Raw genomic sequence first — 64,833 nt, 5'->3', positions numbered from 1 at the left:
CCAAAACTTGAAGGGCATAAAGTTTTGAGTAAAGGGGAGGTTCTAAAGACTCACCATGACAATGTAGGGAAGGTAATGGATCTTGAATTTGGTTGTTTAATAGTGTGTTATTTGGTATTTGGATTTTGTGAATAGAAAGTGTCGACCCTTTATTTTTCTTGTTTGGATGTTCCTTTTTTAAGTATTATTTGTTACATGTGAACAGTATCCGAACATTGTCTGCCGTGTTGAATCATTTTGTGATTCTGTGAAGTTGTTTGATTCGAGGAGGAAACAATTAGTAGAGCAAATGGGGTTTGGTGGATTTCTTGAGTTGGATATGGATAATATCCCTCGGCAGTTCTGCTACTGGCTTATGGCTAGAATACTTGAAGATGGGACAATGGTGTTTGGTGAAGGGGAAGTGTTGCCGTTATGTGCGAGTCAAGTTAGAGCGGTGTTAGGCATTCCGATGGGTTCGAAACCTGTGCCAATGGACATAGGTGAGGATGAAGACAAGATAATGTTGGTTAAATCCTTGTATGATGTGTATGGTGTGGGGCCGAAGCAAGAAACCATATCTTTGAAAAGGGTGTCTGAGGTTTTGTGCCCTGTTGATAGTGAGAACAATCCTGTTCCTCTGGTGACAGAAAGTGATGAGGAGGAGTTTATGGTAGCTTTCTTGATTGTTGTCCTAGGAAAAATTCTATGCACAACGACGAACTCGTCAAATTTGGCTGCCTCTCTTATTCCGTCGTTGACAGTGGCAACACAAGCTAGTGAATATGATTGGTGCACATTCACTATGGACTGGCTTTGTGACTCTGCGCACCGTTTTCAAGCAAAGTTTCTGCGTGATGGGTTTAGGTCTGGATCAGGAGGTAGCTTTCTTTTTGTGATGGTGAGTTTGTAGGTTTTGTTTATCTATTATAATTATGTGTTTATGATTATGATTATAGTTGATGTTGAGTATGAACACAACTGTCTCTGTTTTTGTAGATATTCTATCTAGATCATTTGCATAGGAGACCCTTGCAATGGGGGGTGTTCCCTAAGGTGAAGGTGTGGAATTCTTCTCAGATAAAGGCTGCCTTGATGGAAGACAAGATTAGCCGCGATGAATATGGAAAGTTGCTGGTATAATGTCCCATTTATTAATAGTTTAATGAATATCTTTATTATTTTTAATTATGAGGTCATTATGTCATGAACTTGTGTTTTGCGTAGGCCTTGGACATAGCTTATGGAGAGGAGCATCCTCTTGATCCAAGGGATAAAGAGTGTATGAGAAGACCTGTGACTGCCGGAACTGCAACACTGGCAAGTCATAATCAGGAAAAGGAAAGGGAAAAGGTGGATGATGTTGTGGCAGTAGTGTTGGATAAGGTATAAATTTGTTTAACAATCAGCAAACATGCTTTAGCGACGTGTTTTTGAATTATATTAGCTTTTATTGGTTGTAATGTTGGTTGTAATGTTGTAGGTGATGGAGAAGTTGACCCCAAGGTTGGAGACCTTTGTAGAGGGTGTAGTAGGAAGAGCTTTCAGTTCCTTTGTCACGAAAATGACTACACAGCACAATGTCGGAAATGGTACTGTTGATTTTTGTTCAACTGATAGCCACTTAGCTACGGGGAGTACAGGTGGTGTGATTCCTCCAAATCGGAAACATGCTGAGAAAATAGTACCGGCTGCTTGCACGGGTGACAATATGGAGGTGGAGGATGAACAAAGGACATGCAAGCTAACTGTGCAGGACAAGAGGGTGCTGAACTTTGTTCGCGGGTGGAAGGAGTTGAAGAATGAAAATGCGTGAGTGTTACAATGTAATGGAATTAATTTATTGAATGCATGTTATTTATAGTATTTAGTTATTTGTGGTTAATTTTGCAGGGTCGGTCCTTCGATAATTGAGTGTGATGGCATGGATGCATCACAAAGGGATTGTTACCGTGTTCTATCCCCGAGGAGCCGGGTTGGAAACCAGTATGTGAGGATGGCATCTGTGTTGTATACCAAAACCTGGTCAGAACAACACACTATGAAGAGGGTTCTCCTTGATCCATCGTACTCGGTGAGGAAAGGTGACAGTGTATGTGTGTCATTGTTGATGGAGTGTCTATTTCTCATTCTTTCGTAACATTTGTGTTTCGCAGCATTTTGTGTGCCTTGGACAAGGTGATTTCAAGGAGTTGGGGCAGAAGTACGCAAAGTTCCTTCTAAGCTTTGAACTAAGCCAAATTCAAAGTGTTAATTGCTTTTTGCCTCTGTTTGTAGTGTAGTTTTAGTGTATTAGTGTAGTTTTAGTGTCTTATGGTTGTTTGTATTATGGGGAAATGTATTATGGTTGTTTGTCCCTGTTCTTGTAGGTTGTTAATTAGGTTTATTTGGCAACAGGTGTTTGTCCCTGTCCTAGATACAAAGGAGAAAGATGCGGAACACTGGTTTTGTCTTGCTTTGGATATGAAAGGTCAGCGTATTTGGATGATTGATTCAATGCACGATGATGCGTACGAAAGACATGAAAAGAATGTGAATAAGCTGGTAATTGTTGTGTTTGTTGTTTTCATATATTGTTGTCTTAGTTTATGTTGGTTAAACTACTAGTTTTTAATACTTCTGTTTTCCTTCTCTGCATATTGAGGCTTTAGGGGAACTGTTCCAACTTAGTGGTCTCACCTGGGAGGAGGGGACAATTTCTACTTGGGGCCGGGATTCTTTCCCCGTAACACAACCTGACACGTATGTAATCTTAGAAGTTGTGGTATGATTTGGTAACTTTAACTAGTGTTAGCCTTATTGATGTTGGCATTTCATTAGGTGCTCGTGTGGTGCAATTATGCTAGTTGCTATCAAACACTGTGTAAGAAGCTTTGATGTTGCCTTTCACATGGTGAGTGTTGTGGGTTATGATTTCAGGAGTATGTAACCCGTCTGTTTTCCTAATCAAATAATATGTGCTATTATTTCAGGACAAGATTCACACCTTGAGGAAGAACTTGTTTCTGTCTGATGTGAACAATGATCTGAACCAGATGAAGCCAAAGTTGGAGGATGTTCTGCCTAAAGAACGTCGAGGGAGTCGTAGGGGCGGTTCGCACATGACCAACTAGTGTTTTTAGGCGTTTGATTTCAAATTTTCTGAAAAATATTGGTTAACCTGAATTGTGTTTTGGTTACTCAGAATTTGGTACTGAAAATACTGTGCTAGGCAGTAGCAGTGTTTTGCTTAATTAACTATGCAAACGAGAACATCATGTATTATTCTTAATTTTGAACATACTAGCATTCCTACCACTTTTCTACTACTGAATTCAAAAGAAATTAGAACACAACATAGTTATATGCTATATTAGATAATACCCCTAAAGTTTATTCAACAGAACTCGAAACTTGATTCCGAGGTCCATCCAAACCCTTCTTCTGAGGTATCAGTGTTTGAGTTGGTTTCGAACAGGTATTGGGCATGCTGAATGCGGTTCACATAGGCACTGGGGTAGTCGGTGTATTGAAATGGTCGAGCTATATTAATAGACATGTTTTCATCTTCTTGTAATCCATTTTCAGCTAGCATTGTCCTTCTGAACCAAACCAATTGCTCGGTATCATTCGCCATTTTCTTAAGGGGGTCTTCTTTTGAGTATTGCAGCCACTTCCAAGTAACTTTGATGTCACCCCCCTTTGGTGTTGTAAATTTTTTCCCAAGTAGAACAATTCCCCATTCCTCTTCCTTTCCCACAGCTTCATCAACCTCCAGCCACCAATCTTCTAGGTAAGCAAAAAACTCGAAAAACTTTTTAAGGTAGATGTGGTAATTAGGGAATGCATATGACTCTGCTAATGATCTTCTTAAAGTGCGCAAGTTGAAACAGACGGCTATCTTTGCCACATCTACCAAATAATACATGAAACAATACGCTTCTTTTCGAAAGTACCTAGCCCGCCCTACTCTAAACAATGTTAGGAAAGGGTATTCGGGGTGGAAATCTATTCCCTTAACAGGGTCGTGTAAACCCCCTCTAGCAATGGTTGCCAACCGATGACTGAACATCAATTCCTTGCTACGCCTAGGCATATACATATCCCGAATGATACCATTGGGATCTTGATGTCCAGCGTTTTTCAACTTGCGTACTTTCCTTAGCACTCTCTTACGTCGTCTTTCAGATTCTCTATTACCTGCATGACCAACAGACACTTCAATCAATTATTGTAGTAGGACTACACTCTTCTAATAGTACTTTATATTCATGCAAATTTTCATGTCATTGAGAGGACAATAACTCTTGCTCACACATAAATATATCACGCATGGTGACATTAGAATTGGTGACAATACAAACAGAATAGTAGTTGAAGCATTAGAATCGCTAATAGAATTCACTTACAATGATTTTAGTTTCGCTGGGAATTGTGTGTTGTACTAAGATTACTACTCATTAGTTTAGAACAAATAATTTCATCAGTTTTGAACAAATAAAGCGTTAGCAATAACAAATAGAAAGTAAACAGTCAAAAGGAATACACACAAAAACTTAATTTCATGAGTTAACTATGATACCTCTATTCGCCATTACCAATGGTGCTGGGTGGAGACCTTTTAGTTTAGTTTATGGGGGAATTGGTGATTTAATTTCAGTGTGTCGTTGACTATTATATAACAACCCAACACCAATGGTTGCATTTACTTTGATAGTGCAATTCAACTGTAACATAAATGAGTCTTACCTTCCTAAATGTGTTCAACTAATGTGAGAAATGCATTGAGCCCAACACCAAATTTGTACTGTCATTGCAGGTGTATTGTCTTGTCAATAAGAAACTTTGCTTCTGAAGTTGAACAAAACTAGCTTCGTAGATGTACTTCCTTTCTTTATTTTATATTTAAAATTAGAAGTCCTCTGTGATTGAAGATCTCATGGGATTTTTTTCCCCTTTTTTCCCAGTATTAATTATGTTATTGTGGATTGAATTTTAAACTACTCCTTCCTCTCATTTGTTCCTAAGTCCTTCCTTTACAGTCCTTCCTTTACAGTCACCATGTCAAGCTCGCAAAACTTATCAAGAAGGGCTTGGGGAAGGCCGGTATTACCACACCCCACCACACCTGTCATGTACTTCCGGCCATTCGCCACCACTACCACCCCTGAACTTGATTTCAACTCCACTCCATACTTTGCTACCCATGAGTACTACACAGACGGAATATGTATGCCTTCTGCCTTTCTTCGTGATCAACTATCCACCTCTCTTGACTTAATGACAACCACTTACATTCCAAAAAGTTTTATGCAACTTTCTTTGAAATCCCTCTCCCCTATATTTGAAGAGAGCACAAAAATCTGTGGGCGGGAAAGTATTACCAAAACTCCCGCCTTTATAAATCAAAATTAATTGCAGTTGTATACCTCCAGTAGTACTTTAACTACAACCAATGGTACTATAATTACTCTGAATAAGTAACATTGGTACAACCCCTAACTGTACATAAACAGATTACAACAGTTTATATTTACTAGCAGTGGTACTAATATTGTGACAACTGTAGTTAATAAGTAAGACAAATGATCTTAGGACAATGGACAAAGTATGCTCTACAACGGTTTATATTTACTTTCAGTGGTACTAATATCTAATATTGTGACAACTGCAGTTAATAAGTAAGACAAATGATCTTAGGACAATGGACAAAGTATGCTCTACAACGGTTTATATTTACTTGCAGTGGTACTAATATTGTGACAACTGTAGTTAATAAGTACGACAAATGATCTTAGGACAATGGACAAAGTATGCTCTACAACGGTTTATATTTACTTGCAGTGGTACTAATATTGTGACAACTGTAGTTAATAAGTACGACAAATGATCTTACGACAATGGACAATGTATGCACTATAAGAAATTGGGTGTAACACCAACCTTCATGCATGGGAAGATGTATTGATATGGTGTTAAGGCATTTAGAAATGGTATATCTTATTAAGAAATGCGGTTAATAGAAAATGGATCTCCGATAAAGACGGTTAATAGAAAATCAAGCTACAATTGGAGTTCTCTGCTAATGATGGTATTACGATTAACAAAAAATGACAAACTATTTTCGGTATATGTGCATCACAAAATCACTACCTAACAAAGATAAACCTAACTACACAACTACTATGTAGACGGACAAGCAAGGGTCGGATCCCAAGAACATATGGTTCAACCAATTAAATAGTCCCAAGAACATATGGTTCAACCAAGTAACAAAATAAAATGAATGAGAATCAATAACTAAAGAACTAATTAAAACGATTAAATGAAAACAATATGACAAATCAATGCTAAAAACATCCAAGATCAAGCTTCACCACGAATACAATTAATGCAATAGTCATTCAGGCGCAATGTAAGACTTATCATTTCACAACAAAATTAGAAGTCAGTTCTCCAATAAACATGATAGTTTTCATCATCAAATGGAACGCGAACATAATTTGGTATCTGGATATTTTGTATTTTTAGGGACTTTCAAATTGGGGTAAAATCATCTCAAGTAATGCCAATAATTTACTACAACACAGCAACACAACACAGCTAGAGATGGAGAAGCATGAATATAGTTCTAGTAGTACCCTACAAAGTTTTAATGGACTACATGACTATTCCAGTTCATAGTTAAAATCAATACAAGTTGGATTTTTTGGTATTCCAGTGGTTCTTTTCCTCTCCCCAGCGTACTTGTGTAACTTATGAAAATAAAACCCTAAACCCTAACCAACCCTAAACCCTAAACCCTAGACCCTAACCCATAACCCTAAACAGAGTAATAGTACCCTACATGCAGTTAACGATACTTTTGTTATATACAGATAAACATTTACCTAGTGAAAGCTTTGTAACTGTAGTGGTATAACTGTAAATTATAGTAATGTTAAAATAAGCCCAGTAACATATGGATGAATTGCTCATATAAGTATATAACAAGACAAAAAAACGCGAAATAGGTTTGAATGGGTACAATACCTTCACAATAACTACATAATATGTCCTAAATGTTAGATTTAAATTAGTTTGTAAATCAGTTAGGTTGTAACGGAAATACAATTATGTAATAATGAACAAATACAATATATGTTAGTATAAACAACAAGTGCAAATACAAACAACAAGTGCAAATACAAACAAACACTATATTTGAGTATCAATTTCTCAGGTGTAAAATTGTTAAAATCATTTCTTTGGTACTAATCAGTTAGTCCCCATAACTAAGTGTACAAGTACTAATCCAAAGGAAGCCAAAAGGTTATTTATTAACATCCACTATATAAGGTGAGTATAATTAGTAACACAATCAAATGGTACCCTTCTCAATCTCAGTTGAACCCTTCGTCATGGTAGTATAACTTACAAAGGTTATTTACATTAATAGTAAACTTAATTAAATAATACCCTTCTCAATATCAGTTGAACCTTTTACCGTCTGTATATTCAGGTGGTACCAATTTCCTTTTCAGTTGTACCCTCTGCATGTAAAGCAGGACAGGTATATGACAAATATTTTTCCATGATAGTTTACTATAACAATAGTTTATTCCGTTTCCATGCTAGTGGTACCCTTCTCCTTTTCAGTTGTACTCTTTGGTGGTTTAGTATAACAAAAGTTTATTCCATGCTAAGTGGTACCCTTTTCTGTTCCGGTTGAACCCTTTGCATTTTCAGTACAACCGATTTTATTCATTGCAACTGTAATCTTTTTCTCGAATGTAAATATACACGATCAACATAATGTGCACACACACACCCTCGCAAAAAAAAAAGGCTTTGATCTTTTAGATAAAAAAAGAAATAAATGTTAGACAATTCTTACACCCAATTTTATCCATTTCGAGGCACCGATTTTATTCATATAGTTAGAGGGTTTGATCTTTTACATCAAAAAACAACTAAATGTGCACACACACACCCTCGCAAAAAAGGGGATCAATGTACTACAGATCACAAATACATAATGTCATCCTCCAAAAAAATACCCCAGGTGCTAACATAAAAGTTCTATTACACATGAGCAAAATAATTACACCATTTTCTTCATGTATTGCATTTCATCATTACGATTTCACTACTTTGCAGACATCGTCACTTGGGTATTGGCTGTACCATTAGCGTGTTGGTTAGTGCCGTTAGGACGAATACGGAGTTCATGAGGATGCTGGTTTGGATGTAGATATTGATGGTGGTAAGCCTGAACATACTGCTGATGGTGGTAAGGACCAAAGGGTAGGAACACAGGCTTAGGAGCAATGGGTCTGTAATTTCCGGAAGCAGGTGGTGTTGCAGAATTAGGGGTACTAGGGGTCGCCACCGCCTCTGTACATGGAATGACTGGTCTGTAGTGATGATGGTAAACAGATTGTCCATCAGTCCCCGACATGTTGGCTGATGGAGTATGGGGGGTATTCGCACCTGACACACCAGAGAAATACCCTATTGATCCATCAGCATCCACCATCTGGATGCCTCCTATAGAGTGGGGGCTGTAAGGAAACACAAAACCGTGTGGTGGACCCATCTACAATAGACAAAACAAGACACACCAACAAAACACACCATAAAACACAAACCCATTGCAAACTATCAAACAACCATAAAAAAAAACTTAAAATACTAAACGAAAGATAACCTGAGAATATGAAGGTGTAGCATATGAAGGTGTACACTGTGAATCATTTTCAACCTGTGAGGATTTTTTTGTATTTCTCTTGTTGTTTGTCTTACCCCCTTTTGTAGACTTCTCAACACAAGAAGGGAATCTCACAGCAGTTGTTCTGTGAGCAGGCCTCTTCGGCATTGGGGGATCCTTTGGTACCTCAGAGCAGCTACCTTGTCTCTGTGTGGAAGGGGTAACAGGAGTTCCCTTCTCCCCTCGTCCTTCTCCTTGTGCATTACTACCATTGATCATCGATAGCTTTTCATCCACTTGAATTTCTAATAATTGCAGGCTTTGGATCACTAGATCAGTTGTGGTTTTATAAACACAGGCCTTCGTGCTAAGTGAACCAAACTTGACCATCATTTTATCATACCTACAAACCTCGTCAGTCTTGTTTGGGTCATGGTAAGCAACCTTAACCCTTGTGTGCTTCCTAATCACATCTTTCCTCCAACGCCTAAGAATGAATTTGTCAGGTATCTCATAGTGATCATTCAGCTTGTAAACCTTGATGATGTGACGACAAATAATATCGTGGCATTCAAAGTGCTTGCAGTTGCAACTAGCTTCTTTAGAAACACAATCGAAGGTTATTTTGTATCTCCGCTTCCGCTTTGAAGGTTTCTCCTTCGTACAGTTTTTCGGCTTGTACCAAACTCTATCCTCAACAACATGCTCAATGATACTCTCAGAAACAAGTCCTTTTTCAATTGGACTAACATAAAGGGACCGGCTACATTCACGCTGGACTTCTTTAAATTTTGCATCGGTATAGATCTTCTGGAATATAAGCTCAGCTGGGAAGTCACTGTAAGCCTTCCTCACATATCTCGCATTGTTATCATCAACTTTCTTTTCAGCTGTAGCTCTAACCTCAAGAGCCTCAACGTAACGCTCAACAAATTCATGCAGCAGGGTGTGTCTACTTAGATATCCATCAAAGAAGCTGTGAATGCTTTCCACTCTCTGCGTGGTCCTCATCCCAGCCCAAAACAAATGCTTGACAAACGCTGGAACCCACATTGCTCGTTCTTCATACAAGCCTGACAAACAGCAATTATAATTACTAAAATTACATTAAAACCAGACATACTTGCTGCAAAATTGATGACTCCAAAAATTAAAAATATAAAAACGACAAAATCAGCATTTCATATTACAAAACACCAACACAAACATTTTGCTCGAAGACAGCATTTCAAAATACAAAACACCAACACAAAACTAAACTAGAATCAAAATATGTCTCCAATTCAACTAAATTTTAACAGATGAACTAAGCTTAGTTTGCAAATACATTCACATTTACTTACATGCCAACCATTCATCATCTTCAACTTCGAATTTCTTGATAACGTCACGCCAACGTTCTTCATATTCCTCACAATCAAGACTATCATAAATAGCATGCTTCAGCGCCTCCTTCAGCTCCTGGTACTTCACATGCTTGCCTAACTTCTTTCCAAACTTGTTAATGATGTGCCAAATGCACCATCTATGGGTTGTTCCTTTCATAACAACCTTCAGAGCTTTCCTCATTGCCGGATCCTGGTCAGTAAGGATCCCAATAGGTTCTTTGTCGCCCATGCATCGAAGCCAATTTGAGAACACCCATTCAAAAGTCTCAGCATTCTCACGGGTGACAAGCGCACATCCAAAAAGAATGGTTTGCCCATGATGGTTCACTCCTACAAAGTTGCAAAAAGGAAGTTTGTATTCATTAGTCAAATAAGTGGAATCAAATACAACTACATCCCCAAACTCTTCGTAAGCCACCCTACTCCTTGCGTCTACCCACAACACATCCTTAAGCCTTCCTTCTTCATCAACTCGATATGTGTGAAAGAAATTTGAATTGTCATCTACCATTCTCTTAAAGTAAGAAAACATGGCTTTTGCATCACCTTCTTCAAATACCCTTTTCCTTTCCTTAGACACTTCATCATGTAAGTCTTTTTGCTCAAACTGCATCCCCTCCAACCCATTCCTGTGCCGAGCCATACTTTTGTAAATAGTAGAAACTGGCACCCCTGCCCTTCTTTCTTGAAATAGCTGCTTCACAATATGGGGATTTTCCACCAAAAACTTCTTCCGAAATTTACTTATACTCTTCGCTTTACTAGGGGTTGGACTATGCCCATCATGTTCCATTTTTGCCTTTGTTATCTCCCACTGACCTACACCATTCACATGTGCATATACAAACACAGGGCATTCACATTTTTTTGACTTTCGCTTAGGACACAACTCTTCATCCTCACTGATTTGAGCATCTGTGACTAAACCCACTTCACTCTTTTTCCTCTTTCGACCAGGCCTTCCATAACTTTCACATGTCCACCTACAATTCCTCTTTGCCCCTTTTCCATTATTTGCACCGCTTGCACGCACAACACCAAACCCATTCTGCTGCCCATATTCCCTGAAATACTTATCCACTTCTATCATGGACTCAAAAACCATTCCAATGGATGGAGGTGGCAAAGCAACATCCATCTCCACTTCACCAGCCTCCTCAATCTGAATACTGATGGAGACATTGCCCTTCCCTTTCGTTGGAGTCTTAAAGGACTCCTCCCCTACAATTACCTAGTACACCATAACATAATACATTCACCTCACAAAGGTCAGCATTAAACATTAGGTCTAAAAATTTTGAGCACTTAACAATAACATATACTCACACAACTAGTCGGAATAAGTAAAACGAAAAGTACATGATCATCTAACAGAGAGCACTGACTACAGGGAGGACGATGCAATTCTGAGCAATTACATGACATACCAATACAACCAATCAAGTTACATGTATATATTGCAAATTTCTCATACAATTGCGCAGCACAACGAAGTCAATTATGCAACTTTTCATACGATTGTAAATTTACAAACCCTAATTTCCCCTTCCCCCCAATTTTCAGACAAACCCAGAATTACATATCCAAATTTAAGCAATTAAACAGTCACCTGATTTAAAAGCAACTCCAATGCCGCTGCGCAGTCCACTTCTCCACAGTCGTCATCTACGGCCTCTGGGATGCTCGGACCTAACTCACCACCGCTGTTGTACCGCTCGATATCCTCAGTTGTTTCCAACAAATACTCCATTACACTCCAACTGAGAATACTGTAACTTTTTCTTTATTTTTTAAACTCCATTTTTAAGGTTTTTTGGAGCTCAACAATGGAAGAAAAGTTGGTCAGCTTTTCGACATTAACTTTTGGAGGAAGAAGCTTCTTTTTTTCAAAATTACAGTGGGTCTCTCTCTCAGGAAGTACAACTGGTGGGGAAGGGTGAATTGTTTTTTTTTTAATCAGCTATGGGTCCCACACCGTTACAAGTTTTTTACTATTCCGTTCACCTTTTCCCTCCATTTCCACAAACCGTTACAATAAAGTGGCTCTTTATTTACAATTTTGCCATGTTATGCACTTGCATATACATATCAAACCTCATTTAGTACTTCCTCCAAATAAATAGGATGAACCAATACATGATGTACTTCGTTCTCCCATGATAATATTGTTTTATTTGAAAAAAAAAACTCTTTGTATAATCTCCGTAATTAAATGAAGCAATTTCAATGGGACGGAGGAAGCATGCATAAGACATGGACTGTGGAGTTACTAGTGAGTAATGAATATGGACTACGTTGTATGAAAAAGACCTCTCCATTTATTAGAACAAATGGTATCTGGATGGGATCAGTGCAGAGCACTTGTTATAGTCGGTGCTCCCAATCTCCCACTGTACCAAATGCATCGCAATTACCAATAATTTATCTAAACCACCATTGTTTATTAATATTATATTTGAAATACTTTGAGATGAACATGTACCTAAAGAATTATACAGAAAATAAAGCTAGATGTATATATACTTCGTTTTTATTTTTTAATCAGATATATAGCACTACAAATACAACTCTTTAATAAGGAGTACTTACATTTTGTTCATCTTTATTTGTCTTGAATAAGATCATTTTACACTAATTTATTATGTGAAATTAGGCAATTTTCTCTTAAGAAATGAAAAGTATTCATCAAGGAAAAAAAAAGTCTCCTTGTTTTTCGTATTATATATGCTACTTCATATCACTATTACAAAATTATAGGAGTGTTGTACACATATTAATTGAATCAAATAAAAATATTTTTCTACGAAAATTCAATTGTTGTATACGGAGCACTCTTCAATTGCTGATTTATCAATAAGTTGAAGCTGTAAAGTTGTTTTACATGTACTTAATTTGCTTTTAATCTATAATATATACTACCTCTGTTAAATGTTATGTGCAAATTTGAAATAATAGTACCCAAATTGATTCTATAACGTATGGTTGTATACATATGTTTTTTTTAAACCAAGATATACGTATGTTTGTAACTCTGGCTTTCTTGTATACAAAAAAAAGTAATTTGTAACTCTGGTAAGATACAATCCTTTATAATTGGACATACATTACAAAAGCAAAATGATCACTAAAGAGCAAAATTAGTTATCTATTACTCCTTCCGTCCCTAAATTACATTCATGTTTGGAAATTTACACGGGAATTAAGGAGGAAAGAATAAGACAAATAACAATAATTAGATAATGCAATTGGAAGTACAAAACATTAGATAATATTTTTGAGTAAAACAAAGATAGATTAGTGATTACTATGACATGTCATCAATCCTTTGCAAAAAAAAAGGACCAATCACATGCTCCTAATTGAAATTTTTTAACCAATCATATTCATTGTAATTTGGTACAAGGATTATAAAAATTAAAGGCTGAAAAATTACATTAGTCAACCAAACATTAAAAGTGGAATGTAAATACATTAATTTTACATTAAAAGTACAACCGAAAAAGAGAGCGTATTTGGAATATTTAGAATAAAAAACTTACTAAAAATAAAAAGGTGAAATGTAATTTTAGAATACCCAAAATAGAAAGGAGGAATGTAATTTAGGGACGGAGAGAGTATCATATTATTCATATACAATTTAGGTGGCAATTTTAATGGGACAAAGGATAATAGTTCCTACGTTCTGTTAATATTGCAACAAGGAGGAAATTACGCATCCCAAAACACACTTTATATGCTAAATATCTATAATTGTGTAAGAGTTAAAATTATAAAAAATTAATATTGTGAAAGTATTTTATGAGACGAATCCAACAAGATCCCGCTTGACTATATTTTGCTTAACGTATAACTCATATTATATGGTCAAACAAGAGTGATAAATAGTGCTAAAAATCCATTATTGCAATATTAATAAAATGAAGGAAGTATTGTAAGTGAGTGACAATCCTCCCATTCTCACTCCACTCCTGAATCCCTCACATGACATGGCGTAAGATATGGTTTTAAGTCTTTTAACATTACATGACTCGCACACGTATTAATTGTCTTAATTCCACCACTTTTTGCCATATACTTCTACTTGCAAATTCCAATTCGAATTCTACGAATTCTAAAATACTTGTACAGTTGTACCAGTAAACATCCCGTTTTTTCTCAGCTTTATAACCCTCTCTTTCTCTCCCCTTAAACTCATCATCTACTCGGCAAACATGGCAGATTAGAAGTAATTCACCCAAATTACTCAGGTACTTTCTTATAACTGTGTTTTAATCTTTGTTTTGGTTGTCTAACATTATACATTCTCATTTTGATTTTATAATTGTATGTTTTTTTGAGAAAACTTCTTCCTATTTGTTTGTAGTATTTTGTTTATGATTTGTACAAATCACTGTGATTTGATAAGGAATTTTCAATGTTACTGGGGTTGAATTGATGGGAAAATTCAAATATTACTGGGGTTTTAAGATTAAACATCAAAGTTTAGAATTATTGGGATTTGAAGAGAAAATTAGAAGTTGTTTACATTTTTTATTATTTAATTTGGATTTTCTGGTACCTTTTTTATCAGGAAAAAAGGTAAAAGGATTTGATTGAGATACTAAAATGGATCCCAAATTATTGTTGGAATATGCAATATACATAAGTAGTTTTGGATAATGACTTTTCTACCCTTTTCGCAAATGTGTGGTTTTTGAGATTCCATAGAAAGTAGTCAATGTATTTATTTAATTTTGTTGAATTTGCTAAACAGATCATGTGTAATTAGCGTGCTTTTAGGACACTTAATTAAACCTTTATTTATTTGAATATTAGAACACTTAACCCCTTTTTAAAATGAAGATTAGGAACCTTAAACCTTTTTTTTATATGAAGATTAAGACACTAAAACACTACGAGTATTTTTTTTAAAAAAAAATGAAGGTTAGGATCCTTAAACCTTTATTTATATGAAGATTAAGACACTTAAACACTACAGAGTATTTTTTTTTAAATGAAAATTAGGATCCTTAAACCTTTATTTATATGAAGATTAAGACACTTAAACACCCTTCTTTTTTTAAATGAAGATTAGGATCCTTAAACCTTTATTTATATGAAGAATAAGACACTTAAACACCCACTTTTTATTTTTTTTTTAAATTTTTTTAAATGAAGATTAGGATCCTTAATTTTTTTTATTTATACTAATATTGAAGATTAGGACCCTTAAACTTTGTATTCATTTGTTTTTATTAGTGAAGATTAGGACCCTTAAACCCCCCCCCCCCCCCCCCCTCCCTCTTTTTTTTTTTTTTAGTGAAAATTAGGATCCCTAAACCTTTTTTTTCAAAATTTGGACCACCCTTTTTTATGTTAGTTTTTTTTTATTAATGAAGATTAGGACCCTTGAACTTATTATTCATTTATTTCTATTAATTAAGATTTGGAGTGTAGGACTCTTTTTACGTAATCAAGTGTATTTTTTTTATTAATTTATCATTTTAAATGAAGATTAAGACCCTTAGACCTTAAATTATTAAATTTATAAGAGTACCTTCTACATGTATGTGTATAATCTATAATATATTAAAGTTACTAGTACTTTGAGATCTCCTAGAATTTAGACCATGCACATGCTTGAGAAAGTGTTGACTTGTTGCCTACTTCCTAAATCTCACTTTTGTAAGTTCCCATCATTCCAAAAATGTTAACTTTCATTTTCAATCTGTCCAAAAAAAGAAATACAATAATCTTAGATTGTATACTTTAGAGCTAATACTATTGGCATTATGAGCTTTTGTTACAAGAAAGGATTCAATATCAACTTTTGGCTTACCTAAACAGTTTCTTAGAATCTGAAGTGAAAAAAACAAGCTGAAAGGAATAAACAAAGTCTTGAATCTTGATCAATTTACTTACCATCAGGTTACTTCTAACTTTTTTTGAAGTTCAGCAACTCTTATTTCATCTACTGCTTTCTGAATCCGCTTTACGTGGATGAAATTTTGGATTTAGTTGTTAGTTCGTTAGGATAGTGTGACAACGACCATACCACATGATTTAATTTGTTTTTATGCATGTAATATTTGCAATGAACCTTCTTTTATTGTGCTGAATTTTTCTTTTTCTGATCCATGGCATTTTGTAAAACTGTGTTAATGTTCAGTAAAACTTTTTTCCAGCTTGACTAGAAAGTATGAACACTCTATCAAGGGATCCTGTTTACACTGGCTCAAGAACATTTATTTCTTGCAAGTTTGCTAGTCCCCCCCACCCAAGATCTGCTGGAGAAAAGTCTCCACTCTTCTCTATTAGACCTGCAGGACTATCTGCATCCAGCTCTTGAACTCTTGGATTTGACTTAATTTTTAAAAACTTCAAATAAGACAAAACAACCAAGCTCTTCAAAGTAACTCGGTCCAACCCTTAGATGCACAGGCCACAACTCCAAGTAACATGAGCCCTGTTGTTCATGTGGTTCATTTTGCTTGCTGTTATGACCTGAGTTTCTGAAATGGTTTTACAAGATCTGGAATTTTTTATCTTGATTTTTGTTAAACTGTGACACCACTATCATAGTGTTAGCGGACAGTGTCCTCCCTGTATTATGCTGACCATCAATACATTAGACTATGACTACGTATTTGCTTTTAATTAGACCGCACAAGATAATTTTTGGGGAGTACATAGGAACATAACATCTCTATATCACTTGAAGAAGAAAGCTTATATTTTCTTTTAATCATTGGCTTGATGTGTTATTTCCCCTTACTGATATTATTTTCTAATTTATTTGTATAACTACCCTACCATACCGTTTCTCCAACGCTTCTAACCAAGCTCCTGCCCATGGTGGGATGAATGGATTAGACTGCCTGTTTCAATGCCTGTGGCCTCAAGTCCTTAACCCTAGAATTGCAAAGAGGTTATTTCTTATTATTTCTCAATCTAAATGGCAATTGACCAGACCACAAAACAGTAATATAAAGTTGAATATTCCATTTATTATTATGTCATCCATTTATATTGCAATATCTCCAAATATTAATTGTTATCTTCTTAATTTTAGGTATTGCAAACTTGCAAGCCAATTTGTCATCCGCACCCAGCTAGCAGCATTGCCCATCGGCCAACCTAACCATGAACAATTTGAAACTGGGAGTACATGTGGTTAGTGCACATGATCTTATGCCAAAAGATGGCCAAGGATCATCAAGTGCATTTGCTGAGCTTCATTTTGATGGACAGAAATTCCGAACCACTGTCAAGGAAAAGGATCTCAGCCCAGTTTGGGACGAGACCTTCTATTTCAATATATCTGATCCATCTGTCCTACCTCATCTAGCTCTTGATGTTTATGTATACAATCATAACAGAGCCACAAACTCAAGGTCATTTCTTGGTAAGGTCTCTCTTAGTGGGACTTCATTTGTTCCCCACTCTGATGCAGTTGTCTTGCATTACCCTCTGGAAAAGCGTGGCATCTTCTCTCGCATCAAAGGAGAGCTTGGTCTCAAAGTTTTTATCACAAATGATCCAACCATTAAGTCGTCCACTCCTGCTGCTGAAACTAATGTAATACACAACCATGCTCAGGCTCCAAAATCTGAAGTCAGACACACTTTCCGTCATTTACCTAACACCAGCCATTCTCATTCTCATGATCATTCCCATTCCCATTCTCATTCTCATCCGCAGCCTCATCCTCATCAAGACCATCAACATAATCATGGTGGTCCTGTGAACACTTCTCGTGAGGCAACTTATCAAGAAGTTGAAGAAATGAAAATGAAAGCTCAAGCACCACCGCCCAAGATTGTCAGGATGCACTCTGCTTCTGCCGCACAACCAGTTGACTTTGCTCTCAAAGAGACCAGCCCATACCTTGGAGGGGGACGAGTAATTGGGGGACGTATTGTTCATGCTGATAAAACTTCAAGCACATATGATCTTGTGGAACGGATGCAGTTCCTTTATGTCAGAGTTGTTAAAGCCCATGATCTTCCTAATATGGATCTTACTGGTAGTATTGACCCTTTTGTGGAGGTGAGAATAGGAAACTATAAAGGTGTGACCAAGCACCTAGATAAGAATGATCATCCGGAATGGAATGTGGTGTTTGCCTTTTCAAAGGATCGTTTGCAGGCCTCAGTTCTTGAAGTAAAGGTCAAGGACAAGGATTTAATTAAAGATGATTTCGTTGGCATTGTAAGATTTGATTTGCATGAGGTGCCAAGCAGGGTTCCCCCAGATAGTCCATTAGCTCCTCAATGGTACCGTCTTGAGGATAAGAAGGGTGAAAAGGTAAAAGGTGAATTAATGCTTGCTGTCTGGCTTGGTACTCAAGCTGATGAAGCATATTCAGAAGCATGGCATTCAGATACAGCTGGTATTGATATTCAGTCTTCTGCTGCTTCAGCACTTCTGCGCTCAAAGGTTTATCATGCCCCAAGGCTGTGGTATGTACGTGTTAATGTTATTGAAGCACAGGATTTGATACCTAATGAAAAAAACCGATTTCCTGAAGTTTTCTGCAAGGCACAGATTGGTCACCAAATTATGAAGACTAAACCTGTTCAGGCTCGTACACTGAACTCCCTTTGGAATGAGGATCTACTGTTTGTTGCAGCAGAGCCCTTTGATGACCATCTGGTTCTCACTGTTGAGGATCGTGTGGCTCCTGGTAAAGATGAGATCATTGGAAGAGTTATCATCCCCTTGACTCAAGTCGATAGGCGTGCAGATGACCGGCTCATTCCTTCTCGGTGGTTTCATCTTGAGAAGCCGGTTGCTGTGGATATTGACCAACTGAAGAAAGAGAAGTTTGCGAGCCGGCTTCATATTCGTGTGTGTTTAGATGGAGGTTACCATGTTCTTGATGAGTCCACTCATTACAGCAGTGATCTTCGCCCCACAGCAAAACAGCTCTGGAAGCCTACTATAGGTGTCTTAGAATTGGGCATATTAAGTGCTGAAGGACTCCACCCGATGAAAACAAGGGATGGGAGAGGTACATCAGATACGTATTGTGTTGCGAAGTATGGTCATAAGTGGGTCAGAACAAGAACACTGGTTGACAGCCTCTCTCCAAAATACAATGAGCAGTATACTTGGGAAGTTTTTGACCCTGCAACCGTTATAACAGTGGGTGTGTTTGACAACTGTCAAATTGGAGGGAAGGAATCAAGTGGAGTGCACAAGGACGTCAAGATAGGGAAGGTACGGATACGTATCTCTACCCTTGAAACTGGCCGTATCTATACACATTCATATCCCTTGCTTGTTCTTCAACCAAACGGAGTTAAAAAGATGGGGGAGCTGCATTTGGCTCTTAGGTATTCCTGCACTTCATTTGCGAACATGATGTATCAGTATTCACGTCCCCTCTTACCAAAAATGCACTATGTTAGACCCTTCACAGTAATGCAGCAGGACATGCTACGTTTTCAAGCCATGAATATAGTTGCTATGAGGCTTGGCCGAGCAGAACCTCCACTCCGAAAGGAGGTGGTGGAGTACATGTCTGATGTGGATGCCCATCTCTGGAGCATGCGGAGAAGCAAGGCAAATTTCTTCCGCCTCATGTCAGTCTTCTCAGGATTATTTGCTGTTGGTAAATGGTTTGGTGATGTATGCATGTGGAGAAATCCTATAACCACAGTCCTCGTGCACATTCTCTTTCTTATGCTCGTTTGCTTTCCCGAGCTGATCTTGCCTACAGTCTTCCTCTACATGTTTTTGATCGGGATTTGGAACTATAGGTACCGCCCTAGGTACCCTCCACATATGAATATTAAGATCTCACAGGCTGATACTTCCCTTCCTGATGAACTTGATGAGGAGTTTGACACTTTCCCAACTAGCAAGAGTCCGGAGCTTGTGAGAATGAGGTATGATCGGCTGAGGAGTGTGGCTGGAAGGATTCAAACCGTGGTTGGTGATGTTGCAACTCAAGGTGAGCGGTTCCAGGCTCTCTTAAGCTGGCGGGATCCACGTGCTACAGCCATCTTTGTGACGTTCTGTCTTGTTGCTGCTATTGTGCTGTATGTTACTCCATTTCAAGTGATTGCTGCTTTAGCTGGGTTCTACGCCCTGAGACATCCTAGGTTTCGTTATCGCTTGCCTTCAGTGCCCATCAACTTCTTCCGTCGTCTGCCTGCTAGGACTGACAGTATGCTGTAGATTTGAGGTCAGATTATTTAAGGCATGTCCTAGATCTTGCTTTAACTTTTGATTTTTAAGTTTTTGTGTAGTTTTTTTTAGTGGTTTGCCTTTACAGCAAGCATTTTGTACAATAATAAACCGTACAACCATATGAGTAAATTAACTATGAAGTGCTTGTGGGTTTCCTTTCTGAAGTGTTGTCTACCCTAACAGAATAGATTGGAAATTTGTGCTAGTTTTCTTTTCTTTTGTTTTGTTCTGTTTTTCTAGTCCCTGCCCATACGGTGTAAATTGGAATACGGACATAACTAAGTACGCGTTGTGCTTTAAGACTGCGTACGCGTACATAGATGACCAGATGAGAGGCCTTTAATCAAGGGTTACAGAGTACCCAAAAAAAAATATACTCTGTAACAATTTTGACAACTACCAAACCAGATGGTATACCGTAGCTAATCTTGATTATTAGGAAACAATCCTAACTTACGTACTGAATACTGATTACTGAATCTTTAGATGTTCTGGGGTATTCTCTAAATCAAAACCTAATTTATGTAAAATACTTCGTAATATTTATACTCCGTAATTTAATTTTCAAATATATCAAAATCTTACTTGATCAAAACTAGACAGTATGTAAAATATACCACAATATTTATAATTTCCCAAATTTCAAAATCTCACTTAATCAGAACCTTATAAGTTATAACAGTATTAAAAATATACCACAATATTTATAATTTCCCAAATCTCAAATAATTTCAAAATCTCAATAAATCAAAACCTTATAAAAACGATATGTAAAAGATACCACAATATTTATAATTTCCCAAATCTCAAATATTTCAAAACTTACTTAATCAAAACCTTATAACAGTATGTAAAATATACCACAGTATTTATTATCTCCCTAATCTCAAATATTTCAAATCTCCTAACAGTAATGAATATTATTTTATTTTATTTTTTAAATAACATAACAGTAATGAATATTATAATTGTAATCAATATATAATTTGACTAATTAAAGGTCATAATTTAAATTTGAAAAGCAAAAGGGATTAAAGTGAACAATCAACACCTCACCAGGCCACCACCTCATAAAGAATATTCTTACTTGAACACCTAAAACTAGTCAAATTAAACGCGTTTAAAATACTTAACAACCAATAATAAAACGAAAGCAAAGAGTATCAAACTTGTATTCATACAAATTAATGACCCACTTTACATTAATCCAGTAACAATGAAAAAGAAATGAGATATTAAAATAAGGCAAGTGTAATTAGCAAGGAAAGTTAAAAAGCCTTAAACTAATGATATTAGGGGAGAAATCATATCAAAGTATAATCATCATTCTTCTACTATTTTAACAGCCACCATCAAATAAACAAATACAACCAGCAGAGATTATTAATCCAACCACCGGAGTCGGCGTCGAACGCGGTAACCTTAGAGGTAAGCATGTCATTTTAAGGAGGAGTTAAATACAAGTATGACAAAGGTTTAAATCAATAGATGGTCCAATATTATTCCTTGATAATTTTTGTTTTATAACAACAGACTATGCACGTGTATAAGCTGTTTCCGACCCTTTTGCCTATTAGAGGGGTTGTAACAGATTGGAGGGACCAGATCCTGTGTTCTCTGATCTTATATTATACGATGTAATGTTATACTTTGAAATATAAACATGGGAATTTCAAGTTAATGATTACTTAATCGTTAATATATTATGATATAATGGTTGTTACCAACAACTTGTCATGATGGTCGTGACTGCGACGTCTAGCCGGCTGTTGTTTTACTCCAATTAAAATGGAAATATTTATCTGATCGCGTAGTTTTTTATGTGTTTAAGTCTCTCTATAAGTAATGTTTTTATACGATTTGGGCAGTGCTCATGTACAGGCTTGCAAGTTATAAACGTGCCTGCCAACTTTTCGAGGATTACCGTTGAAGTTATAAAGGCAGGAGATTAGCCGAGAGGTTTAGCTTTGTATAGAGAGCTCACAAAAAAATGGAGAGGAAAAAATCAGAGGAGCAGTGCTTCTTTGATCCGTGTCTGTTCAGAAATCTCAAGAGAATTTCCACGGTTGTTTGTCTTCTTTTGATACTTTTTATCTGGTGTTCGTCTACCATACTTATATCAGGTTCGATTTTTCATGTTTGTGTAAGGTCTAGGAAGCTTAACGACCCCAACTGTATTTCTTTTGGTGGTCCTGGTATATCCACAAATTCCGGTTTTACTCTTTCTTTGATTAATGAAAGTTCTGAAAGTCCTGTTTACCAAAGTAACACCCAGATAAACCCTGTTTTTTCATCTGTTAGTCCTTCAACTGCAGCTGAAAACAACACAAGTTTTGCTGCAGAAGATGAGATTAAGGAGGATGTAAATATAACCCAAAATTCTGTAGTTTCTTCTTCTGTCAGCCCTGTAACCACCCCGGTTTCAGATATTGGGGATAGCCCTGATATCCGACTTTCTGTAAGTAGCAAGAGCCAAACTAGTGATGAAAGTGCGGAAGATGAGCTGATGATACCATCACCAGCGTTGGGAGATTCTGTGTTTACAAAGCCAGTTATCCGGAAGGGCATAGACAAGGCTAAGGCAGAGGAGACAGCGAACTCTAGGTTGGCTGTGGAGGGGCAATTAGCGATCTTGCGATCCTACACTGCAAAGTCAAAGCCCTCCAGCTGTGAGGGACGAGGGATATATGTGTATGACTTGCCTCCTAAGTTCAACACGGATTTGCTAGCTAAGTGCAATGAGATGATGGCGTGGATTGACTTCTGTAAATACTTCACAAATGAAGCAATGGGTGAGCCTATACCAGCATTGGGGAAAGGATGGTATAACAGCCATCAGTTTTCGCTAGAGCCAATATTCCACAATCGTATCCTGAAGCATCCTTGCAGAGTTCAGGAGGCAGAGAAGGCCAAGGTTTTCTATGTTCCTTTCTATGGTGCAATAGATATGATAAGATGTCATTTTAGTAAGGATGGCAGCGGCATGAATGATTCAGATGTTCTCTCTAAGGAAATCGTTGAGTGGCTCAAGCAGCAGATGATGTGGAAGAGAAACTCTGGGTTAGATCATGTGTTTGTTCTAGGGAAAATCTCTTGGGATTTCAGGAGGACGGAGAATGTGTCATGGGGGAGCCCCCTATTAGAGCTCGAGGAGCTCCAAAACCCAATGAAGCTTTTAATTGAACGACAACCTTGGAATATCAACGAGGTTGGTGTCCCATACCCAACATACTTCCATCCTAGATCAGATGAAGAGATCATTGCATGGCAGGAGAAAACCAGGAAGCTGAAAAGAAAGTACTTAATCAGCTTTGCCGGGACTCCACACAAGCGCTGGGAGAGCATAAGATCGATTCTCATTGAGCAGTGCACTGCTGCCCCCAAGGCGTGCAACTTCTTGAATTGTATAGGAGAATCATGTGTTGAATCAGCACCTGTTGAGAAACTTTTCATGGCAACAGAGTTTTGCCTGCAGCCTCCCGGGGATAGTCCTACAAGAAAGTCGATGTTTGATTCTCTCATTGCTGGCTGCATCCCTGTGGTCTTTGATCCTTTCACGGCACACTACCAATATCCGTGGCATTTTCCTGAGGATCACAGGAAGTATTCGGTGTATATAGACCAAGATGAGGTAAAGTTGTCAGGAGTAAATGTAATAGAGAAGCTTGTGAAGATCCCTCTGAAAGAGAGGCAACAGATGAGGAAGTATATCATTGATGAGTTGATGCCTAGGTTGGTTTATGCACAAGCTGACGCCAAGTTAGAAAAATTCGAAGATGCATTCACTCTAGCTGTGAATAATCTGCTTGAAAGGGCGATTATCAAATTCCCTTGAGTAGGAAATTAAAGGTTGTTTTATTCTTTTTAGAAACTAAGCTAGATTTTTTTTCTTTTTTCATTGGTTAGAAAAAATTGTCGTTAATAGAAAGTCATACAGTATTTACAAATTACAACAACAATTGCAAATTTGCTAAGCATTGAAGCAAAATTGAAGACAATTTTTGCAATCCATTTTTTTTTTTTATTATTAAGATTTTTGTTTTTGTAAAGATTTTTTATAAAGATGATTCTTTGGCACATGTACAACTCCAAGTCTTTAGCTGCAGATCTGTATATGAGGCATCTTAGGTTTCGTCATAGGTTTGCCTTTAATGCCCCCTCAACTTATGCTGTCTTCTGCTTTGCTAACACATATAGTATTCTGAAATTTTAAGGTTAAATTATTCCTGTTATATTAGAGATCTCATTTTCAACCTTTGACTGAAATTATTGTGTAGTTTTCCACTTGTTCTGCTGAGCACTTTGTTAATAATGCTGTGTGCAGATAACAATATATAGCTGAGCCATATCAGAAGTTAATACGACGTAGTTGCAATTATTATTGTTGTACAGAGGAGTTGTTACGTGTTAAAAATTGTAAGTATTACCTAGACGACTCATTCAGTACTGGAACATATATGTCGTAGGAGTCTTAGTTGGAAATCGTTCCTACATCTTAACAAGGTTTTTGCATATGCAGGGTAAGGGCAGGCGCAGGGGCGTACATGCATTGTCTTAATCCTATGGTAAGTAGCAAATTCTAGCCAATGTTTAAAATAATGAGTTTAAACAATTAACATCTGCTACTTTACTGTATATACAAGTATTTTAAGTGTTGACCATTGGTGCAATTAAGATCATTAGATTCTTCAAGGTAAAGAATATTAGAATAATGAATATAAGAGTTAATTGTAATTTAGCTCCCTTGGAAAAGGACAGCTTAACTATCACATGATACAGGATGATAGTTAAAATATCAAAGGTCAGAAGAATACAAATTTTATTTGGAGTATTGAAGTATGAAAGAACATGACATTATGGTAGCCTAGCTGGGCTTCATCAAGTTTAAGTGGAGCTCGCTCGTTTCGTGACCTTGTTCCGGTAACCAACAGCTGATTCCGAAAAACTAGCTGTCAAATATTTTGATTACGTGAAGCCGAATAAAAGGTTCGTGCCAAAGATGAAGGAAATCAGTTGAGTAGAATCACAAGCAATGACCAGATCCTGAAAATTGTCATCATTGACTTATAATATAATCATACATTAGCTTTTGATTTATTGTTGAATGCCAACGACTAACATATCATATGGTCATGAAATTTGGTAATTTAGTGTCAATTATTTGTTGTTAGATCATTATGATGAAATCATATAGCACGTCGATCAGTGAGGAGCTTATGACAGGTTTCTGCTTCAATATGCTGACCAATTTATAATAAATTAAGACCAATAATACTATTGTATTCTAACATGTTTATGCTTCTATGATATGTCACCTTGGATTGCACATTATATTGTTAGCTGAAGGACGTGCAGGTCTGTAAGTTTTCGACGTGCCATCAGTTACTGCAGACTACTCTTAGAACTTTTTCGTCGTACAAAACTAGGAGCTAACATGGCTAAGAGTAATAACATCAGATATCTTCCAAATGGCAGTCTCATTGTCTAAGAAGAAATCAAAGAAATCATACAAGAAAGAGGAAGAGCGCGGCTTAATTAAGTCATGTCTGTTTAATTTTCTGAGCAGAATTCCTGTGACTTTACTTTTTATTATTATCATCTTCATATGGTCTTCTTCCACCACTATAATTTCCGGTTCTATTTTCCATGTTTGTGTAACGTCTAGGAAACTTAACAACCTCTACTGTCTTTCTGCTGGTGCTCAACCTTCCGGCTTTGATATTCCTTTGATTAGCAATAGCTCTGAATTTTCAGCTGTTCAAAGAAGCACAAATTTAGTCCTGAATAACAGCCAGAAAGCGCCTGTGTTTTCGCCTGTTAGCCTTTTAACTGCAGCTGAAAACACCAAAAACTCTGCTTCTGAAGAAAAGACTGAAGGGGCTGTACAATTAACCCGAAACACAGCAGTTATTAATCCAATCAGGGACAGCATTGATATTCAACTGCCTGTAGTAAATGATGGAAGTACAAAAGAGTTAATGATATCATCCCAATCGTCGAGCTTGTATCAGTTTTCAAAGCCAGTCCTCCGGAAGGGCATAGGTAAGGAAAAGGCAGAGGAGATAGCAAATGCTAGGAAGAACGTCGAAGAACAACTAGCAACCTTGCGAACCTACATTGCAAAGGAAAAGCCCTTAAATTGTGAGGGAAGAGGTATATATGTGTATGACCTGCCTTCCAAGTTCAACAAGGATTTGTTAGCCAAGTGCAATGAGATGATGTCGTGGCTCGACTTTTGTAAGTACTTCACCAACGGTGCAATGGGTGAGCCTATGCCAGAGCTAGGGGAAGGGTGGTATAACACCTACCAGTATTCCCTGGAGCCAATATTCCACAATCGCGTACTCAAACACCCTTGTAGAGTCCACAATGCAGAGGAGGCCAAGCTTTTTTTTGTGCCCTTCTACGGTGGGATGGATATATTAAGGTGGCACTTTAATAAGGCCCCTATTAACGTGAAGGATTCACTCTCTGAGGAGCTTGTAGAGTGGCTTGAACCGTATGAGACGTGGAGGAGAAACTTTGGGTTGGATCATGTGTTTGTCCTAGGAAAAATCTCTTGGGATTTCAGGAGGTGGGAGAATGTCTCCTGGGGGAGCCGCCTCTTAGAGCTAGATGAGCTCCAAAACCCGATGAAGCTCTTGATAGAACGACAACCTTGGCATCCCAACGACGTGGGAATCCCACACCCAACCAACTTCCACCCAAAGTCAGATGAAGAGATCATAGCATGGCAGGAGAAAATCAAGCAGATGAATCGGATGAACTTGATCAGCTTTGCAGGTGCACCGCGCAGGGCCTTGGGGAGCATAAGATCAGTCCTAATCGAGCAATGCGCTTCTGCCCCTAGAGTGTGCAACTTCTTAGACTGTGGAGAACAGAAATGTGCTGATTCTGCAGCTGTAATGAAACTTTTCATGGAATCAGAATTCTGCCTGCAGCCTGCAGGGGATAGTCCAACAAGAAAATCAGTGTTTGATGCCCTCATTGCTGGCTGTATTCCGGTTGTCTTTGATCCTTTCACAGCACACTACCAATATCCCTGGCATTTGCCCGAGGATCACAGGAAGTATTCAGTGTATTTAGACCAAGAGGAGGTAAAGATGTCCGAGATGAACGTGGTAAACGAGCTTCTGAAAATCCCTCTAGTGGAAAGGCAACAGATGAGGAACTATATAATCGAGGAACTGATGCCTCGGTTGGTTTATGCACATGAAGACGCTAAGCTAACACGATTTGATGATGCATTTACATTATCTGTAAATAATCTGCTTGAAAGGGCTGTTAGCAGATTATCTTAATAGGAATTAAAAGGCTTAATTTTATTTTTATTACTATAGTTATTCAAAGATGAGAGAATTGTTTCATCTTGCATTGTCAAAGATGCTGCTATTTCTGATTCTTTTGTTAAAGATGAGGAGTTGTATATATAAATATACAATGCTCAATTCTGAGGGACAAATGATGAAGTACAACATTACAGTTTTGGAATTTTGGCTTGTTACATTGAACTATAAGGTGGTGCAAGCCAGCAATTGTATAACTGTATGTTTACTTACAGTTACATGCACTTTCAGGCTCTATTTTTTTTTTTTTTTTTAAAAAAAAAGAACTTTTAGGGTCTAATAATAAAAAAAGGAACTTTTAGGCTCTAATAATAATAATAAAAAAAAAAGGAACCTTTAGGCTCTAATAATATTTGGGAAGCTCTGTTTTTTTATTTTGATTTTTTTTTATTATTTTATTAAACATGTTTTTGATGCTTATGAAAGTTGGAGTAGGAAATTGGGAATGGTCACTTGAATTAGTTGCAAAATCCATATGACTAAGGGCCTGTTCTAATTGACTGAATTGAGCTGAACTGAACTGAACTTATTAGAGCTGAACTGAACTTAACTTAACTTAACTTAACTTATTAGAGTTGAGCTGAACTGAACTGAACTGGATATTTTATAAGAGAAGGAAATTAGGAGCTGAACTGAACTTATTAGAGCTGAACTGAACTGAACTGAATTGAAAATAATCGTATCAGAACATGCTCTAACTGGTTTTGACATTAAAATATCTTATTAGAGCTGAACTGAACTGAACTAAACTGAAAATAATCGTATCAGAACAGGGCCTAACTGGTTTTGACATTGGAATATAATATAGCAGAGTAGCAAACCATTAATACATAATTTTCTCTATGGAAGAATGAGATTGGAAAATAATTAGCTCAATCAGCAAAATATAACGCTAGATAACTATTATTTCGTATAACTTAGGATGACAGCATGTCACTTTAACTTTCAAGGCTAATCAAGTCTAATTCGGATTGATTAGGTCCTATGTGATGTAATGATAGTGTGATACTACTACTATACGGCAATACATCCGTATGCTTTAAGTAATTTTTTTTTTTTTGAAACATTATAATTGATCATAATATACTCCGTAATAAGAACGATATGTAGTGGAGCACTGAGTTAATTGATTATCTCAAAAGTAGTACTCGTACTTATAATATATATGGAGTCTTAAGGGTTGCATATAAGAAGCTAAAAGTGAAAAGAATTGACAATAATTATACAATTATTACACCAATTTACTCGTGAATTGTTGATAAATTCCCAATTTAATACTAAAAAAAAGAAAGATATTAAATGCTTATATACAACCCTAAAGGCGGCTGCATATAGCATTACCCTTTTTATTAATTTGAATGCTAAAAAACTAATATTCTGTAAATGATTAGAGGGAGGCAAGTCAGGCAACAGCGTCAGCAGAGACGTGAATGTTTGTACGTAGATTGTAAAGTTGACCATCATGTCGTAGTCAAATGAGTCGTGCCTCATTTCCTTATTTTTATAAGTCCAACTAGTTCCGATAATTGTTCCGATAATTATTTCGTCATTCCCCCTTTACTTTGTTCACAGTTTCACACTATTTTTTATTTTTTTCTTTTTAATATTCTCGAAGCAAGAGACCTAACGGAATATATTAAAAAAAAAAAAAAACTACGGTTTGTTATGATAATATCTAAATATGGATGACTATTATTCCATGTACAATCTAAAATATTCTAGAGTTGGGTATTTGGTCTTATCCATTGATGGAACCCTAGGAAATGTACATTATATATATCCCGTACTAGATGGAATATGAAATACAACGTAACAATCTTCCCTCGTCTCTCTTTATTTTCTATTCCATATTTAACACGTTATCAGCACCATTGCTAGTCAACTGAGTAGGATTACCAAATATTTATCTAGAATCCATATTATTATTATCATGTAAGTATGATCGCAGCCCATAACAATTATAATTTAACATTTATCTACTTTTGCATGCTTATTTATTGGAATATCAACATATATAACGAATACAGAGCATGATATATAATTTAAGGTTCCATTTTTATTTTTCTCCATGCTAACATTCTCCCCTTCTATTTCGTTCTTATTTATGCATGATTTGTATCAGGTTTATTTATGCATGATTATAACGTTTAATACATATTTTTGAATACTATTTATATATACTTATCTTTTAATATTATTTTGTATAGTGAAAAATGTCGAACCTAGCTCGAATTTGTGGCCCTTGATATTACCGGAAAGAATTATTTATCATGGGTGTTAGATGCTGAAATACACCTAGATGCTAAAGGGCTTGGTGAAACAATAAAAGAGGCTAATATGGCAACACCTCAAGATAAGGCTAAAGTCATGATTTTTCTTCGCCATCACCTCCATGAAGGGCTCAAAAATGAATATTTAACTGTGAAAGACCCACAAATTCTTTGGAGTAATCTAAAGGAAAGGTATGACCACCAAAAAACAGTGATACTCCCTAGAGCTCGTTATGAATGGTTAAATTTGAGATTGCAAGATTTTAAATCTGTTAGTGAATATAACTCAGCTATGTTTAAAATAACTTCTCAATTGAAATTATGTGGAGAAAATATTATTGATGCAGAAATGCTTGAAAAGACATACTCCACTTTCCATGCTAATAATATTGTCCTGCAGATACAATATAGAGAAAAAGGTTTTAAAAAATATTCTGAATTAATATCCTGTCTTCTTGTGGCTGAGCAAAATAACGAGCTGTTAATGAAAAATCATGAATCACGTCCTACTGACTCTACTCCATTTCCTGAAGCGAATGTGACAACCCATAACAGGAAAGAAACTAAAAACAGGGACCATTCCAGCAGTAGAGGTCGAGGTAGAGGTCGTGGTCGTGGCCAATGACGCGGCCGGGGTCGTGGACGTGGATATGGTAGAGGTCGTGGAGGTCATTTCACAAACTCACATTCCCACCAGATGTGGGAACGTAGGGATGAAAAAGAGAAAAGTGATAACAATATATGTTACTGTTGTGGAGGAAAAGGTCATTGGTCTCGGGTTTATAGAACTCCAAAGCATCTTATTGAACTTTACCAAGAATCATTGAAGAAAGGAAAGAAAGTTGAGGCAAACCTTGTTCTTGAAGATGGTGAAGGTGATTTTGATTTTGGCAATGCCAATCAATTTGATGTTGGTGATTTCCTTACTTCCCCGGAAGGGAATAATTTTGATTTTGACAGTACAACTCATTTAGAAGTTGCCGATTTCTTCACTGCCCCAGAAGGGAATAATTAAAATTATATTGTATTATGTCAGTTTTAAGTATTAGACTTATGTTTGCTTATTCTAGTAATTTATTTAAGTTTATTTCTTTCGTTGTAATAAGGATTTTTGCTTTATAAATTTATGAACTATTTGAGTGTTTTTATTGATTTATTTGTTTTATCATTTTTATTTTTATGCTTAATATTTTGACATGTATTTTATTTCATGAAGAACATGGATATTACTCAAGTTCAATTTGCTATGAATGGTGAATAATTATGTCTTGCTGACAGTGCAACTACACATACAATACTTAAAAATAAAAAATATTTCTCTCATTTGATGATGAAAAGGATTAATGTAAGTACCATATCGGGTAGTACAAATATCATTGAGGGCTCCGGAAGAGCCACTATAAAGTTGCCTTGGGGAATTGAAATTAAAATAATTGATGCTTTATACTCCCCATTGTCTCAAAGAAATTTATTAAGTTTTAAGGATATTCGCAATAATGGTTATCATATTGAGACAATCAATGAAGAAAATAACAAATTCCTTCAAATCACAAATATAACTCAAGGCTCAAAACATGTTTTGGAGAAACTACCTACATTCTCTAGTGGTTTGTACTACACAAAAATCAATGTTATTGAAGCTCATGCTATAGTAAACCAGAAGTTTACTAATGATTTTGTTGTTTGGCATGACCGGTTAGGCCATCCCGGTTCAATAATGATGCGAAAAATAATTACGAATTCATGTGGACATTCTTTGAAGAGCCAGCAGATTCTTCATAATAATTTTTCATGTGCTGCTTGCTCGGAAGGCAAGTTGATTATTCGCCCATCACCAGCTAAAATTAATTTTGAATCAATTAGTTTTCTGGAACGTATACAAGGAGATATTTGTGGGCCCATACATCCCCCATGTGGACCATTTAGATATTTTATGGTTTTAATTGATGCATCAACTAGATGGTCACATGTGTCTTTGTTATCAACTCGTAACCTGGCGTTTGCGAGACTACTTGCCCAATTGATTAAGTTACGGACACATTTTCCAGATACTCCCATTAAGACTATTCGGCTTGACAATGCTGGTGAATTTACATCTCAAGCTTTTAATGATTATTGCATGTCCATTGGGATAAATGTTGAACATCCTGTAGCACATGTTCATACACAAAACGGTCTAGCAGAGTCATTAATAAAATGTATTCAGTTAATTGCTAGACCATTGCTTATGAAATCCAATCTCCCAATTTCTGCTTGGGGACATGCTATATTACATGCAACAACACTAATTCGCATTAGGCCAACAAGTTATCACAAGTTCTCCCCATTACAATTGGTTTATGGTCAGGAACCAAATATTTCCCATCTAAGAATTTTTGGATGTGCGGTTTATGTTCCAATAGCTCCACCACAACGCACTAAGATGGGTCCTCAAAGGAGGATGGGGATATATGTTGGGTTTAAATCCCCGTCAATAATTAAATATCTTGAGCCTACAACAGGGGATTTATTTACGGCTTGTTTTGCAGATTGTCATTTTAACGAGTCACTTTTCCCAAGATTAGGGGGAGAAAAGAGAGAGCTGGAAAATGAAATTAAATGGAATGAATTATCATTATCCTATCTTGATCCTCGAACTAAACAATGTGAACTGGAAGTTCAAAAGATAATTCATTTACAAAGTTTAGCGAATCAATTGCCAGACTCGTTTGCTGACCCAAAAAGAGTGACCAAGTCGCATATTCCAGCTGTTAATGCTCCATTTAAAATAGATGTCCCGGAAGGACAAAATAAAATTGCTAATGAGTCTAAACCACGCCAAAAACGTGGAAGACCAATAGGTTCCAAAGATAAGAATCCTCGGAAAAGAAAAGGAGCATTGATTGATGATGGTCAAATTGAAGAAAAAATTTCCGAAGGATCTCCAGAAGAGACTTTAGACATGATACAAGAAGAAATTCAGGTACCTGATAATGAAGAAATTTCAATAAATTATATCATGTCTGGAATTACATGGAACCGAAATCAAATCGACGTCGATGATGTTTTTGCATGCAATGTAGCATTAGATGTTATGGATAATAATGAGGATCATGAACCAAAATCTATTGAAGAATGTAGACAAAGAAATGATTGGCCAAAATGGAAAGAAGCAATTGAAGCAGAATTAAAATATCTTGGAAAAAGAGAAGTATTCGGACCAGTAGTCCGTACACCTGAAGGTGTAAAGCCAGTGGGATATAAATGGGTCTTTGTGCGAAAGAGAAATGAAAAGGGTGAAGTTGTAAGATATAAGGCACGCTTAGTTGCACAAGGATTCTCACAAAGACCTGATATTGATTATGAGGAGACATATTCTCCTGTGGTGGATGCAACTACTTTTAGATTTTTGATTAGTCTGGCAATAAGAGAAGGACTTGACTTACGTTTGATGGATGTAGTCACAGCTTATTTATATGGCCCACTGGATAATGACATTTACATGAAAATCCCAGAAGGATTCAAGCTGCCGGAAGCAGCAAAATCTAGTTCTCGAGAACATTTCTGTATTAAATTGAACAAATCTCTTTATGGATTGAAACAATCTGGGCGTATGTGATATAACCGTCTAAGTGAGTATTTGTTGAAAGAAGGTTACAAGAATGATCCTATCAGCCCATGTATTTTTATAAAGAAATTTGGATCAGGATTTGTTATAATTGCAGTGTATGTTGATGATTTGAATATCATTGGAACTCCTGAAGAGATTTCAGTGACTGTCAATTATTTAAAGAAAGAGTTCGAAATGAAAGATCTAGGAAAGACAAAATTCTGCTTGGGGTTACAAATAGAGCACCTAGAGAATGGAATCCTTGTGCATCAATCAACATACATAGAAAAGGTTCTTAAAAGATTTTCTTTGGATACAGCACATCCATTGAGCAGCCCTATGGTTGTAAGATCACTTGAAGTAGAGAAAGATCCATTCCGACCTCGGGAAAATGATGAAGAAATTCTTGGTCCTGAAGTACCGTATCTTAGTGCAATTGGAGCACTAATGTACCTTGTAAGTCATACACGACCTGATATATCATTTTCAGTTAATTTATTAGCAAGGTTTAGTTCATGTCCAACCCGAAGGCATTGGAATGGGATTAAACATTTACTTCGTTACCTTCAAGGTACGAAGGATATGGGTTTATTTTTCCCAAAGTTGTCCAAAGAAAATTTGATTGGTTTTGCAGATGCATGTTATTTATCTGATCCTCATAATGGTCGGTCACAAACTGGATATGTGTTCACATATGGTGGTACTGCCATTTCTTGGCGTTCCATGAAACAAACCATTGCAGCTACTTCTTCCAATCATTCTGAGATTTTAGCAATTCACGAGGCTAGTCGTGAATGTGTATGGTTAAGGTCGGTAGTTCAACATATAAAAGAAGTTTGTGGTTTATCATCTGGGAAAGAGGCACCAACAACTTTATATGAGGATAACGCTGCTTGTATTGCTCAACTTAAGGAAGGATACATCAAAGGCGACAGAACAAAGCACATCTTACCCAAATTTTTCTTCACTCATGATCTTCAGAAGAATGGAGATATAAATGTATTGCAGATTCGTTCAAGTGAGAATTTAGCAGACTTATTTACTAAGGCTCTTCCGACAGCAACATTCAAAAAGTTAGCTTACGGCATTGGATTGCGTCGTCTTAAAGATCTCAAGTGATGTAGTCATGAGGGGGAGTTAATGCGCGCTGCACTCTTTTTTCCTTAACCATGGTTTTTTCCCACTGGGTTTTCCTGGTAAGGTTTTTAACGAGGCAGCATCTTATGCGCATTATTGTATTATTTTGTACAGGTTTTGTAGTAAATGTTAGTTATTGTTTTATTCAATATATAGTCATCCAAGGGGGAGTGTTATGATAATATCTAAATATGGATGACTATTATCCCATGTACAATCTAGAATATTCTAGAGTTGGGTATTTGGTCTTATCCATTGATGGAACCCTAGAAAATGTACATTATATATGTCCCGTACTAGATGGAATATGAAATACAACGTAACAATCTTCCCTCATATCTCTTTATTTTCTATTCTATATTTAACACGGTTAATGATTTTAATATTCTCGAAGCAAGAGACCTAACGGAAAACTAACCATGGTTTAAGATTTTTTTTTTTTTTTTTTTTTTTTTTTGTTTTTTGAGAAAGGTTAAGGATTTTAACTAAAACTGTTATTATCATTGATATTCAATAATATGAAGTACTGTACAGTACTACAGTGTTATCAAATATAATACTCCTAGGTGGTTTCAAAAAAAAAAAAAAAAAAAGATTTTTTTATACAATTCCCCATACAGAAAAATAAAAAATTAGATGTTAGCAAAGAAAATTTCCCTTTTTATTTCCTACAAAAATTGTTTTGCTTTGTATGTTGAAGTATTACATTTAGTAATACTACGTATTTCATTCTGTCATGTGCATAAGAGAAGGGTGGAATATTATAATTGAGTGCTAACGTGAACATGGTATAATCAAATATAAAAAAATAATAAAGTAATTAAGATGTTGGGAGCATTAGGTTCCCTTTTACTTGTACTCCCTCCATTTTTAATTACTCGTACTTATTTCATTTTCCATGCGTGGAATTTTAGGAGAAACAAGAGAAATTAATAAAATATGGAGGTAGTGGGGTATGTGGAAGAATAAAAAATTGTAAAAAGCTAAAAGTAGTGGAGAGATAATATGAAGTAAACAAAATACGTAATACGAAGTATGATATATGTTGAATCCACTTTGGGAGAAATGAATTAAATATAGTAAAAGCTTTCAAATCAGGAAATAGAGCAAGTATTTAAAAACGGCCGCAAATGAAAACTGGAGCAAGTATTTGGGTTTATATTTTTTTAATTAATGTCAGCTTGTTATATAATCTTGGATTTTTTTTTTAAAAAAAAATAATTATTTACAACAAAAGGATATATTATGTCAGACAAAAAAAAATTATTTGTTGTAAATATAAAGAAATGAAGAAAGTATATACTACCTCCGTTATATATTATTTACAACGATTAGACCTTTAACCTCTCTCCTTTATGAAATCGTTACAAATAATATGTAACGGAGGTAGTATATCTAAATTAATAGACAAATGTCAAAAAAAATAGACAAATGTCAAAGTTATTACGTAGTTTTACGATATGTTGTATAAAGTAAATTTCTTTACAAAAAGTGAAAATAGTATAGTGCACCATGTGCATGGTGGCATGGTGCACCCGAAAAGAACATTAGACATTTTAAAGAACATGCTAGTGTTTGAAAAAGAACATACATGTGTTTGACAAAAGAACATGTTTGTGTTTGATAAGAACATGACATTACAAAGAACTTAAAGTTTTTACAAAAGAACATGTTATTTTACATGATTACTCGGGTGGTTGAACGTGTTTGAAAAGTACATTATATTTGACAAAAAGAACATGTTTGTGTTTGACAAAGATAGAGGTGATTATTAGGCTGGTCAGGCCAAGGTTAAAAAATTAGCTCACTTCTCGGGTTGTGCCAAGTTTTGGGCCGAAGTTTTTGTGCCCAAACCCGCCCAAAATGGTCCGGTCATGCAGGCTTTTCGAGTCGAGTAAAAAAAATCAACTAAAATGTATAAAAACGCATTCCCAAACCCGCCCAAATTAAAAAATTAAATTTACGAGCCGGGTCCAACCCGATTTGTAGGGCGAAAAAATTCTGCCCAAAACCCGTCCAAAATTGGGCCGTGCCGGTCTAACTTTGATCACCTCTAGCCAAAGAACATAAAGTCTTTACAAAAAGAACATGATAATACATTAAAGATCCTGGTTACTCGGGTGATTGATATTTTTTTTTATATACATACATTAAAGAACATGTTGTATAATGTAAAGAGCATATATTTCAAACTCAAAGAACATAATAATCAAACTTAAAGAACATATTATGCTTGCGTTCTTTATAAATATCTACAATGTTCTTTTTTTTCGCCCATATTCTTTTAAATATACCTAATGTTCTTTCCGGATGCACCAACCATACATTATACTCCCTCCGTTTTTTTTAGGGATTTGTTAAACATCGCCCGCGTTTTTCTACATAAAGCCCACATTTTTTAAAAATGTTGACATTATTGCCCTTGTTTTAATTTTTACCGAAAATAAAATTTTTCACTCATAAAAAATGTGGAGCAGGACTGGATCGCCGAGTGAAACCGAAGAGCCCTCAACGTCGGGTAGATGCACCGGAGAGACGCCGTTGACGCCGGAAAAGGAGGTACGAAGCCATCTAAAACCACGAATTGGCGGCTGGCGTCCTGCCGGGACGCCGTGACCGTAGTGGTGGCGCCTAGCCAGGACGCCGCCACCGTGGCTCTGGCGCCTGGCCAGGACGCCGCCACCGTGGCTCTGGCGCCTGGCCAGGCGCCACCGCCACCGACTATTTTTTTTTTTTTTTTTTTTTTTAATTTAATTTAAAATTTGTTTATTTTTTTTTTTTGTGTTACAATTTTTTTCTTTTTTTTTTGGTTTTTTTTTGTTTTGTTTTTAATTGTTTTAATTTGTTTTTGTTTTTAATTTATTTATTTTTTATTTTTTTTTTTACAATTTTTTTCGTTTTATGTTTTTTTTTTTGTTTTTATTTTTTTGGTTTATTTTTATTTATTTAATCTAAAGTTTTGTTTATGTTTTTTATTTTTGTGTTTTGTTTTTTTTTTTTTTGAATACTTTTTGTTTATTTCTTTGTTTGTTGTTTATAATTTATTATTGTTTTTGCTTTTGTGCTAATGTTGTGTCAAATGTATTAATTTAATCTACTCTTATGTGATTATATTTATATGTTATTGTTGCAGGATTATGGTGGAGACGGAAATGATTATAGTGGGATTTTTGTACACGATGGTCTGTTCGAAGATGCTCAACAAGCGGTTGATTGGGCGAAACAGGTTGCAATTAGATCAGGTTTTTGTTTAGTAGTAGCAACTCATAAATCTCAACGGGATGGTAGAATGGATCGCATTTTGAGATGCGACCGTTATCGCAAAAGGGAGGAACGAGATTTCAGTCAAGCGATTCGGTTTGATACAAAGCGGAAAGGTTGTGGGTGTCAGTTCAGAGTAAAGGTTCGACAACAGCAAAGGGGTGACGGTTGGGAAGTGAAGAGTTACGGTAAATGGGGGTATCACAACCATGAGATGATCGCATATGAAGTGGGTCATCGACAGTTAAGTGGCCTAAGTCCTGCTGCGAAACTAATTGTAAAAGAAATGAGTGATGCTCAAGTGAAGCCTGCTAAAATATTAGCATCTGTGTTGGAGAAATTTCCTGAAGACCAGCCAAACCGAAGACACATCTACAACGTCAGACATAAATTGAGGTTTGAACGGTCAGAGGGAAGGAACCCTATACAGCAGCTTCTACACCAGGCACAAGCACGTGGTTACCTGTACTGGTTTGAATCTGATGAAGACACATCGGAGGTGACTCATTTGTTCCTTGTGCATCCTGATTGTGCTGATATGATTTCGTCTTGGCCATCTGTGATTCTGATCGATTCAACGTACAAGACAAACAAGTATAAGTTTCCACTGGTTGAGATGGTTGGGATGACTCCAACGAACCAGAACTTTTTGATTGGTTATGCAGTTATGAAGGATGAGACGGTTGCGAGTTACCGTTGGGTGTTGGAGAAGTTGAGAAATTACATCGGCCCAAGTGTTCAGCCATCGGCCATCGTCAGCGATTGTGAGGGAGGTCTCTTTGCCCCTATAGCGGAGCTGTTTCCGGAGTCGAGTCATTTACTGTGCACATGGCACATCAACAAATGCGTGAAAGTCAAAGCCTACAACCTTTTCAACAAGAACTTAGATTCAGCAGAGAGATTGGTAAATGGTAAGTGGCGGAAGATCCTGCAAGCTACCACGGAGGCAGAGTACGACCGAGCCTTGGATAACTTCAAGGATGCATACCAATGGTGCCCGGCAATCGTAGACTATGTGATGCAGCAGTGGGTGCCTCAGAGGGAAAAGTTTGTCAAATATTGGACAAACCAAGTTCTTCATTTTGGAAACACTACTACATGTAGAGTTGAGAGCGCTCATAGAGCTCTGAAGGACTGGATTGATTCTTCCACCTCTGCTCTGGATACACTGTTCGAGAGAATAAACAAGGCTATTGATACTCAGAGGAACGGCATCAAGAACTCTCTCGAGGACTCCAGACGGCGACATGGCACGATGTATAGCCATTTCATATTTAAGATTCTCCATGGTCGTGTGTCACACTACTGCTTGGGGTTGATTCTGAGCGAGCACACCAGGATGAGGGAGTTGGGTGATGAAGTGGCTATTCGGTGCGGATGTGCTATATCGGTGACTCATGGACTACCTTGTGCATGCACCATTCACCGCGTAATTACGCAAGATAGGGCGTCGTTACATGTTGATCAGGTTCATACATTCTGGCGGACGCTCGTTATCGGAGAGCATGCTGTTCCACAGACAGTCAACCGTGAACAGGAGGAGTTGGAGCAGTTTCGTTCGATGTTTGACCAAGTGTCCTCCAGCCACCCTTCAGTCATTCGTAGTGCTACCCACGTACTTCATGACATGTTCAACTCGTCGTGCTTGGATCATGAGGAACCTGAGGGGGTCGAGCGACCACGGGGCCGACAACCACGGCGGGAAAGGAGTGCGTTTGAGTACATTCGTGGTCGTGGTCGTGGTCGTGGCCGTGGTCGTACATCGTCATCAAGTGGTAGTCAAACATCTTCGTCGGTGAATATGCCCGGCACCGGTACGGTACTTTAGTTTAATTTACTTTTTAGAGTGTTTGTTTAGTTTTCTGCTAACTTGTTAATTGTGTTTTTTGATGTGTGCAACAGGCAGAATGGACATTGAACATTTTCCATATAAAGACAGGATCCCTAACATCATGATGCCGTTCCTGGACGGGTGGAATGATGTGGTTGCAGATGGTAACTGTGGATTTCGGGTTGTGGCTGATGTGTTTCAGATGGGTGAAGACAACTACGGTTTAGTGCGTCAGTTGATGTACAGTGAAATCGCCTCAAACCGAGCTGTTTATCGCCACGTGTACGGACAGGACTTGGATAGGTCTCTGCAGCGTATCCGGTGGGGAGGAGGACGTTGCGGTCAAAATCATTGGTTCGACGCGCCCCTTGATCTCTTCGCCGTTGCAAACATCTACAAGTGTGCAGTGATGCATTTCGGCCTTGGTTTGCATGGTCGAGCTTACTATCCGTGTACCACGGTTCTGCCTTGGTGTTCGCGTGAGACCGTCACCAGACCGGTAAGAGAGGTTGCTATTGGATTTCTGGGGCCGTCATACAGACATTTCATCCGACTGGACCTGTCACCCGATTTTCCGGTCCCACCGATTATACCAACGTGGTACACCATTCGTACAGCAAGCGTAGAGGGCTGGGATGCGTTATATCATGACCGGGTGCAGCAGTGGAACAATCTAGTTGCCTTTTCTATGTGACCTAATATTGCTATTGCTATGTTTTTCCCATTTATTTAATTTTCGGATTCTAATTTTCGTATTTAGTTTTCCCATTTAAATGTGAACCTGTATTTTGTTTTCGTATGCCCACTAATTACAACTTAAAATAAAAGTTATAAAAACTAAAAATATAATGTCAAATTCTAAGAACTTAAAATAATAATTATAAGAACAGATAATGTTAACTTTTACAAACAACTAGGAAAATGTTTTATAAATGCACTGCCGACATATCAATAATCTCTCTGTGACGCCCACTGCCACTGCTCAAGGGCCCGTTCCAGTTCATCAATAACAGCTCTGCCTGTTGCAGTCGTCATGTTGTCCCTCTCCTCAAAAAGTCTGTGTCCCAACTGCGTCATCTTTCCCATCCACTACACATAACAAAACACATAAAATTCAATAACGACGTATTATGAGACGTATTATATGAAAAAAAACACAACTACAAATGTTTTATGAGACGTACCGCATCCACGGCAGTGGGCGGTGGCACATCATCATCATCGGCGTCGTCGCCGTGGTGGACGTCTCTGATCAACCTCGGGTGCGAGTGCCGGTTGTACCACTCCATGTAGTGCTGGTCACACATGGCAGCCACCCCAGTTGGCGGCCGCTGCAACTGCTCAATCCATATGCGGGCAACCATCGGAAACTGCTCCCACGTGCCAATCATGCTTGCCGGCCATTGGACGACGTACTCCTTCAACGACGCAGATCGGACGGCCTTACTGGTGCCATGCTGGTGGAGGAGGAACAACTTGGACATATCCAAGCTGGCGAAGACAGCGCTGCGGCATGTACGCCTCTACGATCTCACGATACTGAATCAGTCCCGTGTAGAGGGTCCTGGGTACCCTATTACTAGGGTTCTGGCCGAAAGGCATCCAGTTCACCTGCACATTTTTTAAAATTAGTAAGATTCATACAATAAACACATCAAACTATAAAAGTAGAAATAATTTAAACACTTTACCTCTAATGGGGACATCCTGTCAAGCAATAACCGTATCGATCGCAGGCGGTCAATGGACTTCTTCTCGACACGCGGACTCCACGCACAGGCACGTGGCTGGCCATCCCCAATAGGAACCGGGTCGCGGTGTGGTCGAAACGCCGGGAAATACTCGTATATCCACGTCTGTAACAACGTCATACATCCAGTGATACCTGCCGCATCAGCCCGGCTCGAGAATCCTAACTGGCGATACATGTACGCTAATGTAGCCGACCCCCAAGAAAACTGGCCTACTCTGTCGGGCTCACACGCGTCAACTATGTCGCGTGGCCTGAGCTTGTTTCCGCTCTTATCCGGAAACAAGGTACACCCGAGAAGAAGAAAAACATATGCAGCCAGCTGTGTGTCCTGCGTCCTACGTGAAGTGGGGTGCAAACATCGCTGCAAAACTGCTGCGATCTTAACACCGCCGTGATCCCACACACCAAGTGCCGCTGTGTACAGCGCAGCCCTATCCTCTCATGCATGGTGGCAGGAAGGTGGCTCACTCTAGTGGCCCTCAATCGGCCGACCATCTCGCTCTCCTCCGGCCAAGCCTCAGCCCAACTACACAAGAAGTTACAAGTCCTCTCCCGGGTTTGGCATTTCAAAATGCCGCTATCCAAAGCCCGCTCTTGGTCCTCCCAAATACGGGTAGCGATGTGTCCTAGAAAGCTAGGAATCACACTCCCGTCTATAGGTCCCCCAGCCACCTCGCCCCTCACCACCCAAGAATCATTAACGGCCCTCGACCGTTTTCTGCTAACCGCAGACACAGTGGACGCAGATGATGTGCCAGATCTACTAACAAATCTACCATCTCTACCCTTACGCACGTCTACCCTACGCGTCTCATACACATCATCAAGCCTCTGACTGAATGGACCGTAATCATCATATGGTCCACTCTGATCGTCCACATCCTCATCTGCATCCTCCTCCTCCTCCTCCTCCTCATCACCATCATCATCTTCATCATCCTCAGAATAGTGCACCCGTTCTCTACGAGCCGAGGCCGAAATACCACGGGATCTAACGTGTCTGGGCCCCGAGCTCTCCATTGAGTTCATCGTACTTCTCATAATGTCCATACTCTTCCCAGCCCCAGAACGAAAATACGATGCCTAACACAAAATAACAAAACATGTAATATGCAATATAAACATGTAATATAAACATAAAAAAAGTAATTAAAATAAATAAATAAAACAATATACATATGATGGAAAATAAATTAAAAACATTACAAAATATTAACAACCTAAAAATAAAAAAATTAATAACCTAATAAATAAATAAATAAAAAATTGGAAAAAACAAAGCAAAAAAAAAAATTACCCAAAAAAAACAAATTGGAAAAAACAAAGTGAAAAATATAAAATTATAAAAACTTAAAAAAAGAAGAACATCAAAATTTTAAAAAAAATTTATAACAAAAAAAAGGGAACATAAAATTTTTTTTAAGTAAAAAAACTAATTCAAAAAAAAAAAAACAAGAACAATAAACAAGAACATAAAATTAAAAATTAAAAAAAAAAAAGAGGAACATAAAATTTTTTTAAAAAAAACCAACAAAATTTAAAACAAAATAAAAAAAAAATCAGAAACATAAAATTTAAAATTAAAAAAAAGAAAAACAAATTTAAAAAAAAATCAAAAAAAAAATAATTATTTTCGAAAATTAAATTTCAAATTTAAAACCAAAAAAAAATTTAAAAAAAAAATAAAAAGGCGGCGGCGCCTAGGCCAGACGCCGTGACGGTGGCGGCGGCGTCTAGCCCAGACGCCACTACCACGGCGGCGGCGCCTAGGCCAGACGCCGGTGCCGTGGTTCTGGCGCCTGGGCCAGACGCCACCGCCACCGTCACGGCGTCTGGCCTAGGCGCCGCCGCCGTGGTAGTGGCGTCTGGGCTAGACGCCGCCGCCGTGGTGGTGGCGTCTGGCCTAGGCGCCACCACCGCCTCCGACCTTTTTTTTTTTAATTTTTAAACACAAAATTAATAAAAAATACCTTCTCGCCGGAAAACCGCTGTCCACCCGCCGCCTGTGCCGCCACTTCCTTGCCGGGCCGCCTCGACATCGCTCGGAAAGTTTTTTAGAGAGAGAAAGTGGAAGTAGAGAATTGAGAGAAGAAATTGTGTTTTTTACTTTGAGGGCAAAAGTGACAATTCACTCTAATTTTGTGGGCTTTATGTGGAGATTCGCGGGCGATGTTTAGCAATTGAGTTTTTTTATATGCATCACTTTCCTTTTATGGGTGTTTTTTTTATATGCATCACTTCTAAATTTGGTAAAGTTATACTATATTTTATTATTTCTCTCTCTTACTTTAAACCCCACTCAAATTATTTTATCATTTCTCTCTCTTCTATGTCCCCACTTAAATAATAAAATATCTATTCTATTTCACATACTTTCTCTTTCATGGTCCCCATCATACTTTTATTATAATAATTTATTCATTCACTCACAATATTATATTTATCTCCTAAGACTATGTGCATTCCCAAGTGATGCATATAAAAAAAACGGAGGGAGTACATATCTATGAAATATCATAATTACATTCATACCGAGTATAAAATATTGGATGAGTCCATTCTATGGTAACTATGTAAGTTCACCCATCTGATACATAAAATTAAATAATGATATGTCTAATAATAACTTAGGAAATTATAAAAACTTATTCCATATAGAAAATGTCCAATAGCTCCCGTGAAAAAGGAAAAAAAAGTCCAACAGCTAATACCTGTCTTACCGTGAGTGTAAAATCATACAATACTTTCTCATGAATCATATGTTGGGTTTGGCAAAGTGTGGAAAACGGTTCAAGACATAATTATGCATTTATGCATAGTTTAGGAGTTTAAGGTATGGACTATTGCTTGGTGTTAAGTAATGGCGGAAGGCAAAGGGTTGACTTCGTATGAAGATATTTCAAAATCTAGAGATGATTTTGAGTTGATTCAAGTTGGAGGTGATAGCTCGTCTCAAGAGCTTTCCAACGACTGGTCATAAGCTTGATTTGGTCAAGAATTGAGGAAGTTATGGCCGTTTTTACAAAGTGTTGTCAAGCCGGCCAGATTTGCGTGTCTGTGCAAGCTATGAGTGTGCGTCCGCGCGAAAAGGGGATAAAAATGCGTGTTTTGATGGGAGTCAGAAGACTTTGCTTGTCCGCGCAAGAGAAGCATCGCGCGTCCGGGCAAGCATAGCGCGCCCGAGCAAGGTGCTGGTGTAGCCCGATTTCTGCCACGCGTTATATTATTGGCCGTTGATGTTTCAATTCATTTATGTTCGGGAGTATATATGCTCATAGCCATCATGCATTAGATGAAAGAGTAAAAAAAATGTAAAGAGAGAAAAGAGCCTCAATGTAAAATCCAAACACTTATGGTTTGAGTGTTTGAGAGGGTGAGTTTGGGATGGGAGTTTTCATGGTGTTTGAAAGCGTGTAATCTACATTGTAATTCCTCAAAGTCGATTGGTGGATTTTTATCTTGGTTCTTGGATATTCCACGGTGATTCTCATTGTCTCATTTATTACTTGTTTTTCCGTCTAAGTTGTTGTTAATTGTCGTTAATCGCAAACTAGCTAGCACAATCGTTAATCCTTTCATCATATACTCATTTCAATCTTTAGTCTTTAATTCTTTGTCAATGAATATGTTTTTTTTTTTTCAATAAGTAATTAAATACAAAGTGCATTATATACTAATACAATACTAATGGTTAAAGGTTTGATGGGAGATTGTGAAAAAATGTACTCCATAGCAAAAATAAAAGAGTTAAGTAAAAGCGAGAAAATAGCAGATGTGTATACTTGTTTATTGATAAAATTCAAAACTAAGATAATGTGGTTTGAAAATTTATATTCTTTTTTAATAAAGTCAAAACAAAAATAAAAATCCAGCAAGCACAAGATAAATTAGGATTAATGCCAACTTAAAATGTGCAACAGACAAAGAAAGATAAATTCGGATTATTACAACTCAAAATGTGATGTACAGGAAAAAGAATGACAAATTTATCTATCTTGCATTCTAACCCCTTTTCCTTCTAATGTCATTTAAATATCCTTTTCACTTGACAAATGCTTGACAAATTGGGTATCCAATCTACTATCTTTCTTTAATTTGAGTGGGAAATCAAAAGGCAGAGTTAATTTTTCAGGATGCCTCTAAAAAACAAATTCAGCAAGAGAAAATAGTATGTTTTACAATCATTTTTGCTTTCAAATTTCCCTTGTTTTTTTTTTTTTTTTATTTATTTTATTTATTTTTATTCTTGAGACTTTTTTTTACTCAATAATTGGATGAGGTTTTGTTTTGGGTCTTGAAATTTGTTATTTAGGATAAGACACGGGATGATATCATTTTTATTAGCGACTCTTAAATACGTAGTATATTATATCTGCATCTTTGATTGAAAATTAAATAATACAATTATTTTTTTAACAACTAATTCCTCATATAAAGAAAACATTAGAAAACCCTACTAATTTACAATTAATATTTATATTATTGGTGCTAATTTTGTAGAGGATAAATAACTTTTAAACAACATTGAGGATGAGAAAATTACATATAGCTTAAATGTGAGATTAAGCAATAGAACACACATGAATCGATGCATGTCTTGTTTCACAAAGTTTCATATACTGCTGGCCGTACGGTGCGGCCAGCCATATATATTTTTTAATTCTTCTTCTCTTTTCTCTTTTCTTTTTCCATCACCATTACCTACATCAATACCTTGCCGACGTTCATACTTTCCGGCGACTCTCGACCTCTTCATTAATGGTGTCGTCTTCTTAGCCCAAATTTCTTCAAACTTCATTAATGGTTTACTATTGGAAATTTATTTTCTACGAAATTTATGTTGAATTCAAGCTTATTTGCTGAAGATTTTGATTATATAACTTGTAAGTTGTTCAATTTTATCGCCTAATTTTTTGTTTAATTGAAGAACGAAGAACAAATTGTTTTCGTGGATAGTGGTGATTTCGTGAGTGCAGGTGGGTAGTGGTGGTTTAATTTGGTGGTTTTGGGTTCTAGATTTAGTTTCGTTGGTGGTTTAGGTTGGTAGTGGTTCATTGATAGTTTAGGTTGGTAGTGGCTCATTGGTGGTGGTTGTTGGTGGTAGTTTTTTGTTGGTGATGGGTAAGGGGTTACTAGATCCGGTCAAGGGTTACTAGGTGGTCCGGTCAGGGGTTATTAGGTCGGCGGTCAGGGGTTACTAGGTTGGTTAGGGGTTTAATTGGGGTTACTAGGTCGGGGGTTACTAGGTCGGTTAGGGCTTAGGGGTTACTAAGGGTTATTTGGTCAAGGGTTACTAAGTCAGTCAGGGGTTACTTTTGTCTTGGGGTTACTTTGTTATTTGCTGATTTGGCACCCTGCCACATGGTGCGGCCAGCCGCACTAGAAACGCACTGGTCTTATTTATATCATTAATTATCATGAATTTTGCACGGCAGCTACTTGATTTTGGTTAATATGAAATTAAAGTAGGTAGCTAGTTTGTACTCTTAATTAAGTAAAATAAAAATCTAACAAAAATTAAAAAAGCAAGAAGAAGACTATACATTTGAGAGAAGAGGGGGAGGATAAGAGAATCCCCTTGCTTCTAAACATATGTATAGTTCGTTGGAGGTGGGTTTTCCACCAACTCTACTGAGCTTACTGGATTGATCATTAGTACAATTAAAATAATGTAAATTGACACTAATTTAAATTTATTTGTATACGTATCTCCCTCATTACCAAAAGTTCGAATTATGTACTTCAATTCGTAATGTACTTATATTTGTTTTTGTATAAATTTTGTAAATAGTAAAAGGTAGGCTAAGATAGATAGAAGGAATTTGTCAAATCGGACTAATTAAAAAATTAGGTTAAATTTATAAATTACTTAAAATACAAAAAGTGAGTCGAACTTTTTAATTCTAGTAGCGAGAACCTTTTATATATAACCGTGTGTACATAAAAGTAGATGCATCTAAATGTTTTAATTTTTAATATAACTAGGTTAGGCCTGTGCCATGCACAATTATTGACAAAAAAAATTATGTATGTATATACTTATCAGTAATCATATAATGTATATATCTCGTTTTTAGTCATTAACTTTTGTCTATCTCAATTGTATCCTTGAAACGGATATTATGTTTGCCACATAAAAACTTATAGTAGAAGATTGTATTTTTTAAAAATATTTACAAAGATTATATTTTGCTATTCTATTTTCCATATTAATTAGTAAATTGAATGTGAATATAGAAAGAAGGTAAATATCATTTCTATTTATATAGTAATTAAATTTTACAAATAATTTCCTTAAATAAATTTTCTATTAAATATTTTTTTTTTAAAAAAATTACTAAAGAGACACCAGAAATTGACATGCGGTGTGTCTTTTAGAGTATATATAGTTATTGATTGATTTTATGAACAAAATACAATTAAATGTTCGGTACACCCAGGTGTATATAATACTTGCATAGCAATAACATGATGATTATGCCAACAAAAAAAAATAAAACTTCCATACGTATACTCCTTTGCTTTCATATCTACCACATTTTTCATTGTTCTTATTCAATTTCATGTTGACTTTTCTTATTCGATTGCTCCAATTTACACCCTGTTCATATTTGCCGCAATTAGTAACTTGATTTCCCTCCATACTTTATATGGTTTCCTTCAATTTATTACAGATTACACTATAAATACCATCCATACCTTATTCTGTACATTTCCAATTCTTTGGTTAAAAATCTTTCATATAATCAATTTTCTTCAATTTCAAAGCCAATTCATTTGATATCTTTCATTAAATTTGGATAATTTGTATTCTGGGTATTTAGTTAATCCCCTGTTCTCAAAGTTCTAGGTCACACAAATCAATGGCAGCTGACTCTTCTCAACCTAGATCAGTCCACGAATTTGTTGTCAAGGTTAGTTATAATTTTTTTTTTTTTGAAATTTTTCCTATCTTCAGCTTTAATTGTATTTTTTTGAATTAAATTCTCAAAATTCCCAATTTTGCTCTAATTACTTTTAGTTGAATTTTTACAATGTTGGTTTTCTGTTCTGAATTTCATGGTTGTTGAATTGATATATTGATGAAAGGTATATTGGTGAAATTATTGAATTATTAAATGTATAATTGAGAAAAGGGTTTTATATAATTGAACATGGGGATTTGGTGTTGCTGTATTTTTTTTTGCAAAATTTAATATTTAACAATTAAGTATCATTTCTAGGCTGAACAATTTTACAAGTTTGAAACTTGATGGTATTAGTGTTAATTTGAGAAGAGGGGTTTGTTGCTGGAAAACTAAACTAAATCATGTGGTATTAAATACTGTTTTATATAGTTAACATGCTGCAAGTTTAGACCACAGTATCTTGGGGGTAATTAGTTCAAGAATGAGTTAGCTCATTGCATTTGCCATTGAGTTTTACTATTGTGATTGCCTTATTGGAGTTCTATCTGATTCTCATTTTCATTTCTCGGGCGGTAAGGAACGGATATTAGAGGATAGAGGAATCAGATTTGGCTTTGTTCGCGGTGTTAATAGATGTTAATGTAGTTTAAGTTTCTATGTGAGGCTATGATCACAGTAGTTTAGTCGGAAATGAAGAATTCGAGTAACATAATTTTCTGTTGTTTTGACCATGATTAGCTAATGTCATTAATAAGGTTATATCCAATGAGTTATGGGGGTAATATAAAGTCTTTGTGCTAAAGATTAACTAATGTCATTAATAAGGTTACTTAGCAAAAACTGTAGGATGACATTGCTGATTAAGAGACACGGCTGTTGTTACATTGCAGAATGTATAGTGGTTTCCCATCCCTTTTTAAAAGGGAAATGAAGGTAATTTGCAAAACGTCCTATGAAGTTTTGGACTTCCTAGTTTGACATCAATTGGTCATATGCAGGATGCAAGTGGAAACGATGTTGATCTCAGCATTTACAAAGGGAAGGTGCTGTTGATTCTCAACGTTGCATCACTATGGTATGATATGGCTTGTACTGTCACTTTAATACATTTCTTTTGTGAATTTTAATGATTTAGGGCCTGTTCACATTTACTTAATTTCAGTTCAGTTCAGCTCCAATCAGTTCAGCTCAGTTCAGTTCAGCTCAGCTCCAATCAGTTCAGTTCAGTTCAGCTCTTAATTTCCCTCTCTCATAAAATATTCATTTCAGCTCAATTCAGTTCAGTTCAGCTCCAATCAGTTCAGTTCAGCTCCAATCAGTTCAGTTCAGCTCCAATCAGTTCAGTGAATGTGAACAGACCCTTAGTTATCCGTGGCTTTTACAACTTAGGCTTTTAAAATTAGTCTTAATTACTTAGACACGATAATATGGTACACTGCCATATTATCTGATAAGTTCTATCTTTCGTATTAAGGCTATATACTTGATGGACCAAATTATGTTGTGGAATTTATGTCAACCCTTAACTATTAACGTCGAGAGATAATTTGATGCACATTAAAGGTCCACTGAGCATTCACCTTTCACCCCTATAGCTCCAAAGAACAACTTCAATTGTCATGCCTGCTTTGAGAATGCATGTGTTGATGTGTCTATCACAGTCAGCAGTTGCGGCACATGTTGTGCATAGGCTGAATGCAACTCTCTGGAACAGGGTGCCGTGCTTGGATATGTGATTGCAATTGAACTTTCAAATCTTACAGTGATCAATATTTCTTAATGTGACAAAATACCAATCACACACCAAACTTATGAATGTGGGATTGTGGGGCTAATATTTGTATGGAGGGATAAACTACTAGGATTAGAAGTATGAAGCCATGGTTTATAAAGCGTGGGAGCATGGAATTGACATAGTTGTACCTTTGTTTACGAGACTCCAGTTGCTCTGTTGGAGCTTTGAATCGAAGGAAATTGCCATTACCATTTGTGCTTAACTCAGCTGACTTTCTCTTTTCGATGCAGTGGTCTTTCCAATACAAACTACACAGAGCTGACTCAATTGTATGATAAGTACAAGGGCCTAGGTAGCTTCTTGTTCTTCCTTTCCTTTTTGTTAGTTGTTATATGGAAGGTTGGAGTTATAATTGTGCTAAATTGCTGCAGGTTTGGAAATCTTGGCATTTCCATGTAACCAGTTTCATAACCAAGAGCCAGGAACTAATGAGGAGATCGTGGAGTTAGCATGCACAAAATTCAAAGCCGAATTCCCCATTTTTGACAAGGTGTTTTGTTCAATCATTTACAAATCACCATAATACTCCATTTGTTCATATGTTAGATAAGCTGGTTTTAGCAACTTCATAAAGTTGTGAAGTGTGATCTGGATAGAATGTGAAACCTTCTAAGAAGCAAAAGTATTCGATCAAAAGACTCAAAAGAAATGGCCTTGTAGCTTTCATAAATTTTCCTAAACATTTTGCCTTGTTTTTTTTTTTTTTTTTTTTTTTTTTTTTTTCACACAGATTGAAGTGAATGGTAGTAATGCTGCCCCAATCTTTAAGTACTTAAAATCAAACAAAAGCGGGTTTTTGGGAGATGGAATCAAGTGGAACTTTACTAAGTTTCTTGTTGATAGAGATGGTGTCGTTGTTGACCGTTACTCACCATTTACTTCCCCAAAGAGCATTGAGGTAAAAATTAAGCTCGACTTGTTATGGTACAAAGAAAACAACAGGGGTGGCGTATTAGATTGCTGATAATAACCGTTTAATCTTCTTTTTGCAGAAGGACTTGAAGAAACTGTTGGGCATCCCAAAATAAGGGTAGGCTTATAAGGAGGCATCTTGGCCATGATATGATACTTGTGAATAAGAGTGACTATATATTAACGTCATTTTCGTATTTCATTTGTGTTCGCTATCACCTGTTATTATGATTCCCATTAGCATAAAGGCTGTTCTTTGGCAATGTATGTACTGTTTGTCAACCTTCCAATATTTGATAATGTAAATTATGCTCAAGTTTTTATTTCTTCATTCTTTAAGAGAATTTATGACCAAATTATAAATAGGTAAAAAATGGTGAATTAAATCTCAATCAACAGTATAATGTAAAAGAAGCAAGCTCGACATTAATTAGTAATAAGTATCAGGATATTTTACCGCCATCCCAGTCTCATCACAAATCAAGAGGGAGTCCACTTCATAAAACCAAACGAGGTTCGATCCCAAAATCATATATACGGTGATAAGAGGAGTAACCTCTAGTGTTTAACTCTCTCTTCTTTTCTCAATGTGTGACACTTATATGTGTTACATGGTAGGATATATTTCAACACTAACCATGCTAAGTGGAGAGAGTTCGTTTCTTTTGAAGGAAGGTCTTGAGGAATCTTAAATGAGTAGCTTCATTTAGAGTCTTCAAGAAATGCTTGGATGAATATAAAGTGTAACTGCATATTTAAGGCAAGTAAAGACAATGTAGCTATGCGTGACTAAACCAAATTAAATGATTAGTTAGTCATGGCTAGAGCTGCCAATTCGGGTAAACGGGTCGGGTTTGGGTAGGGTAAGAGTGGGTCGGACTGACTTGGTCTCTTAAATTTGAGGATGATACTCCTTTCTTTTGCAGGCCTGGACTGACTTGGTCTCCCAAGACAAAATGCTTTGATCAACAATAATAAGGTGGTCTATATTGCATTTAAGGTGATTTGAAATCAGGTCAGGAACAATTTGGGTTGAATTTAGGTCAGGTCAATAACAAGTCGTGTTAATTTCGAGTCGGGTTAGTAACCAATCGGGTTGAATTTTTGGGTTGGGTAAGTAATAGGTATGGTAAAATTCGTCGGGTCAATAACAAATCGGGTTGAATTTGGGTCAGGTTAATAACAAGTCAGGTTGATTTCGGGTCGGGTTTGTAACAGGTTGGGTTAAACACTACAAGAATCAGGTCAAATAACGACGGACCTGAAAAACCGTCGGAAAAATTGATATTTCCAACGGATTTAATTTCCGTCGGACAATTCTGACGAAATAAAAAAAATCCGTCGGAAATTTCCGACGGAAAATAAATCCGTCGGAATAATTGGACATTCCGACGGAATATTCCGTCGAAATATTCCGTCGGAGAAGGTAATTTCCGACAGAACAATATTCCGTCGGAAATTTCCGACGGAAAAATCCGTCGGAATATATACTATAAAAAAAAAGGAATTTTTTTTTCGGAGTATTTAACCTCTAACCCTAATCCTTTCTTCTAGCCGCCCCTTTTTTTTTCTCCTTCACTTCTCTTTCCTCTTCTTTCTCTCTCCTTAATCCTCCTCCTTTCCTTTCTTCTCTTTCTCTCTCCATATCCCCTCCGTCCACCCTTCTCTCGTCTTCTCTTTCCTCTCATTCTCTCTCATCCCTCCTCCTTTCATCTCCTCTTTCACCCCGTACCACCACCACCAACAACAATACTATAAAGACCAAGCAACAACAACGAAGACGACTACAACAGCACCGAAGACCACAACAAGAACGGCGACCAAAACAAGAACGGCAACCACGTACATGCGCATAGATCTAGTTAATTTTTTATGAAATTGTAATGTTAATTTATAAATTTTATCAAATGATTGTATTATTATATATTTCCTTTAATTTTGTGGTTTAATTAACGTTTTTTTTTTTAATTTTATTTATGAAATTCTTGCTAAATATGTAGATCTATTGGTTTTGATTTATTTGTGTGGTGTTTTTCGATTTTTTTTGTCTCAATTTTTCGTATTTTTGGGTTAATTTTCGATTATTAGGGTTATTTTCAGTTTTTTTTTGCTAAGTTTTTGTTTTTTGGGGTTTATTTTTGGTGTGGTGGTGATAAAAGGTGGGAAGGGGCTAGGGTGGGTGTCGGTGGCGGTGGTGTGGGTGTGGGCTGTTGGTGTTTTTGCTGTCGGTGGTGTGGGTGTGGGCTGTGGGTGTTTTTGGTGTCGGTGGTGCCGATGGTGGTGTTTAATGGTGGGATAGGGGCTACGGTGGGTGGTTTGCTTAGGTTGGGGGGTTTGGTTTGGGTGGGCTGTTGAAGTCGGGTTTAGGGTTTGGGTGGGCTGTTGAAGTTCGGGTTGGGTGGTAGATTTGGTGGTTGTGGGTGGGGTGGTAGATTTGGGGTTTGTGGGTGGGGTGGTAGAGCTGGTGGTTGTGGGTGGTGGGGTGGTTCTGGAATTCCATTACGAGTTAGGGGTTGAGATGTTGGGTTTTTTGGTGGTAAGAGGTGGTGATACGCCGTGCCGTGGTGGCGCGGTGTTTTTTTTTAAATTTCAGAAAAGCAATTTCAGACAGAAATTCCGTCGGAAATTTCCGACGGAATTGAATCCGTCGGAATTTTCCGACGTATTATTGCAGTACCTGAAAATATTTTTCCGGCGAAAAATTCCGTCAGAATAGTGTTTCCGACGGAATTTTCATCGAAAAAGTTCATTTTTCCTACAACTACTTTTCCGACAACCTCTTCCGACGGAAACCCTATTTCCGACGGATTTCAAGGTGTTTCCGACGGAATTTTTCCGTTGGAATTTAGCCTATTTCTAATAGTGAATTTGGGTCGGGTTAGGAACGGGTGGGGTTGAATTCGGGTCAGGTTGTAAATCGATAAATTGGTCGTTTAAAGACAAATTGGATGATTCTCCCCATCCCATTGGACTGCCGGACGATATTATGAACCATGGTAAACATTTCAGCAATTTTTATTTCCGGTTGAAAAAAAAATCAAAAAATTCCAAAATTGAAGGCTAATATCCCACTTTTTGAGAAATTTTGGAGGTTTCGGGGCCCGGTGTAGAAAAATATTAATATTTTAGGGGATACATCTCGGGGTCATATAATGTCGTTTGGAACCATATATGATCATTATATGTTGTCATAAATGTTTGTAGTAGGCTTGAGTTAATGAAATCCGTGCATGTTGTAAACCGGTAATTAAATTGGTCGTTTAAAGGCAAATTAGATGGTTCCACCAACCCAATTGGACTCCTGGAGGGTATTAGGGACCATGGTAAACATTTCGGCAATTTTTATTTCCGGGCGTAAAAAAGTAAAAAAATTCCAAAATTGAAGACTAATATCCACGTTTTTTGAGAAATTTTGGAGGTTTCGGGGCCCGGTGTCGAAAAGTCTTGAAATTTTAGAAAATACGTCTCGGGATCATGTAATGTTGTTTGGAATAATATATGATCATTATTTGTTGCCATAAATGTATGTGGTAGGCTTGAGTTAATGAAATCGGTGCAAGTTGTAAATCGGTAAATTGAGTGTTTAAAGGAAAATTGGATGGTTCCACCCACCCAATGGGACTCTCGAGCGGTATTAGGGACCATGGTAAACATTTCAGCAATTTTTATTTCTGAGCAAAAAAAAGTCAAAAATTTTAAAATTGAAGGCTAATAATATCCACGCTTTTTGAGAAATTTAGGAAAATTCGGGGCTAGGTGTCGAAAAGTCTTGAAATTCTAGCTAGGGGATACATCTCGAGGTCATTTAATGCCGTTTGGAACCATATATGATCATTATTTGTTGTCATAAATGTTCATGGTAGGCTTGAGTTAATGAAATTAGTGTAAGTTATATATAAATCGGGTAAATAAGCCGTTTTAAAGCAAATTGGATGGTTCCACCCACCCAATTGGACTCCCGAAGGGTATTAGGGACCATGGTAAACATTTTAGCAATTATTATTTCCGGGCGAAAAAAAGTTTAAAATTCCAAAATTAAAGGCTAATATCCACGCTGTTTTAGAAATTTTGGAGGTTTTGGGGCCCGATATCGAAAAGCCTTGAGATTCTAGGGAATACATCTTGGGGTCATATAATGTCATTTGGAACTATATATGATCACTATTTGTAGTCATAAATGTTCGTGGTAGGCTTGAGTTAATGAAATCGGTGCAAGTTGTAAACCGGTAAATTGGCCGTTTAAAGGCAAATTAGATGGTTCCACCCAACCAATTGGACTACCGGAGGGTATTAGTGACCATGGTAAACATTTTCGCAATTTTTATTTTCTGGCGAAAAAAGTCCATAATTTCTAAATTGAAGGCTAATGTCCACGCTTTTTGAGAAATTTTGGAGGTTTTGGGGCCCAAGGTCGCAAAGTCTTGAGAATTTAGGGAATACATGTGGGGGTCATATAATTCCGTTTGGAACCATATATATGATCATTATATGTTCTCATAGATATTAGTGGTAGGCTTGAGTTAATGAAATCGGTTCAAGTTGTAAACCGGTAAATTGGTCGTTTAAAGGCAAATTGGATGATTCCACCCACCCAATTGGACTCCCGGAGGATATTAGGGACCATGGTAAACATTTCGGAAATTTTTATTTTTGAGCGAAAAAAGTCAAAAAATTCCAAAATTGAAGGCTAAATCCATGCTTTTTGAGAAATTTCGGAGGTTTTGAGGCCCGATATCGAAAAATATTGAGATTTTAGGGGATACATCTCGGGGTCATATAATACCGTTTGGAACCATTTATGATCATTTATATGTTGTCATAAATGTTTGTGGAAGGCTTGATTTAATGACATCGGTGCAAGTTTTAAACCGGTAAATTTGCCGTTTAAAGGAAAATTGGATGTATACACCCACACAATTGGACTCCCATAGGGTATTAGGGACCATGGTAAAAATTTCGGCAATTATTTTTCCGGGCGAAAAAATGTCAAAAAATTCCAAATTGAAGGCTTATATCTACGCTTTTTGAGAAATATTTTAGGTTGGGTACGGTGCGAAAAACCTTGAGAATACATCTCGGGGTCATATAATGAAATTTGGAACCATATATGATTATTATATGTTGTCATAAATGTTCGTGGTAAGCTTGAGTTAATGATCGGTGCAGGTTGTAAATCTGTAAATTGGTCGTTTAAATGCAAATCGGATGGTTCCACCCACCCCATTGGACTCCCGAAGCGTATTAGTGACCATGGTAAACATTTCAGCAATTTTTATTTACGGGCGAAAAAAGTTAAAAAATTCCAAAATTGAAGTCCAATATCCATGCTTTTTGAGAAATTTTGTTGGTTTCGGGGCCCGATGTCGAAAAGTCTTGAAAGTTTAGGGAATACATTTTGGGGTCATATAATGTCATTTGGAACCATATATGATCATTATTCGTTGTCATAAATGTAAGTGGTATGCTTGAGTTAATGAAATCGGTGCAAGTTGTAAACCGGTAAATCGGCCATTTAAAGGAAAATTGGATAGCTCCACCCACCCAATTGGAGTCTAGGAGGGTATTAGGGACCATGTTAAACATTTCGAAAAATTTTCATTTTCGGGAAAAAATAAGTCAAAAAATCCAAAATTAAAGGCTAATATCCACGCTTTTTGAGTAATTTTGGAGGTTTCGGGGCCCGGTGTCGAAAAGCCTTAAGAATAAGGGGATACATCTCGGGGACATATAATGCCATTTGGAACCGTTTATGATCATTATATGTTGTTATAAATGTTCGTGGTTGACAAGGGGTAAAACTAGGTCGTCATCTAATTCTCCCTTTGTCAAACTAAATTTATAAACATTTAACAAACCTTATACAAGTATGCGGTAAGTCAAGGGTCGAACCCAAAGGAATGAATAGGAACTATGCTATAGTCTAATGTTAAGCTAAATCGAAGAATATCACTGGTTGAGTTTGGTAACTAGAATAACAAGAATCAAGACAATTCAAAGAATTCAATCCATATGCTAAACACTAGGGATATAGGTTCCACATGCAAGCTCAACAATTATGCTAATTGATAGATCACTCAATTGATTCAAACATTGCAAGGGACAAACAATAGTTGCAATCAAAGGAATTCAAAGGTTATCTTCTATAAACCAAGCTAGGGTTCACTATGAATGGCTAACAAGGAGAATCACAATCAAATTCAAATCAATTAAAGCAATTCTCAAATCAAGGGTTCATGTCATTGAAATTTGCAATGCAATCTAGATTAATCTTATAGGTTGATCACTCCTAGTCTAATTAATCACATGCACAACTATGTCAACCAATTTAATTGCAACAATTCAATCAATGAATGATCATCAACTAGCAAAAATCATCAATCAAGCATGCTTCCCCTTCTCCCTAGCATCTAATCTACTCACTAATCATGGTGAAATTGAAATCCAAAACAAATTCAATCACAATCATATTCATTTCAAGCTAAATCAAAAGGAAAATCAATCAATCAACAAATTAAATTCTCTAAACTAAATAAAAATCCAACCAAACATTTAAGCATTAAAGAAAATTGCAATTGAAGTAAATTCAAAGGAAAGAAATCTCACAAACTTTCATTGATATGAAGAAGAAATCCAAACTTGATTGAAGAAGCAATGTTGAATTACAAATCAAATCCAACAATTACAATCTTTACTTTCTCTCTAACTTCTCTCTCTAGAAACTAAGCAAATGAAAAATTATCTAAAAGTTAGAGGACTTAGGAATTATCTAAAATTATTTTGATGTGTCTATTTTATATAGTATTTTACCCCCGTCCTTTGGTCATAATTAGTAGTGTTTTTGGCTCTTTAGAGCCACTTTTATTACTAATTGGTGTTTTCGTAGATTTGGTTGAATTTTACAGGGATTTATGCTTTTGGAGTATTTTCCCGAGATATTTTGGAGCAATCACGAACATTGGAGAAGCACGACCAGATTTTATAGCCCAGGGCCGGTTAGAGTCATCGAACCGGTGATTAAGGGCTCGGTATAGGTGATACCGAGGCATTTGGACCGAGTATTCAAGACCGGAAGAGGAAACCCAGATTGGCCCGAAGAATTGGAGCCCAATCGTAGTCCAAATAGTGGCCCAAGTGAGCCGCCCGGCCAAAGAGGCTGGCGCCCGGAGGCGCGCCCGACCGGGCGGGAGAAGCTAAGGCTGGCGCCCGGTGACGCGCCCGCCCGGGCGCGAGATTAGTATTAGGGACAAAAAGGCGCGCCCGATCGGGCGGTGCCTCGCCTGATCGGGCGCGTGTATTTATTAGTTGACGATTAGCGTCGTTTTAGTTTGTTTTAGTTTAGGATTTGTACGGAGTATAAATACTCCTCCGTAATACGATTTTAGGATCTTCTTTTTCTCTCTTCTTCTTTTTACTTTTTCTTTACTCTCTTAATTGTTCTCTTAGATTTCTTTCTCCTAAACCTTTGTTCTTAATCTACTCTTAATTCCAGATTTATTTTGGTAACGATTTCTCTTCTCTTAATCTTAGTTGTTTATTTTATTCCTTTCATCATGACTTATTTTATTTCTTTGATTAGTTTAGTTTTTACTATGTGTGAGTAGTTCTATTTCTAAGGTTTATGGGGATCCTTAAATAATATGAAGGGGTAATTTATTGTTGTTAATTATCAATGCTAGATTAATTTCCTATTGATTAATTTAGTGCTCTGTGACTAGATTAGGCCTATATTTTATGCATGAGTTTGACAACAGTGGTTCGAGATTCGACAGATGAGAATTAATGTTTAGGTCTAGTTTCAATAGGCATATTAATTTATAAATGGTGAAGTCGAGATTCGAGAGATGAGATTTAATACCGGTAAATTAATTATGTGATTGTAATATGTAGCGAAAGCCCTTTACAATCTGGTTAATTGATGCATTGATGATTGACTATTATTGATTATTGGTATTGCATGATAATTTCTTATTGAATTGTTTTAACGTTTTACAATTGCGGCTTGTAAAAGTATAGCAATATTAAATTGATGAATCGAGCAGATGTTAATTTGATATTAAAGGCTATTTTCAATAAGAACTTAGATCTAGTAAATTGCGAGAGCCTGTTAGATATATGTTGATTAATAAATTGCGAGAGCCTGTTAATCATGTTATTTATGCAATGTCAATGATTGATTACTACGTTTTACCCTGGAGTATTATTTATTGGTGAACTTATGCCCTAGATCCTTTCATATATTGTTTTCTCTCTATTCTCAATCTTAGTAGTTTAGTTTCTTATTCGAATATAAATATTGGTTACTTAGATAATTTAGATTATAATAATTAATTAGGAGTAAAAAGACTTTTTTCCCTGTGGAGATCGACTAGGGGTGAAATTTCGGTTTGCGGTTTGGATTATAGCCAAAACCCAATCCAATCCGAATTAATTCGGTTTCAGAAATCTCAATCCGAATCCAAACCGAATTAAGATTCAATCCAATCCAATCCAAACCGAATTAATTTGGTTTTTCAAATTAGAATCCAATCCAAACCGAAATTTGTTCCCTTCTTTTGCAACATTCAAATTCGAAACACGAATTTCACCTTAAAAATTCCTACGATCATTTCTTGTTAACTACATTCTTTGTGAGAGAGTAAGATATTAAGAAAGGAGAATTGAGAATTATGTTCTTTTTTTAAGTTTATATATGAAAGGGGAAAGTGGTTGGATAATTGAAAAAGAAAATGGGCTTAAAGTATTGGGTCGAAATTCGGTTTGTAATTCGGTTTTCGGTTTTTTTTAAACTCCAAACCGAATCCAATCGGTAATCCATATTTTTTAATTTTTCCAATCTGATACAATCCGAATTCTTAAAAAATCCAAACCGAACTACTAATTCGGTTTGATTTTCGGTTCGGTTCGGTTTTAATCTGAATTACTTTCACCCCTAATATCGACCCTACTTCCCTATCTACTTTAGTTAGAGGACTTAGGAATTATTTTTTATTAGGGGATACGACTTTACCCTGTCAAAATTTGGCGTCGTTGCCGGGAAAACGTTTTCATTTTTATTTCTGATTGTTTTTGTAGTCTAGATTATTTCCCTTTTGTCTCAGAGAGCGTTAGTTCTCTGAGACAAATCTCACATTTGCTTCTAGTTTTTGTTTATGCCCAGGTGTTCCAGATCAGGTTACATCCCATTCGATCCTGAGATCGAACGTTCCTTCCATAGACAGAAAAATTTCTACAAGCAATTCCTGGTGGATTCTGGTGACAATAACAATAATCACCACGATCATCCAACTGGTTCTAGCGATTCAGAGGTATCATCAGACGCAGAATCAGAGATGACGGCTCCAAAGAATCTTAGTGATTATTCACAACTAAAGCTTACGGATTTTCCACATCTCACCCCTACTCCGGCTCTTGATGGGGTTCAATTTGAAATTAAACCTCAATTTATAACGATGATAGAGAGGAAGCAATTTAGTGGAGCCATGGGTGAAGACCCAAATCTTCACATTGCCGACTATTGTCAATATTGTAACACCATCAGGCAAGCCAGGGTCACTCAATACCAAATCAGGGAGATTCTCTTTCCCTTCTCTTTAACTAGAAAAGCTAAATTGTGGTTTAATGGCTTAAATAGAACTAAACTTGGTATAATTGACTGGGAAACTCTTGTTTTGAATTTCTATAACAAGTATTATCCTGCAGAGAGAACAACTGTACTACGGAGTGCGATTCAGAACTTTGCCCAAGAAGCCGATGAGTCTTTATATGAGGCTTGGGAGAGGTTCAAGGACTTACAAAGAGAATGCCCTCACCATAATTTAGCGCAATGGCAGTTAATCCAAGCCTTTTATAACGACATTGGGAATTCCTCTAGAATAATTTTAGATTCTGCAGCTAGTGGGAGATTTATGAATTTTAATGTTGATGATGCAGTTCAGGTTATTGAAGACATGGCGATACACAATTCCCAATATGGGAATCCTAGAGGATTTGCGAACAAGGGGAAACATAGTGTTGAATCTGTATCCTTTTTGCAAGCTCAACTGACCTCTATTTGCCAAAAATTAGATAATTTGAGCACTGCTAATGTAGCTAATGTTTCTGCGATTAATAATAATTCTAATGAGGCTTTCTGTGAAAATTGTGGTATTGTAGGTCATTGGGAGCAAGATTGCAGGAGTTCCGTGGAGCAAGTTAATGCCTTCCAAGCTTATAGGCAGAATAACCCATACTCCAACACCTACAATCCTGGGCATCGGAATCATCCGTACCTTTCCTACCGGAGCACTAATGTTCAAAATCCACCACCACAAGAACCACAGGCGCCACAGCAACATCAGCAGAAATATTATCATCCCAATGCTAGCCAGAAGAACCAACCACAACAACCCTCCTCATCTTCTGACCCTTCTCTGGTGGAAATTAGAGCAATGTTGGTTAATATGCAAAAGCACATGGAGAGCAGAGATGCGACAATTGATCAAATTCTAGCGCATAATAAAATTGTAGATAATCAAATTGCGCAACCCTCTGCTACCCTACAAGCCCGCCAACAGGGAGATCTGTCGGCACAGCCGACTAGGCCTACGGATCAAGCATTTGCAATTACTCTAAGGAGTGGTTCAAACTATGAAGGGCCCCCTATGCCCAAAGTTGATGAACCTGTTTTATTAAATAATGCTAATCTTGATTCCGTTAAACCAAACGATGTAGTTGATAGCCCTGCAGGGCTAAAGGATAGTACTAACACTTCTAATTCTACATTGCAGGGTACGACTCCAGAGAAGGTGGCTACTTCAGATAATAGTAATAATGCTCCAAAGCCAATTATCAAACTTCCATTCCCCAATCGTCAATTGAAGACAAACTTGGATAAGCAGTTTGGTAAGTTCCTGGAGGTGGTAAAAGATTTGAAGGTAACAGTTCCCTTTACTGAATTAATCACACAAATCCCCTCGTATGCAAAATTTATGAAAGAAATATTGACGAGGAAAAGGTCTATTAGTGAGGTAGAGACAGTAGCTTTCACTGCAGAGTGTAGTGCCGTACTTCAAAATAAGTCTCCACCTAAATTAAAAGATCCAGGTATCTTTTCTATCCTTTGTCATATTGGCAATCTCTTGATTGATAATGCATTATGTGATTTGGGTGCAAGTGTTAGCGTCATGCCATTATCTGTGTGTTCTAAGTTGAATATGGGTAAATTAAAATCTACCAATATAACTCTACAAATGGCCGACCGTTCTTTCAAATACCCCTTAGGTGTTTTAGAGGATGTCCCCGTTAGAGTAGGTAAATTTTATATACCTATAGATTTTGTTGTTCTTGATATGGCTGAGGATATGCAAACCCCAATTATTTTGGGTAGACCATTCCTTAACACTGCAGGAGCAGTTATAGATGTAAGAAGTGGTAAGTTAACATTATCAGTAGGGGATGATAAAGTTGTTTTTAATCTGAATAATGCCCCTAAAAGCTCCATGACTGAGGAGAAATGTTTCAGTGTTAATGTGGTTGAAAATTATTCTAACAAGCCCCAAGCTCTTGAAAAAGATCCCTTGGAGGCGGTATCTTGTGTTGCATCCTTTTCAGATGAGATAGACAAATGGCATAAGGAAGTCGATGCAATAGAAAGAGCACTCTACAATGTTGGTCTTGGTTTTGAGGTTGAAAAGGTGGAACCGATCAAGCAAGTTGTGCGATTTGAGCCTACGGTAAGTGTTCCGCCAGATCGAGTTGCAAGTGCTGCATGCAAGGAAAATTTGAAGCAACCCTCGATCAAAGAAGGATCTTTAGTGCGTAGCATTGAAGATCCACCATTCCAAGTCAAAGAGGATCCACCAGATAAGGTGATTTGGCGTCCCACAGGGTATGTCAGGAAGCCGCATTGCAGCCTAAACACCGCTAGACCGGGTGAGAAACCACCCGATCAAGCGTTAGGCCAAGGGTCCTAGTTATTGTACTTTTTTAAGAAGGTCATGCAGGACCTAGATAAACCAGCGCTTTGCGGGAGGCAACCCGTATTTTTAATGCTTTTTAGACTAGTTTTTCTTTCCTTTTTCTTATGAGAGGAGAGATGAGGGAATTTAACAAGTTTTATGAGTGTTTGTACAGGTTTGAAGGAAAAGAGTTAGCCAAATCTTGGAGAAAATAAGAAAAAAATAATATTTCGCCGGTTTAGTCTCGGGCCCGACTAGGCGCAAGAGCAAGGGTCCAAAAATTAAGTATTTTCGCCCGATCGGGCGAAACTCGCCCGACCGGGCGCGAAACTCGTCGTATACGGACTTAATTGTCCGCCCGACCGAGCGCGAGAAGAGGCAAAAATTTGAACATTAGATCGCCCGACCGGGCGCGAGAGATGGACAAAATCGAACCATAGATCGCCCGACCGGGCAAACGGCGCCCGATCGGGCGCGAGAGCTTAGCAAAATAAAAATATCAGATCGCCCGAACGGGCGACCCACCGCCCGACCGGGCGCGAGCGGCGTCCGCCCCCTTCTTCTTCTTTCTTTTCTTCTTTCTTCCTCAATTTCTTATTTCCTCTATTACTTTCTCTCTCTAAAACTCAAATTCTCTCTACCTTCTCTCTAAGATTTCTCCTCCATTTCTCACCCAAATTCAAAACTCTTTATATATTTGTGATCATCTCTTCATCCTCTACATTCCCATATAAAAATTTTTCAGATTTAATTCAATAAATTTTTAAACCCATTTTCTAACATGGCTTCAAAGAGGGCTAGGTCCATTTTCGGTAGTGTAGACACCCATTTGTGTCTCCCCAAAACCAAACTCGGTGATGAGTGCCTTTCACGTCGAATCATAATCGAATGAAACGAAAGTGTGGAAAGGTCTAGTGTTGCGGAAAGTTTTTATTTTCTATTCTCTCTTTTTTTGAAAACTTTATTTTAAAGAAAACAGCCAATCCAGTTTGGTTTTTCCATGATGTGGGTCCAATAGTAGTGTAGTTGGATGGGTCTTGCAAAGACCTTTCCAACGATATATTATAAGCCCAATTCCGATGAATATTGAGGAAGTTATGGCCAATTTACTAAACTGGGCCCGGTTTGAGCTTTAAGTACGGCCCAATGATCTAGGGGAGGGCCTAATATGATTTATCATTCCTAATGCAATTAGGAATGGTTTTAGTCTTCTAGAACATTCTAGAAGGTTCTTTTCATTCCTAATTCCATTAGGACTCTTCAGAGTTTTAATCAAGATCAAATAGCATTTTCGATGGAATTATATTATTTTATCTTCCAGTACGGGAAATTTATCAGATTTTAGAAAACGCGTGGAAAATCAGTTTGGCGTCAAACCCCAGGCCTTGGCGCCTGGAACCAGGCTTGGCGCCAGACGCTAGCCATTGGCGCATGGCGCTAGCCACTGGTGCCTGGCGCCAATTAGCCAAGGCTGGCGCCAATGTGTTTTTGCGGTCTTCAGACTCTGTTTTGTTAAATTATCTTTTTTGGATGATTTTCTCTATAAACATCGTATTAAAAACTCCGTTTTGATTCACCAATTCTCTTTATTCTTAAGTTTTAATCAACTCTCTTCATTCACCAATTATCAATATTCATTCATCAAATTAGCATTCATCTACAGTCAAATAATCCTTTTCACTCATCTCTTTTCACATTCATTCTTTCTTTTCTTTCTTGCTTTTTAATACAAAATTCCGTATTCACAAGATCTAGAAACACCTAGCCATATTCGATGTTGCCTTCGCCCTAGACGTGAAAGGTTTTAATTTCTGAGGGTTTGGTCCCAAATCTCTCTTTCAATTATTTAATTTAATTGTTTTGTTTATTATTTTCCTTGAAGTT

General features: G+C 37.0%; 7 protein-coding genes across 12 annotated transcripts; 5 read left to right on the top strand and 2 right to left on the bottom strand.

The window, feature by feature from the left end:
* Positions 1-8,086: 8,086 nt before the first annotated feature.
* Positions 8,087-11,785, bottom strand: LOC110702277 (protein FAR1-RELATED SEQUENCE 5-like). The gene is made up of 4 exons (XM_021879981.1): positions 11,645-11,785; positions 9,991-11,266; positions 8,648-9,720; positions 8,087-8,536 (listed from the first exon to the last, which is right to left on the bottom strand). The coding sequence occupies exons 1-4, from the start codon at positions 11,783-11,785 to the stop codon at positions 8,087-8,089; spliced, it is 2,940 nt and encodes a 979-aa protein (XP_021735673.1).
* A 2,269-nt stretch (positions 11,786-14,054) lies between these two features.
* Positions 14,055-20,416, top strand: LOC110702450 (FT-interacting protein 1-like). Of its 3 annotated transcripts, none has more exons than XM_021880156.1 (2): positions 14,055-14,282; positions 17,087-20,416. In XM_021880156.1, exon 2 carries the CDS (start codon positions 17,158-17,160, stop codon positions 20,197-20,199), a length of 3,042 nt encoding a protein of 1,013 aa, XP_021735848.1. In that variant the 5' UTR covers positions 14,055-14,282; positions 17,087-17,157; the 3' UTR covers positions 20,200-20,416. The 3 variants fall into 3 exon arrangements, with proteins under 3 accessions (XP_021735848.1, XP_021735849.1, XP_021735850.1); XM_021880157.1 differs by lacking the exon at positions 14,055-14,282 and adding an exon at positions 15,408-15,942; XM_021880158.1 differs by lacking the exon at positions 14,055-14,282 and adding an exon at positions 15,957-16,942.
* A 950-nt stretch (positions 20,417-21,366) lies between these two features.
* Positions 21,367-27,806, top strand: LOC110702449 (xyloglucan-specific galacturonosyltransferase 1-like). 4 transcript variants are annotated; one of them, XR_002507466.1, is made up of 5 exons: positions 21,392-21,639; positions 22,080-24,060; positions 24,536-24,627; positions 24,731-24,776; positions 24,991-25,039. XR_002507466.1 is itself a non-coding variant. In XM_021880155.1 (3 exons), the coding sequence occupies exon 3, from the start codon at positions 25,680-25,682 to the stop codon at positions 27,510-27,512; it is 1,833 nt and encodes a 610-aa protein (XP_021735847.1). In that variant the 5' UTR covers positions 21,367-21,639; positions 24,536-24,627; positions 24,731-25,679; the 3' UTR covers positions 27,513-27,806. The 4 variants fall into 4 exon arrangements, 2 of the variants coding, with proteins under 2 accessions (XP_021735847.1, XP_021735846.1); XR_002507465.1 differs by having other exon boundaries at positions 24,731-25,039; XM_021880155.1 differs by lacking the exon at positions 22,080-24,060 and having other exon boundaries at positions 21,367-21,639; positions 24,731-27,806.
* A 2,088-nt stretch (positions 27,807-29,894) lies between these two features.
* On the top strand, positions 29,895-30,452 carry LOC110702276. The gene has a single exon (XM_021879980.1). It carries the CDS (start codon positions 29,895-29,897, stop codon positions 30,450-30,452), a length of 558 nt encoding a protein of 185 aa, XP_021735672.1.
* An 8,198-nt stretch (positions 30,453-38,650) lies between these two features.
* On the top strand, positions 38,651-40,425 carry LOC110702447. The gene is made up of 2 exons (XM_021880151.1): positions 38,651-39,628; positions 39,717-40,425. Exons 1-2 carry the CDS (start codon positions 38,833-38,835, stop codon positions 40,337-40,339), a joined length of 1,419 nt encoding a protein of 472 aa, XP_021735843.1. The 5' UTR covers positions 38,651-38,832; the 3' UTR covers positions 40,340-40,425.
* A 66-nt stretch (positions 40,426-40,491) lies between these two features.
* On the bottom strand, positions 40,492-43,496 carry LOC110702448. The gene is made up of 4 exons (XM_021880152.1): positions 43,369-43,496; positions 41,337-42,481; positions 40,830-41,256; positions 40,492-40,734 (listed from the first exon to the last, which is right to left on the bottom strand). Exons 1-2 carry the CDS (start codon positions 43,435-43,437, stop codon positions 41,636-41,638), a joined length of 915 nt encoding a protein of 304 aa, XP_021735844.1. The 5' UTR covers positions 43,438-43,496; the 3' UTR covers positions 40,492-40,734; positions 40,830-41,256; positions 41,337-41,635.
* A 4,382-nt stretch (positions 43,497-47,878) lies between these two features.
* Positions 47,879-51,344, top strand: LOC110702445 (probable phospholipid hydroperoxide glutathione peroxidase). Its single transcript, XM_021880150.1, has 6 exons — positions 47,879-48,312; positions 49,305-49,381; positions 50,332-50,393; positions 50,473-50,591; positions 50,832-50,999; positions 51,094-51,344. Exons 1-6 carry the CDS (start codon positions 48,262-48,264, stop codon positions 51,127-51,129), a joined length of 513 nt encoding a protein of 170 aa, XP_021735842.1. The 5' UTR covers positions 47,879-48,261; the 3' UTR covers positions 51,130-51,344.
* The last annotated feature ends 13,489 nt before the right edge of the window (positions 51,345-64,833 follow it).

The sequence above is a fragment of the Chenopodium quinoa genome, unplaced genomic scaffold (genome assembly GCF_001683475.1).
Source record: "Chenopodium quinoa cultivar QQ74 unplaced genomic scaffold, ASM168347v1, whole genome shotgun sequence".
NCBI lineage: Eukaryota > Viridiplantae > Streptophyta > Magnoliopsida > Caryophyllales > Amaranthaceae > Chenopodium > Chenopodium quinoa.
The sequence above is the reverse complement of the archived record's forward strand: the minus strand, read 5'-3'. Positions and strand labels throughout refer to the sequence as shown.

Bases quoted from the DNA above. Each gene is read 5' to 3' on its own strand.
- LOC110702277 (XM_021879981.1), bottom strand. From the start codon at position 11,785: ATGGAGTATTTGTTGGAAACAACTGAGGATATCGAGCGGTACAACAGC. The intron at 11,267-11,644 runs GTGACTGTTTAA...ATGGTGTACTAG, and splicing joins TGGAGTTGCTTTTAAATCAG to GTAATTGTAGGGGAGGAGTC. The intron at 8,537-8,647 runs GTTATCTTTCGT...TGTCTATTGTAG, and splicing joins CTACACCTTCATATTCTCAG to ATGGGTCCACCACACGGTTT.
- LOC110702450 (XM_021880156.1), top strand. From the start codon at position 17,158: ATGAACAATTTGAAACTGGGAGTACATGTGGTTAGTGCACATGATCTT.
- LOC110702449 (XM_021880154.1), top strand. From the start codon at position 22,202: ATGGAGAGGAAAAAATCAGAGGAGCAGTGCTTCTTTGATCCGTGTCTG.
- LOC110702276 (XM_021879980.1), top strand. From the start codon at position 29,895: ATGGCAACACCTCAAGATAAGGCTAAAGTCATGATTTTTCTTCGCCAT.
- LOC110702447 (XM_021880151.1), top strand. From the start codon at position 38,833: ATGCAGCAGTGGGTGCCTCAGAGGGAAAAGTTTGTCAAATATTGGACA. The intron at 39,629-39,716 runs GTACGGTACTTT...TGTGTGCAACAG, and splicing joins GGTGAATATGCCCGGCACCG to GCAGAATGGACATTGAACAT.
- LOC110702448 (XM_021880152.1), bottom strand. From the start codon at position 43,437: ATGTCGAGGCGGCCCGGCAAGGAAGTGGCGGCACAGGCGGCGGGTGGA. The intron at 42,482-43,368 runs GTATTTTTTATT...ATTTTGTGTTAG, and splicing joins AGCGGTTTTCCGGCGAGAAG to GCATCGTATTTTCGTTCTGG.
- LOC110702445 (XM_021880150.1), top strand. From the start codon at position 48,262: ATGGCAGCTGACTCTTCTCAACCTAGATCAGTCCACGAATTTGTTGTC. The intron at 48,313-49,304 runs GTTAGTTATAAT...GGTCATATGCAG, and splicing joins TCCACGAATTTGTTGTCAAG to GATGCAAGTGGAAACGATGT. The intron at 50,394-50,472 runs GTAGCTTCTTGT...AAATTGCTGCAG, and splicing joins TGATAAGTACAAGGGCCTAG to GTTTGGAAATCTTGGCATTT.